The 72,089-nt window shown below is 33.4% G+C and overlaps 1 protein-coding gene and 1 pseudogene across 5 annotated transcripts in view; both read right to left on the bottom strand.

The window, feature by feature from the left end:
- The window catches only part of LOC105785749 (squamosa promoter-binding-like protein 2), a 4,657-nt gene extending 3,632 nt beyond the window's left edge, over positions 1-1,025 (bottom strand). The window contains exons 1-2 of one of the 5 annotated variants that reach the window (XM_012611897.2): positions 892-1,012; positions 274-300 (exon numbers count right to left, since the gene is read on the bottom strand). The gene's annotated coding sequence lies outside the window, so the exon portion shown is untranslated. Of the gene's footprint in view, positions 201-273; positions 301-891 lie in introns of those variants that run through there. The other 4 variants (XM_012611896.2, XM_012611900.2, XM_012611899.2 and 1 more) reach the window with 4 other exon arrangements.
- A 46,573-nt stretch (positions 1,026-47,598) lies between these two features.
- On the bottom strand, positions 47,599-47,717 carry LOC128032619 (5S ribosomal RNA; annotated as a pseudogene).
- Between the last annotated feature and the right edge of the window lie 24,372 nt (positions 47,718-72,089).

Below are 72,089 nucleotides of genomic sequence, written 5' to 3'. Positions count from 1 at the left end.
CACCAATTATTATAGGAAGCAGTAACAGTTTTCAAGGGGTAAAAGAAAAAAAAAATCTGACGATTAAACTTCGCTGATGTTACCGTACTCTAAAAAATTTCACATCTTCAATAATTCACTTCAATAATTCAATTATCCGGGCAATCCCACAAAGTAGGTCCCTGACTGAGACCCACAAGAGACCGATGAATACTTGAAAAAAAAATATTGAATTAAACCCTAATCTACCATAAATCAAAAGTTATAGCCTTAAGAAGGGAAAAAGAAAGGTACCCAGCAACCTCTTCTTAGTTCTTACCCCTACAGAAAATATAAGAAGCAATCAACAAAAAAGTCAAATACAAGAAATGCATCAAAAGAGAATCATTTCAAGAAATGAAATTATACTCATAAGTCGTAAATTTATTTTACATACAGAAGTTATTAGTTCCGCACTGAAACAGAAACAGAAATAAGTAAACTAATTTCTTTTATAGAAATCATGACAGAAAATAAATTTTAGAAAGTATCTGCTCCTTACCAGCTATCACCCATCACATCTTTATTCATTTTATAGTAAATAAATTTCAGCCAGAAATATAAAGTGGAAAACAAAAGGAAAACTGTATATATAAAGAAAACGTAGTCGTTTTCCTTCACTTTCCCAGAAAACAAGATACCAAAAGGAAAGTAACAATAACGAATTTATTGTTTTTGAAAATGCATATATAATTTTCTTTTCATATTACCTTTTCTAAAGTTCAAATAATTGATATAATAATAGAAGGTATGAAGAAACTAATGTATCAATCTGAGGCGCAAAAACAAGATGTTTCTCCATTTTTAGAAATTCTAGTTCCTCATTATCACTCTCTTTATTAATCTTTTAAAAAAGAAAGAGAAGAAACTTACTGGTGAGTTACTTACGATCGCCCTCAGCTGAGTCTGACTCGGAGACTGAAAATAGAGGAAAAAACAATGGCAGACTAAAGCGGAAAAAAATACCTTCGCCTTTTGGGACGAAAGCATTTTCTTTCCTTTCCGTGTAGTAATTAAAAATAAGGACACGTGGCGGTAAGAAGTACTTAATAGTGTTGGTAGCGAGCCAGAAAAGAATTTTCAACCGATTCACTTGACTCGGCTATGACGAGTCAACTCGACGATGACAGCTTCAACGACAGCGTGATTGGAAACGACGGCAAGATAAAGATTGATTGTGAAATTAATTAATTAAGTATTAAAATCAATCAATTTTTAAAATATATAAAAATATTAATATTACCCACTTTTTTTAACTCAATTTTAATTATTTAAAAAATAATTCCCTTCTGCAATCATTATCACTAGCTTAATTCTCATACTTAGAAGGCTTTCACAGCTTGGTTTCTTCTAGAAACTCTAACTTCTCATAGGATTAAAATGACTATTTTAGTTCATTAATCTCATGACATATTGATTTTTCATCTCCTTCTTAATCATTTCAACTCAGCAGCACTAAAACTTTTCCGAATTCTATGAATCAGCACAGGCAGGGCGATAGGTTCTCCTTGTTGGAAGGAAAATGTTAGCGGAGAGGTTAAAAACAATAGGGACGATGTTCTCCAATGTAGTCACTACATACCCCTGTGATAGAGGGTTGCGCGCAGACCAAGATCGAGTTGCTAAGTCACGAGAAAACTCCTACGAGGCTTTAAACGAACAGATCTGAAACGAAACAGAAATTAAAAGATTAAAACTTTGAATTTCCAGATCTGAAATAAAAATCCCCAAACTAGCAAAGAATCAAATTGAGAATAGGAATAAGTGTTAATAAAGATTCTTAGGGAATCAAGAACATGTAATTGAACCCCAAAGAATACTCCAATTTGCCGAATCTGAAAAGAAAGACACAAACAGCAAGTTAAATTTCCCCAAAATTCTAGCAATCAAAACAACCCAAATCTGAAAAGAAGAAATCGGCAAGAACAAGGAATTTAGGGATTTTTGAACGAATTTTGTTGCCAAGAACAAAGGGCGATCCGATCTTTAGTAAAGAAGAGGCGAATCAGATTTGGAATGCTTTGGAGCGCTCAAACGCAACAAGAACAAACAAACAAAGTGATTAAATAAAATCGACACAAGCGAATTTAAAAGAAAAAAATTGACAAGAAGAAATTAAAAGATAAGTCCTAAGAAGCCTTGAAATCCCGAAAGATATCACAACTCCCTTCAAACGGCTCTAATCTGCCCTCCAAAGGAATATCAATGGCAAGAAGAAGGCTAAAGATGGCTCCCACAATCAAAAGATTGTTAAAACAACTTCTAAAGAAAACTCAAGAGAGAATTCTTGGAGAAAAACTTAAGGAGAATTCCGCACTTAAACAAATCAAATTTTAATATATTTGAGAAGTGAATAACAAGGTGGCCGGCCAAGCCTTTATATAGGCCTCTCAAGTGTTTTCCTAATCTAATTAGAAAACTAAAAATAAAAAAACTCTTAATTATTTTAATATTTAAATGGAAATTCAGCCAAGGGCTTTTAATTGGGCCTCTTGGACTGAATATCTACATAAAAATTTAAACTAAGTATTTAAAAAAATAAAACTTTGCAAATTGGGCCACTTTGACAATTTGGCCTGATTTTCAAATAAGTATGGTTTGTCTTCTTGTTTGGGCTTGGAATCATCTTATTGGTTGCCTTCAAGAACTTGGGCTTGTATTCCATCTTCTACCGAAATTGGTTCGTTGATGCTCGTAACGGAGATCCAATGCGCTTTGGCTGCAAGATTTGGTTTCTTGGACCAAGATTTTCAAGATTTGAAATCTTGATTTTCTTGATTCTTGAAATCGCTCCAAACAGTAAGATTGGGCCAAGATTCGGTTTCTTAATTTTCTTGAAAACAAGAAAGTGAATCTTGATTTTCTCTTTCTTTCGTGTACGCATCCTAAGGCCTTTGTGACTCGTATCATTCCCCCTTCCTCAAAAAGATTCATCCTCGAATCTGAAAATCAAATGAAGATAATTCAGCCACATTGAATAAATTGCGAGTAATCATCTCAAACTGTTTCCACAAACCATGAATAAATTACGAGTAATAAATCAAATGGTAAACGTAATCGTCACAAGTAGGTATTTGAAAAGGTTCACACGGTTCATAGAGTTGCACAATCATATCATGCATTAATCGACGGACTATAGATTCACTCACACATGCATCAAAAACAATAATCTTTTTATCAACCATTAAAACAGATAGATCATCAAGAAATAAAATAGGATAGTCAAGCACGTTTCAATCTAAGTGTTTTACAAAAATTAAATCATCAACACGATCTTTGTCACTATCCGAGGAGTACAAAGGTGTTTCAAAAGTTTCAAGCATCTTACCTTTATAAGCAGAAGAATAAGGGTCGATTTTACCTTTTTCATTGAATACAAACCTTCGCTCATCGGGGGCATAGTGTAGTCGAAGCTCCGTTGTTGAGTTAACCTTTGTCAAATGGAACTCAAATTTTATGTATAACCACAGAAATTGTTTAAGGTACGAATATAAATTGAAAACAAACTTGGCAAATTTCGTTACCTTATTCAAAAACCAAGTATCAAAACAATAGAAAGTATTTGCCAAAACAGATTTGCACAAATTCGAGGATTTTACACAAGGCAAATTAAGAGAATAACAACTCACACTTCCTTTCGTAATGACTTTATCAACCACAATCGAAGAATAACAATTAATCGGATCAAAATGAAGGGATCTTTTAAGAACTAAGTCACCAATAATTTTCAAATCTGCACGGGACTCTGTTGCTAAAATTTCCTTACCTCGCTTACCTTCGGGCTCATGTAGTGTGATTTCATCTTCAACCTTGCCTATGTTAATCGTATGAAAGCGTCTTTCATCGGAAAGGTATTGAAGTTGAAAGTTATCTTTCGGTATTTCGGGAACCTAAAAAGTAGCAACACAAGAAAAATTCATATCTTGGTTAGTGGAAACATTCCTCACTACTCTTTCCTCGTCTTTTTCTTTTGTTTCTTCAATTTCTTTTTCAATTTTCTTGTCTGTATCACATTCCTTTCCACTCTCAATCTCTTTTTTCTCTTTTTCATTCTCTTTTTCTTTTTTGATTTCTTTTTCTGTCTTTCTTTCATTACAAGATAGAGATGTTACAAATGAATCAGAACGAAAAGACTCTCGTTGGGTATGTACAGAATGACTTGCATATGAACAATGATCCCCTTGAAAAACTTCACTCTCGAAACTTGCTTTGCATCGTCTTGAATTCCTCGTTGAATAGGAGTCATGATATGAATCTCTTCTCGAATATTCGTTGGATGTTCGCCTTCTTGGCACTCTCATTTCTGCCCTTTCACTTGAATTAAGTTGTCCTCGTTGGGCTATTTTCTCCACTCGCATCTCATTGATAGTAGCACTCAATGTTCGAAGTATGGCAGTCCATTTGTCTAACTGTTGTTGGATCATTTTCAATTTGTTATGGACATCATTCTCACCTTGACCAACCTTAGACATTTTCAAAAACCTGCAAAATAAACACTCAATCACTCAAAAAGAAAGTTAGCAAACCTCACCGTTAATCACTCAAAAAGAAAAATCAAATTCTCAATGAGGTAGAATTCAGTCTTGTGAGTTCTTTAGTAGAGTCTATATCAACCAATTAGAAAGTGTATGAACCGAACTATCAAAGAATCCTAATTTGCACTAGGATGCCAAAAAACTGACGTGACACCAACTGATTTGTGTCGCACCGAGGAAGAATTGTGCACACTTTAAAAATCCTAATAACACAAGAAACAATAAAGTGTTAGATAGTGTAAAGGGAGAATAAAGGCAAACAAATGAAAACCTACAGCTAAGAATCAATAAAAATTGCTGAAACCAGAAATACCCGAAAAACTGCGGAGTAACTTGACAACTTCGTTCGAGGTGTTCCCGATCTCCAAAAACCACAAAATTAAATCTAGAATGTCCTTAAATATTGAATTTTTTATCTGGAAAGTTTGGGCATCAAAATCAACCCGCTGAATCTTTTTTTAAATTTTTATTGGATTTTGTATTTTTCAATTTTTTGACTTTTTCGACTGACTTTTTTGCGGAAAATATTTTTTTATATTCAATAATAGTGCCAAAAATATGTATGTAAAATTTTAGATCAATCGGACAACGTTTACCCACTCAAATGAATTTTTTTTGAAAAAATTTTCTGAGTAAAACTGCTGTTTATAGTTTAAAAAATAGAGATCAGTTTAGAAATCAACCAAGAACACCCAAAACGCCCGAAATCTGATACCAAATGATAGGGGGTTGCGCGCGGACCAAGATCGAGTTGCCAAGTCACGAGAAAACTCCTACGAGGCTCTAAACAAACAAATCTGAAACGAAATAGAAATTAAAAGATTAGAACTTTGAATTTCCAGATCTGAAATAAAAATCCTCAAACCAACAAAGAATCAAATTGAGAATAGGAATAAGTGTTAATAAAGGTTCTTGGGGAATCAAGAACATGTAATTGAACCCCCAAAGAATACTCCAATCATCGAATCGAAAGAAAGACACAAACAACAAGTTAAATTTCCCAAAATTCCAAAGAATCAAAACAACCCAAATCTGAAAAGAAGAAATAGGCAAGAACAAGGAATTTATGGATTTTGAACGAATTTTGCTGCCAAGAACAAAAGGGGCGATCCGATCTTTAGTAAAGAAGAGGCGAATCAGATTTGGAATGCTTTGGAGCGCTCAAACGCAACAAGAACACCAAAAAGTGATTAAATAAAATCGACACAAGCGAATTTAAAAGAAAAAAATTGACAACAAGAAATTAAAAGATAAGTCCTAAGAAGCCTTGAAATCCCGAAGATATCACAACTCCCTTCAAACGGCTCTAATCGCCTCAGAAGGAATATCAATGGCAATAAGAAGGCTGAAGATGGCTCCCACAATCAAAAGATTGTTAAAACAACTTCTAAAGAAAACTCAAGAGAGAATTCTTGGAGAAAAACTCAAGGAGAATTCTGCACTTAAACAAATCTGAAATTTTTAATATATTTGAGAAGTGAATAACAAGGTGGCCGGCCAAGCCTTTATATAGGCATCTCAAGTGTTTTCCTAATCTAATTAGAAAACTAAAAATAAAAAAACTCCTAATTATTTTAATATTTAAATGGAAATTTGGCCAAGGGCTTTTAATTGGGCCTCTTGGACAGAATATCTACATAAAAATTTAAACTAAGTATTTTAAAAAATAAAATTTTACAAATTGGGCCACTTTGACAATTTGGCTTGATTTTCAAGTAAGTATGGTTTGTCTTCTTGTTTGGGCTTGGAATAATCTTATTGGGCCTTGCCTTCAAGAACTTGGGCTTGTATTCCATCTTCTACCGAAATTGGTTCGTTGATGCTCGTAAGGGAGATCCAATGCGCTTTGGCTGCAAGATTTGTGACTCGTATCACCCTGGTTAGTCTTGAAGGAAAACCTCTACCCTATGTGATATACTGCCATGGGAACAGTGGCTGCCTTCAAATATTAACAGTTTTCACTCTTGATCTCGGTTATCCATAAGAGAACATGTCACCGTTACCTTGGCTTGGAACGAAGTAAGCCGTTACTTATGCTATAACATTTTTGTTGATATTGATGGTGGTTTAACATCGTACTACACACAATCAATCTGTCATATAAATTGTTCTTCCAAGTGTTGAATTGTCAAACAAAGAAAATATTTAACGTCTTTTTGTGCCAAGCTTGTGGATGATTCCATGTTCCGGCCATTACCTCATTAATAGTAGAAGAGTTGGGTTTAGTATTATCTGATTATGATTCACAATGATTAGCGAGAAGAAGACCAAAAAGTGGCGGATTAGAAGATCCATTGGTGACTTTAAAGTTCATATGCATTTGGAATTGTACTTTCATTTTGCATGGTTGTGGCTTCTGTTACATATGACTGGCTTTTACCAGTTATGGCTATTTACTTGCTTTGTGCTTTTGCCTCTAATTTAGATGGGTTATGAGGTCACCACAAAACCAAGTGATGAGAAATGTAGCATAACTAATTTCATTAAAGCATTGTATAAGATACAAGACATTAAAGAGTGGCTCTATTTTGAATCTCTTCGAAGACCCCACCCGAAGGAAAACCTTTATCTCTTTAGAAGGTGGGCAAGATAAGGCTGACATGGTTGCAAGACAAGTGTGAGTAACATACAATGACCTGTGTCTAAGGTAAGGGGTGAATCTTTGGTTGCATCACAAGTGCTAGGATTTTGACTGCAATTATTTAATCTTAGGGAACTTGTTTGTTCAAACATTGGATATTCTAGTTGTAGGGTTACCGATGTTCACAGGCACGTGTCTACATGTAATTTTGAAGATAGTGGAATTGTGCTTTTGCATTGGGCTACATTCATTTGGTTAATGGTGACCACGGTTCATCTTCCTCGACTGTTTTGAATCTGGGGATTCCCCCAAGGGAGTCAGGTCATCAGCTGAAGGGTGGCTTATCTACATTTAAGCAATAGATTTAGTGTTGAAGATACAAATCTCAAGTGAAGGTCTATTAGATTAAAAATAAATTGTCAGCTGAAGGTACAAATCTCAAATGAAAGTCATTTTGATTAAAAAAAAACATGAGGTAAAAAAATGTCTTGCTAAAAGGTTAACAACTATAAATTTAGTGTTATTCCCTCGTAATAATACGAGAAAAAGAGTAAAATAGTGTATTACCAATTTAATTTTTTAAGGTAAATTGAGTTTTTCAGTAATACTTGGAAAAATTTTCGAGATGAGATTCGTGTAATATTCATATATATATGATGTGTTGGAAAATTTACTTTTATGAGAATTTTGAGGCATATTCTCAATAGGTAAAGGTGAAGAATTGAATCATAAAATTATGGTTTTGTTTTCTACTTCATGAGACCTTTACAACGGTATATCATATGCTCAAAATGGTTGAGTGATGAATGAGAAATTGATGCTCAAAGTAAGCTACTTAGAAATATTGTTGAAGAAAAGTAAAGGCTTAGATCTCATATTGGTTAGATACCAAGTGTGAGATGTGTTTATATATGTGAACTCTCCTAAAAAGTAATTGAATGATTAAGTTTGTAATCTTGTCTTGTGCACAGGGAGGGGGTGCAAGTTCAAACCTGAAGTGGTTGAGGCATAGTTGTACGACGTGGGCTATGAGAAATATTCAAAATCAAACCAATTGGGCTAATATATTTATTTTCCTCAACAGACAAAATCTGCTTGAATAAAATTTTTAAATCAAATTAATTTTGTGGATATTTTTTTCCAAAATTCCAACTCTCCATGCCTATAAAAGGCCATGATTTCTGAAGGGTTTTATACACTCATACTCTCTGATAATTTCTCTTGCCGAAATTTTGTTGTTCTCAAAACTCTTCTTTTTCCTCCTTCGTATTTTCAAACATTTCGGTGATAGAAAAAGACATTGTTCGTTCATTGATCGTTGTAGAGATGTTGCTACTTTGATCACTGTTGTATCCTAGTAGACATTCGACCAACGTTACTCCAAGAACCGTAGGAGCGACCAAATCTATCTTAAGGAAACTGTGTTTCACAGGCTTCAACGTTTCATAAAATCTTATTTTTCCTTTATTTCCACTGTTTATTATGGTCTTATTTGATTTTCGTATTTGATAAATTATTTATAAATCATTTTATTTATATTTTATTTCATATGTATTTATTTATAATTAATTTATTTGTTCGCTAACGTGTTTTGTCTAACATAATATATAAAAAATTAGTCTTTTAAAATATTATTTAATCAATATATAATTGCTTAATTAATTTACCTTAAAAATATTATCTCCTTATAAATGACATAGGATCTATTCTTGTTGATGACAAGTTTATATCCTCCTAGACATAAAAAAGAATCTAATTCTATTAAACTATTCAAATTTGAAATATCTACTTAAAATAAATGTATACATATTTCAATCGTTTGTTAATAAGACATGTAGTTTTGCATATCCATGTTACTTGTAAACATTACACTTTTTTTTTCCTGTTCAATGAATTTCTTTTGGATTTTTGGTAATTATGGGTTGTTTCAAGGTCCCTTGTAGCATTTGTTAAATTGGATTTAGGTTAAAATGAGTTATATTCAAGTTATGAGCTTAAGGATTAAATTGTGAAAAGTTAAATTGTTAGGGGTAATTTTGTAATTTTACATAAATATGAATTATGGATTAAATTGAATACTTGAAGTACTTAATTGAATAAAATTATCTATTTAGATCAAGATAAGCCACAATCGGACTTAAATCGAGGAAAGGCTAAAGCTTCGGATTAGTTTGCAACACTACTTCTACGACCTTAGTTATCAAGGTAAGTTCGTATGAATTATGATCATATTATTGATAGTCTAATTGATTATTTACTATGTTTTATTAATATCAACGGGCTTGAAATTGCATATGTAATGATGTATGAATAATAGGCGTATAACGAATCTCATTTGAGTATTAAGAATTTTTAGGATACGAATGACATGTCATTAGGGATTTCATGTTTCGGGTACTAGTCTTGAATGTCCTACCAATGGTTGAGGTCCTATATTTGTTGTGAATTCTCCACAACTTGTGTGAGCAGCATCGTGTAGCTAACATTCCGACCCACAACTCGTGTGAATAGACCCATTTCACAGATCGTGTGAGCATTATTAAAAAGGAAAGGTTACGGTTATACGGAAAGGCACACTATGTGTGAGAGCATTCTCGAATATCCGATGTAATTCTAGATTGTTCAACGGGTAAGTAAAGGAAATGGCACGGTAAGCATACAAATGAAACGGTTTATGATCATATGAAAAAGTTGATGAATTAAATGATGTATATGTGAAACTTACCTAATATATGATTGAATACATTTGTATCATGGTTAAGCATCCTAACTTATGAGTTTTACGGTGCTTGTATAGGATTATGCTAAGCTTATGGTCTTAGTTACGATATTGTGCTTATTCTATAAATTGTGCTAATGAAATAGTAAGTTATGTTTAAATTCATACAAGCTTACTAAGTACTAGTTGCTAACGTAGAAACTTTCCTTTGTTTTATAGATAATCGAAAGCTCGATCGGTTGGAAGCTCGTCAGAGACCTATCACACTATCCAACAACCATATCGGTAGTTTTTGGTGTATTTTGGCCAAGGTTATATATGGCATGTATAGGACCTTTTGTAATGGTATTGCTTGAATGTGTAATGGATGTTTTGGTATGCATATGCTTTGAAGATTATGTTTGGTTTGATAGACTTGTAATGCTTGTTAAGTTAGGTCATTTTGACCACATTTAGGTAATTGAAATGCATGGTCTTTTGGTATGTCTATGATGGCTTGGAAATGATCATTTTTGACATCATTTGGTAGATAAATGAACTAGGTTTTTATGCTTGGAATATGACAATATTGACTTATTTTGGGTTAATGATGTTTTGATATAAATGTGGTGCCTTTGAATGACATATTGATTAGATGAATTAGGATGTTTGAAATGGTATGTTTAGGAGTGTTTGAATGATATTTAAATCCCTTGAATGTGTGCCCAAATGGAATGGTTAGTTAGGTATGATTTGGCCTTGAAATGACTTGAATTTAGGGTCAATTTATGGATCACACGAGCTGTTACACGGCCGTGTGACACAGACAGCCTGGCTACACGGTCGTGTGTCATTTGTAAAATCCTAGTGTTTTAAGTTAGTGAGTTACACGGCCTAGCACACAGCTTGCGACATGGGTGTGTGTGACAAGTCAGAGAGTTACTCGGCCTGGCACACGGCCTGCGACACGGCCGTGTGACCCTACTCAATGAGTTACACGGGTGAAGACACAGGTTGAGACACGGCCGTGTGTCCCTTTGTTAGATTGTCACACGGCCCCTGTTTTCATATTTTTGCAACTTTTACTTAAAACTTCTATTTTGTTTCAAATTAGTCCCGAATTGCTTCTAAGCTATTTTTAAGGCCTCAAAGGCTTGATTTAGGGACCAAATGAATATGTTTGATATGATTTTGGTTGAGACTAATTTATTAAATGTTATGATGATAAATATTTTCTGATTGATCGATAATGCTCTATAACCCTAATATGGCGACGGAGACGGATTAGGGGTGTTACAAAATGGTACAAAAGGCATACCATATCGATTTGTTAGACATGTAGCATCAAAAGTGATGATATCTCCAAAGTAGTATGTGATTCTTGATCTCACATCCACCCAAAAACAATTTCTCACGTGACCACAGTCATCAACTTGAATGGCATAAATGAAATCAAGATCTATTGTTTCACATTCTTTAAAGTACTTGTATAACCTTTGCACATCCCCTTCTAAGAAATTTCTTTCTTTTATTTCCTAGATAATTTTAGATATTAACTAAAGTACAATCAATATTATAATGACCACCAGATTCTTATATGATATATTATTATAATTTATAATTAAAATAACATAAAAATGTTATAATTAAAAGAAACAAATATGTATGGTGGAAGGAGAGAGAAAACATTCGTTCATCTTCCACCCTTCTACAAATTTCACCATTGAAGGCAAGCTTAGGAGAGTTTTACATTTCGCCAAGTGCATGGTAAGGTTTCGGGGTCCCGTTTCTCGTAAATTTTTTGTTTTTAGAATCGTTGTAACTCATTTTAGCTAATCTATATGTTCGTTTTTAAAACTTTTATGGTTTGAAAATGTTACCATTGTTAATATTTGAAGCTTTTGATGTTAAGTTGTTAGATTTTGATCTTAGAAATGAAAAAAAAAAGACTAGTTAGTAAAGTGAAAATTGTTAGTTTTGAACATAAGAACTAAATTGTTAATATCTTGAAATTGGTATGTAATTTCGTAATTTTTTATATAAGGAGGCTGTAATTGAATATATTTTAAGTTGATTTAAAGTTTGGGGTTCAAATTTGGAAGTTATGACAAGTTTGATTTTTAGGGACTAAATTGAATAAAATGTAAAAAAGAGGAAATAACTAAAACTAAAATTGAGCTTACATAAATTTTAATAGGTTGTTATATGATATTTGAGTGATTAAATTGAACTAAATTTATATTATAAATCAAGATTTGAACAAGATGGAAGACAATCGCGAAAAGAGAAAATTACAGAATAGTCCCTATTGTCTTGTAATGTATATTAATGCTTGATTGGAAATTTGGATTGGTTAAGAAATTGTACTCAAATTGGAGTTAGACTTAATTGTAATAAAATAGTACGCAATGGGAAGTGTTGAAACTAAATCCCGATGAACTTAGTAAAAGTCTTGTATACGAGGTTACGAGTTGATGCCTGATGATTCTGATATCTAGTATTTGTTGTAGACTCGAAGATACATATGACATAGGTTTAGCTCGGACGAGTAATGTAACACCCCTAACCCGTATTCGTTGCCTGGATAAGGTTTTGAAGCATTACCGAATAAACATAACCTAAATCATTCATTTCAAAACATTTCAATAATCATAACAAAGTCCATCATTAAACATGCATATCATCCCTTATTCAAGCCATCGAGGACTTAGAATCATTTTAGAAACGATTTGGGACTAAATCGGGAACATTTGAAAAATTGAGGAAAATGTTAGAAAAATTCAACTGCAGGGGTCACACGGCCATGTGACTCATGCGACTGAGACACATGCCTGTGTCTTAGGCTATGTAACTCTCAAAATAGGCACACATAGTCGTGTCCCAGCCTGTGTAACTCTCTAACTTGGGTTACACGGCAGTGTCGCCCAGCCGTGTGTCTCATACGGCCAAGCACACGCTCGTGTGGACCTAAAATGTACGTTAAACAACAAGTTTACCAATCCTACTTGCTTGGGCATTAAGCAACTCAAAAACCAATCATTTAACCTATTCAAAACACGATCAAACATTCTCAAAACATGCCAAAAAATCATTTTAGGTGCCTAACCAATGTACCCTCATTGGTACCACAAGTTATATCATCAAAACATATCATAAAAGCATCATTCAAATCAAAGGCTAAAACATGCCAAAATCACTCAATTTAGCTTAGCTTATAACTACCTCAATGTCAAGCTTAAGTTCACATACACCTAACAAGCATTGGTTCACAACAATATGTCAAATTATGGCTTCAAATACAAACATATATTTATATGCTCAAACTAAACTTATTCTTATAACCTTATTTAAATACAAACATATATTTATATGCTCAAACCAAACTTATTCTTATAACCTTATTTACAATCCATCCACAAAATAACTATTAACTAAGACACCCTAGGTACATGCCATCACAAAAGGTAAACATCATTACATTTGAGGTCGGGATCATTGTTGAATGTTGAGTCGGCGAACAAAAGAGAAGTACCTAACCTGCGCACGGAAAACAAAACTGTACGCTGAGTAAAACTCAATGATATTTCTATAATCCGAACAATTAAAGACATAATGATACAAAAACGCATAATTGTAATTATACGAACATACTATTGTCTAAGCTTACAATTACCATATACCATCATTTCAAATTCATGCATATTACCATATCATTTCATACTATACTAAATTTTCACATGCTATTATATTTGATTTGTTTAACAAATATCTCAATTCACATCGCTTGCTATACAAATAGCTTTTCACATGTCAATCCACATTTGTTTTAACAATGACATTATCCATTCCATATTCAATTCATGAGTACATAACTCATGTATTTCATTTAATCACAACATATCTCATTTTTCATGTTTCAATTCATTATCTCATTTCTATTTCACATGCCATGCCATTTCACTATCGATATAGAACTTTATTATTTAATTACCCCTACTAGCATGACTCAGACTCGGATGGATACACGGATCAAACCAACACACCAGTTTGGCACCCAGTGCCTCTCGAATAAATCCAAAGTAATAATTGCACCCAACACTATATAAATTGACACCTAGTGTCTCATCGGTTAAATCGAAGAAAATTGGCACATAGTGCCTCATTGACTCGAAGTCGAATTAATCTTTGAACTCTTCCTATCCTATGGTATGCCATTTATATCCGACTCAGCCCGGTACAATTAATAGAGTTTTGTTTCACTTTTCAAATACAACCAATATCCAATTCTCATATTTGCACATTATCACATTTACACGTATATTCATTTCAATTTCCAATTACTCAATAAACTCATAACATATGCCAAATCAATCTAATTCAATCAACTATGAATTCAATTCAATTGTAAAGTACATTAATTCTCACCTCCAATGCTTACCATATGCAATAATTTACAACTTAGTTCGGATTATAGAAACACAAACCATGGATTTCGAGCTATTCAATGTTAATTTTATCCTTCCCTTTTTTAGTCGAGGATTCCAATACGACGTTAGCTATGGAATTAAAACAATTAAAATACATCAATACAACAGAATTCAATTTCACATTGAATATTTCAATTTTTACTCAATGTTGCTTAAATTCCAATTTAGTCCCTAAACCGAGACTAATTTGATGGAAAAGTTTAGTAAATGATATGCATATGATTCAATTTATGCTATGAAATGATTAAATGTGATGATATAACTTGTGTTTACTTATGCTTATTGATTACAATGGTGCCAAATGTGGCATATTGATTATATGCTTAGATGAATATTGAAATTGAAGTTTCAGCTTGAAATGTACTTGTTTTGGACAAGTTCTGTAACACCTTTCACCTGGTCCGGTCGCCGGACCCGAGCAATAGAATGCTACGAACAATTACCACAGAATTACAAATAATTTACAATTCAAAATCACAAATAAATATTAAATAACCACACACGAGCATGTATAAATACATTAATCGATCTATTTCAGGTGAGTATTGAGCATACGGAAGCCTAAAAACAATTTGGGACTAAACAGAGATCAATTTGAATCAAAAACAAAAATTTGAGAAAAATCTGAAAATAGGGGTCACACGGCCGTGTGACAGAGCCCAGATTGTGTGGCTCTAAACATGATCGTGTGGCCAAATTGTGTAATAGGCTGTACCCATGTGAACTTGGGTTACACGACCGCGTTACTGCCCTTGCCAAACTTGCACCAAAATATAATAGACCACACAGTCACTCCACATAACCGTGTGGTACACACAACCGTATGACAGACCGTGTGTTAGCCCGTGTACACCTTAAGAAAGTTAAAATTCAAGCCATTTCACCTATCCTAACTTAGGCTCCAAGCCATACCATTTGCAAATATCAATACCCTTTTTAAAACACATCAAATTATGCCAAAACATGATAAATTCCAATCAACCTAAGTGCCTAACCAATATTCCCATAATGACACCTCAATTTACAAATCAAATCAACCAAAAAGGATTTGATTAAGCATGCCAAACTTGATCACCTAAGCATATAACCATTCCATATTTGCCTTGCTTCATAACCTTACAACCTATACATAAAACTACCAAAACTATTAAGGTAAAAGTATAGTTATAACTTGACTGCTACCCATTCCATACTAATATAATCAAGGCACAAAATGTATCAACCAAATTCAAGCAATCATCAATCCTCAAGCCAAGCATGTAACCAACTCAATCGAGACCACATTAGGCAATTACCAAGCAATACAACTTTCAAGCTGTTAACACTTTGATCATTACCAAAATACCTTACATATCTACATAATTATAAGGACATCAAGATTCAATTAGCCATCAACTATAAAACCAACACTGCAAACCCAAGACTCTCTAGGTACATGCCAACATCAAAATAAGAATTTCACCAACGTTTGAGTTTGGGATTCTTGCTGGATGCTAAATCGACGTACGAACTGAATAATACCTATCCCGCACAAAAATAAATGATAACGTACACTGAGTATAACTCAGTGGCATTTCTATATCCAATATTAAATTATAATATAAATTAAGTAATGCATGACTTAACAACAATATCTAATACAAATTAATATTGGAAAGCTACATGTCATAATGCATCATTTAATATTACAATTCCATTTACTTATAATAATTCAATCTAACATAATTACAACACACATACATTTCTCCTAAAACAATCAAAATAATTTTATCACATCAATATTATATACTCATTTTAGACTTAACTCCTAGTATCCTTTATTCAAATTCATTTATAATCAATGTCCCAAATCCATATCGTTATTTCATCCATCATAATTATATGCATATACGAAATTATATTTATATATATCACATCTCTAAAAAATTAAATTTCATATTTATATTGTTATACGATATTTTGAAAGATATTCACTTTAATCCTTATCACAAATAATAAATTTGAATCGGACCAATTCAACTTTTTTTCAAATAATTTATAGCTTACTTTATGATCTTCCCATACAATACAGTTCATAAATGCAACAATTGAAGTTGTTCGGGTTATAGAAACACAAATCGTAAACTCCGAGCTATTTGTCGATGACCTTGTCCTTTCCTTTCTTTCTCGAGGATTCTGGATCAACGTTAAATGTATTAAAACAAATATAATAAATTAACACTACACATCCCAATTCAAATTTAATTGTTAAATTGTACAAATTTTGCATATTATTCAATTAAGTCCCTAAAATCGAGACTATAAAAATTTATACATTTAGTCCCCAAAATCTAATGTCGAATTTTCTAGAGCCCCTATACGACTTCCTATTTCTCAATTACACCCCTAATTTTGAATTTTACATAATTTAGTTCTTATTGTACAAAATTATCAATTGACTTTACAAATTAGTCCTATTGCACATCAAACCTTTAAATTTATCAAAATAACACCTTAAAATTCAACCATTCAACTAAGGTAGCATACTCAAATTTTAACAACAACAAAAATTACAACATGGGTCAGCTAGCTTGTAGTACCGGTGTACCCAGTTTGGTCGCCAAGCTCGAATACGGGATGCCACACCATTGTCTCATGTCATATACAACGAGTGAAAGTCCATTCTAAAAGAAACATATTTCATATTACCATTCATATAGGTTTTAAGTAAATTATATTTTTTAGTTATCAATGTTACGTGCTAACCATACATCAAATAGTCGTATAATAATACTTAAACATTCGTAAAGTCCATTAACAAAATTTTTAAAACTTGTCCGTAGGTATCGATACAGACACTTGGGTATCGATATTTTCCCTAGGTGGTATCGATACCAATTGGAAAAATGATACCAAACTTGCATTCTGTTTCTCAAACAAAATCCCAAAGTCTTAAAAATTATCGATACCTGTCATGAAATATCGATATTTTGACCTCAAGTATCGATACTCGAGCAAAGGTATTGATACCAAATCTCTATTCTGACTCTCTGCACGTTTCAAAACACAAAGGTATTGATTTTTAAACCTGATTATCAATACTTTTGCTCCAGACCTAAAAAATACAGCATACATAAGCAATTAATCCTTTCCAATTTAGTTCTTAAACATCATGCATCAATTACTTCAACAAATAATCATTCAACAGCCTAATTAAAAGTTCAATACCACAAAATAGTGTTTGAGCAAGTAACGGCAATCCATCCACATGTTCATAAACCCAAGCATAACAATAACATGTAATCCTTATAAACCGAAACAAAAAGTAGCAAAATGTCTAGAAGTTAACATGGCTGTAACAAGTTTACCACATTGCCTTATTCCCTAAATGTAAATAAATGTAGAACACCTACGAAATAACAAATGGACTTGCTTGGATCACCTCTTGAAAATCACACCGCTCACACCAACTCCCTACTAATCTGTAAGGGTTTAAAAGGAGTGAGTGAGCTTAACAAGTTCAGTGAATGCTTAGAATAACCATAATGCAAACAATTCATCAAGCATCAATGAAACAACCATACAACATAACCACAACAGTTCCAACTCTAGTGTCATATTATACTTACTCGTGCATTGTTACAAGTTATTTTATGTGGTAAACATATTCACCTTTAAGCGTATATCCTATTACACATATAATTCATTGAAGCATATATCACAATATTCAAAACTCTTTATAGATAAATTGTATAATGGTCATATACTCATTTAGGCATACATCACATTACACATATATACATTTTAAGATAATTTGACACTTAAGCTATGGAACATAAAAGTGAGCTCTATCATCACTCATTGGATACATGGATCTCCAACACACCAAACATAGACTCATAGAGTCAAACATGTCCCAAATGTGAAGTGTAAAGCTAACACTCTCATTACTTCCCCTCACATGTCCCGTTGAATGGAGCTTAGCTCACATTCCCTTATCCCTCCAACATGTCCCAAGGCCTCAACGCCCAAAATCACTGTACATATAGGTGAGTACTTAAAATCCTATGGCATGCCAACTATATCCAACGGTTTCAAGATCACAAGGCTAAAATATTCGAAATCAAACACATCACTTACCGATTATTCGTGCACTATCACTGCATATTTGCATCTTTAGCAAAACACTATCGCTAACATTTAACATATACATATCATGTACATAGTTGCACTTTCAAAATGGTTAACAGAACCACATATCAAATGTTATAACATCTCATCTCATCTTAATTCACATATTCACAAACACATAGGCACATTGTTCACAAGATAGCATAGTTATGAGAAAGCTTACACTCGAAATTTAGAGTAGGGGTTTAGGCTACAACAAAATTCCCAAATAACGCATTGAATCATGTCCACAAGCAATTATTCCAAACACTTGCCAATTACGCTTTCACCAAAAAGCTGAAAGCTCAAACTAGCTTTTCATTGCCTTTATCTCTACTCATAGAAGGTCCTATCGAATCTGAAACTTCAACACAACAATTCACACAATAACACATTCAATAATCAGCTAAGAACTCACCACAAGCAATCAAAAACATAAGCCTAAGCTATGTTCCTATGTAACCGAAACTTATAACATAGCAAACTTTAAATTCGAATATCTCGATCTATACTTAATCTTTTCACCTAAAACCAATTCCGTTCATCTTATAATTCATGTACGACTAATTTCCAACCTTTAAACTACAATAAAATACTCAATTCATAGTATTGACTTTTTCGACATGTTTTATGGCTATTTTCCAAATATTCATTAAAACTCAAGAATTCTTTAACGAAACATCAAAGTAAATTTAGAAACCTTCTAATCATGTTAAAACAAGTTGAAAAAGACTTTTGAACTACGTTTTTATGCAAAATCTCAGAATCCACCATTAACAACCCACTTTTCGGCTTTTATTCAAAACATGCGATTTAATGGATAAAAACTTGGTTTTTAAACTAAATAACATTTAAAACTAATAGAAAGATGAAACGTTACATTAGTTGACAAAAAACTTGAGCATTTGATTGAAAACCTGAAAAACCAAGCTTGACAATGGAGGAATCTATGGTGTTTTTGGGTGTTTTTCTTGAAGTATTATGGATGTTTAATGTTGTAAGGATGATGGAAATCAAAAGACTAGAGTTTGGAATAAAAAATTGAATGGGAAGGGTGAGGGAAAACGAAGGGACGACAACAAGAATGGGAAGGGAAGAAACTAATGTGAAATATTTATAGGTGGGGGAAGTATTAGGTTGAATTTGAAAATTTAGTTTAATTTCTTCATAAAGACTCAAACCTTAGACCTTTTTATAAATTAGTCCTTTTTCTAAAATTATAGATTTTTAAAACGCTTTTTCAAAAATTGATTTAATTTTCTAAAAATCATAGTAAAAGAACATTACCAATAAACCATGTCGCAAAATTCTGAACACTCTAAGACTAACATTTCTAAAATACCTCTAAAACTCCTAGGCCCTATTTTGGGGGGTTATAACTAGGATTCCAAAAACGTAAAAATTACAAGAAAATGACTAAATTGCATTAACCAATTTTGAATTTGAAACTCTTTGAACCAAAGACCGAATGTTCCTCTTCTTTACTCTTAATTTTTGTTTGCATGAAATAGAATAAGGAAATGGGTTTTTGTTCTTTAATTCCCACTATCTATATTTTATTCATTATGTTATTTTATTTCAATATAAATTAATATAACATATATTAGTGTTAACATAATATATAACTTATATACAAATTATATATATCGGGACATTAATGATTTTCCACTACAACTAAAAAAAGTATATTTCCCTTTCAAGTCCTTTAGTTATATTTTAGTTTATAATTTAGTAATAATCACATTTTTACCACTTAAGCAATTTGGTCCCTGTACCCTAATTAAAAATTAATTCAACGAAAATTTCTAACCAAAATTCAATTCGCTTCTAGTATAACTCCGTAAGTATTTATTAAGAATATTTACGAGTTCGGTTTACATAAACGAGGTCCCAATACCTCAATTTCCAAATCACCGACTTTAGAGTCGATACACTTGTACCTTATCTAACTTTCCAAATAACCAAAATTATTAAACCAAACTTCAACAAAATATTGTAATACTCTCGTAAATATTAGCAAACAATATTCACTGATTCTATTATCAAAAAACAACATTCCGAAACCATCGTTTCTGACTTCACTGATTTTCGGGTTGTTACAAGTTTAGTTAGTTGTTGACTGCATAAGTTGTTAATCTTGGTAAAATACGAAATTAATATGATGTGGATGAATGGTATTGTAGTTGGTTGATTTTATGTGTTGGTATAAATTTTAGTTGATTTTGTACAGGGTATTTGGCCATTTATGTATTATTTGAAGCATTGGTTTGATATAGTATATGTTAGATAATTAAAGACACTTTTTTGCTCCACACGGGCTAGCCACACGCCCATGTGGGTATTGTAGGTTTTGTAATTTTTTATCCACACAACTACCGGTAGTTACACGACTTAGACACATAGTCGTGTGACCTCTATTTTTATGTTTGCCCTTCTTTGTTTCAAAAGTTTTAATTTTATCCTCATTCAATCCTGAATTTGTTTTAGTGCTTTCATAAGCTCAATTGAGACTCGGATTAGTTTGTAAATCTAGTTTTGTATGAATTATGAAATTGATACATGCAACTCAGCCTAATTCAAAGGCCATAATAGAGATGAGCTTAGTTTCCCTCAGGGCCCAATTACGAGATCCAAATCCAAATAGATAAAGTCAAAACTCAACTTAGTGGTTCAAGAATTTATCATGAACAAAATTCGAGAAGAAGAGTTGAAGTTTCAAGACGATGAATTTTAGAGTAATGATGAATTAGAAGAGACTAATTATGTTCGTGGGCCTAAACTCTCAATCTATGATGACAAGTCCATGTGGAAAATGCTAACAAGCTTAGGCATTTCACTTCAAGAACCCCAATTGATCTCAAAAGCCTAGACGTTTCATATTGGGTTTGAGTTTTAGGCTTAATTTTTATTATATATGAGCCCAATATTTTATTTATCAGCCTCTTATTATTTTATTATTTTATTCTAAATTTTTTATAATTATTAAGTATTTTAAGTTATTTAGGAATTTTATGTTAACAAGAAATTTTACGACCGACGTAATTGATTTAACATTCTGGTTAGGTTTCATCAGCCTGGTTAGAGGTTTGCCTGAGGGTGCGTGTTCGAGTTGGAATTGTAAAATAACTTTTTCAAAGAGAGAGTAGCGAGGAGAAGGCAATCCAACCTTACATTGGTATAAGATCTTGACTATTGGGATAAATTTCATCTTTCTATCCGAAGTTTTAGGGGAAGATAGTTCTTGTTTAGATTAAAATTAGAGCTCTACTATACTTAAGAGTTTTATTTAGATATAGGCCTTTGCATTGTACATAATAAAGACAATTCATTATTATTCTATTTCTCTTTTGAGTTAATAAATTCTCTCTGGGTTTTTCTTTTCAAGAATTTCTCTTGAGTTTCTTTTAGAAGAGTTTTAACAATATTTTTAGATTGTGGGGGTCATCTTCAAACTTTTTCTTGCCAAAATAGAGTCACTTGAAGGGGGTTGTAGATTCTTCGTGTTTCTAAGGCTTCTTAGGACTTTTACACACCACGTTCTATCTTTCCATTTATCTTCTTTGTTTGCTTCGTTAATATTTGATTTATTATTTTATTTTAGTTATTTGTTTTAATTGTTTCAGCTGACTTGGATTTAATTTCGTTTAAGGTTGTGTCAAAATCCAAGTTTCTTTTCGAATGTCTAGAGCCCTATGTCAAATCCGCGATTTTGACAACCTTTACGATCCGCTTTCGCGTTCTTCCTTCTCATCCTTTATCATTTGGTATCTGATTTGGGCATTTTAGGTGTTCTTTTTATTTTATAAAATGACTTCTAGAAAACAGCCTCAAAACAAATTTTACCCCTACAGTTTTCAGAAAAAAATATTTTCAGTGGGTAAACGATTTTTAAACAATATGAAATTTTACATACTATTTCTTGGAACTATTTTAGAGTATAAAAAATATTTCCCACAAAAAAGTGATAAAAAAGTACAAAAAATAAAATACGAAAAAGAAAATAAAAAAATTTTGCCGGTTGAATTTTGTACCGAAAGTTTCCAGATCAAATCTAAATTATTTTAGGAGGCTCCAGTTTAAATTTCGTGATTTTTGGAAATCAGGAACACCTTGAATGAAATTTGTCAAGTTGCTTCGCAATTTTTCGAGTTTTCGTGTTTCAGCAATTTTCATTGACTCTTAGCTTTAAGTTTTCATTTGTTTTTACTTTTTATTTGTTCCTTACGCATTCTAACACTTTCTTGTTTTTTGTGTTAGTAGGTTAAAGCACGTTGCATATTCCTTTGTGCAACAGAATTCTTTAATGTCTAAGCCAATTTTGGACTCATAGTGCTATTAAGTTTGCTTTGATCATTTGATTCTAATACATTCTGATTGATTGATATAGAATCTTTTTAAAAGACTCACAAGATTATTTCTTACCTCATTGAGAATTTTTTTTGAGTGTATATAGGTTAGGTTTGCTTAATTTTTTCTTTTGAAGTGTTGTGCTTTTCAAGCTTCCACTATGACTCGTGACACTCGTGCCCATAAAAACCATGATGAAATACCATCTAATGACAAAGAACAAGATGTTACATTCGAGAATATTATAGGGATGGTAAAATTTCAACGTCAACAATTGAACGAGGTACGTGATACATTTGAGGCCAATTTGAATACGTGTCGAACAGAACTACAAGAGAACATTAATAAACTTTCCAATCATATAAAACTGTTAGCTCAAGCTGTTGCTCATTTGGAGACTTCTTCGAATTGACGATCTCATGCTCGTGATAGTAATGATGATAGGGATAGTGAAAAACTTTGTATTCATTCTAATACTGGTAGACACGAATATCGTCACATTGATAAAACTTTGGTTATTTCTAATCGTGGCCATCCTTCTGTCGCTAAACCAAAGTTCATCATTCCATCATTCCAAGGAAAGTATAATCCAGATGCATATTGTGATTGGGAGGATAAAATGGAGATCATTTTTTGTTGTTATAAGTGTCCGGAGGAGGAGAAAGTTCCATTATCTATATTGGCATTTTCGGATTATGCATTGAGTTGGTGGACTCCACTTGTGTTGAACCGCCAAAAGAATCTTGAAGGAGATGTTGATTCATGGGAACACTTGACACAAATCATGCGAAAATGTTTTATCCCACCTTACTATTATAGGGATATTAAACGGAGACTTAACGCCTTGTTCAAGGTAATCGATCTGTTGATGAGTACTTTAAGGAGATGGAGATGCTTATGCATAGAGCAAATGTCCAAGAAGATAAGGAGACTACCATGGTACGATTTGTAGATGGTTTGAACGTTTTTGATAGCCAATGTTCTTGATCTTCAAACCTACATTGATCTTGAAGATATGGTACGCAAGGCAATTGAGATTGAGCGACAGTTTCAACAAAATCAATCTCGTCTATTTAGTACTTCACAATATTATAGAGGTACGAGTTCTAATTCTACTTTCAAGAATTCAAAATTTCCTTCTGCTACTAATAAGTTGCTGCCAAAACATGATGAGACTAAACCTTTTAAGTGGAAAAGTGGGGCTCCTACAAAACCTTCATCTTCATCTTCTAAGTAGCCCACTTCTACTACTTCACCAAAACAACAACGAGCTCATGAAATTGAATGTTTTAAGTGCAAAGGGAGTGAGCACTATTTCCGTGATTGTGCCAACACAAGAATTTTGTTGATCAAAGAAGATGGTGATCATACTTCTGATTCTGATAAAAATAGATCCAGATATGCCTGAATTAATTGATGATGTCAATGATGGTGATAAATTTTATGGTGAAGAAGAGTTGGTGGAACCACTAACTCAACCCCGTTGTCTTGTTGTGAGGTGCACCGTCAACATCCAACTGAAGAATAATCATGATCTTCAACGGAGTAATATATTCCATTCAAGGTTTTTGATTAAAGGTAAACTTTGCTCATTTATCACTGATAGTGGAAGTTGTGCTAACGTTGTGAGCAGCTACCTTGTGGATTCTCTTACTTTTCCATGTAGCAAACACCCTACACCCTACACCATACCATCTTTAATGGCTTAACGAAGGTTTGGAGGTCCGTGTGGTAAAACAGTGCTTGATCACTTTTAAACTTGGGACTTACATTGATGATTTTTGGTGTGATGTCATTCCTATGCATGCCACCCACTTGTTACTTGGTGGACCATGGCAGTACGATCGTGATGTTATTCACCATGGTAAATTAAATTGATATTCTTTTATTTTTCATGGAAAGAAGTTCACTTTCACCCATATGAATCTGAAAGATATTCACAATGATTAAATCAACATGATGAAGTTTTGTAAGGGGGTTATGGGAAGTAAGACACAAAATTCAAAAAAGTCTGAGAGAAAAGAGGTCTCTAGTGAAAATAGCCAAATTAATGATGACCCAATGGTGAGTGCATCCTCTTGTGAGAAAAAAATAGTGGTTCATAATTTTTATGCGAGTGGAAAAGATGTGCGACAAGCCTTACTCACTAAACAGCCTTACATCATTATCAGATTGAGGCAAAATTGTTTATCTTTGACCAACCTTCATAACTCTCTGTCTAGTGTTTTTGTGTCTCTTTTACAAGAATATGAAGACATTTTTGAAGAAGCACCTAAATGATTGCCACCTTTGGGGGGTATTGAGCATCAAATTGACTTAGTACCTAGGTCAACAATTCCAAATCAGCCAGCTTATCGAAGCAATCCCGAGGAGACGAAGAAGTTAGAAAAGCAAGTAGATGAACTTTTGGCGAAAGGTCACATTCGTGAAAGTTTAAGTCCTTGTGCAGTGTCGGTAATTTTGGTGTCAAAGAAAGATGGTACGTATAAAATGTACTTCTATTGTCGACCAATTAACCAAATTACTATTAAGTATAGACATCTTATTCCAAAGCTTGATGATATGTTTGATGAACTTTATGGTACTCGTATCTTTACAAAAATTGATTTAAAAAGTGGCTACCATCAAATTCAAATGAAAGAAGGGGATGAATGGAAAACAACCTTTAAAACTAAGTTTGATTTATATGAATGGTTAGTCATGCCTTTCGGTTTGACTAATGCACCTAGTACTTTCATGCGCTTGTTGAACCATGTTTTGAGACCTTATTTGGGTAAATTTGTGGTAGTATATTTTGATGATATTCTAATTTACTCAACTTCTTTAGATGACCATGTTTTTCATGTTAAATATATTTTGGACATTCTGCGAACTGAAAAATTATTTGCCAACCTTGATAAATGCAGTTTTTATTGTGATAAACTAATCTTTTTAGGTTTTATAGTAAGTGCTCAAGGTATTCATGTTGATGAGGACAAAGTAAAGGCAATTAGAGAGGGGCCTACTCTTAAATCAATTACCGAGGTGAGACTTTTCCATGGTTTAACAAGTTTTTATAGACGTTTTGTGAAGGATTTCTCCACTATTGCCACTCCATTAACTGAGATTATTAAAAAATTTGTGGGTTTTAAGTAGGGAGAAGCTCAAGAAAAGGCTTTTCAAACTTTAAAGGATAAGTTATGCTCTACTCTGGTTCTTAAATTACCTGATTTTTCTAATACTTTCGAACTTGAATGTGATGCTTCAGGTATTTGAATTGGCGCCATGTTGATGCAAGAAAAAAAGACCAATCGCATATTTTAGTGAAAACTAACAGGGGTACAATTAAACTACTAAACTTACGATAAGGAGTTGTTAGCATTAGTTCGAGCTTTACAAGTTTGGCAACATTACTTGCTGCCAAATGAGTTTGTTATCCATACAGATCATGGATCCCTAAAATGTTTAAAGGGATAAGGTAAGTTAAGTAAGAGACACGCTCGATGGGTAGAATTTATAGAGACATTTCCATATACAGTTAAGTATAAAATAGGTAGAGAAAATGTAGTTGTCGATGCCTTATATCTCGTAGATATTATTTGATAACTACATTAAATGCTAAAGTCTTAGGGTTTGAACATATAAAAGATTTATACTTAAATAATATTGATGTTTCAAATGCTTTTTCTAGTTGTGGGAATGGTGCCTTTAACAAGTTTTATCTTGTAGATGGGTTTCTTTTTCGCTGAAACAGGTTATGTTTTCCACAATGTTCTATGAGAGAGTTATTAATTCGTAAGACACATAGTGGAGGCTTAATGGGACACTTCGGTGTCACCAAGACACTAGATATTCTACATGAACATTTTTATTGGCCGCATATAAAAGAGCACGTTGAAAAGGTATGTTCTAATTGTATTACTTGTAAATAAGCAAAATCTAAGGTAATGCCTCATAGACTTTATACTACTTTACCGATTCCTTCTTCGCCATGGGTAGACTTATCCATGGATTTCATTCTTGGTTTACCACGAACCAAAAAGGGTCGAGATAGTATCTTTGTTGTTGTTGATAGGTTTTCAAAGATGGCTCACTTCATTCCTTGTCACCAAATGGATGACGCTACACATGTGGTTGACTTATTCTTTTGAAAGGTGGTGCTCCTACATGAGATACCTCGTACCATTGTATCGGACAGAGACGTAAAGTTCCTAAGCAATTTTTGGAACGTATTTTTGGGTAAGCTTAGTACTAAATTATTATATTCTACTACATGTCACCCCCAAACTGAGGTAGTCAATCGAGTCTTAGGTGCTTTACTACGAAATGTTGTGGGTAAGAACCTTAAAAATTGGGAATAGTGTTTGCCATTTGTTGATTTTTTATATAACCGATCTATTCACTCTGTAACTGCCTATTCCCCATTTGAACTTGTTTATGGTTTTAATCCACTAACTGTACTTGATCTTGTACCATTGCCTATAGAAAGCATTTCTAGTTTAGATGGTGAGAAGAAAGCTGAATTGGTGAAATCCATGCATGCGAAAGCAAGACAACGAATCGCCAAAATAAATGAAGCAACTGCCAACAAAGCTAACAATGGGACAAGCAAATTATCTTCGAGCCCGATGACTGGGTTTGGGTCCACATGAGAAAAGAGCGATTTATAACTAAACGCAAAACAAAATTGGACCCACATGGTGATGGACCTTTTCAAGTACTCAAGCATATTAATGATAATGCATATCAAATTGACCTTCCCGGTGAGTATAATGTTAGTACCACTTTTAATGTCGCCGACCTTTCTCCTTTTGATATTGCAGATTCGAGGACGAATCCTTTTGTCAAAGGGGGAATGATACGAGCAACTCAGCCCAATTCAAAGGCCATAACAAAGATGAGCTTAGTTTTCTTCAAGGTCCAATTACGAGATCCAAATCCAAATATATAAAGTCAAAACTCAACTTAGTGGTTCAAGACTTTATCAAGAAAAAAATTCAAGAAGAAGAGTTGAAGTTTCAAGACGATGAATTCTGGAGTAATGATGAATTAAAAGAGACTAATTATGTTCGTGGGCCTAAATGTTAGTTGGTTGATTTTATGTGTTGGTATAAATGTTAGTTGATTTTGTACAAGGATTAATTATGTTCGTGATCCTAAATTTTAGTTGGTTGATTTTATGTGTTGGTATAAATGTTAGTTGATTTTGTACAAAGTATTTGGCCATTTGTGTATTATTTGAAGCATTGTTTTGATATAGTATATGTTAGATAATTAAAAGACACATTTTTGCTCCACACGGGCTAGCCATACGCCTATGTGGGTACTATAGGTTTTGTAATTTTTTATCCACACGACCACAGTTAGTTACACGACCTAGACACACAGCCGTGTGACCTCTATTTTTATTTTTTCCCTTCTTTGTTTCAAGAGTTTTAATTTTGTCCTCATTTAATCCTAAATTTGTTTTAGAGCTTTCGTAAGCTCAATTGAGACTCAGATTAGTTTGTAATCTTGTTTTGTATGGATTATGAAATTGATACGAGCAACTCAGCCCAATTCAAAGGCCATAATAGAGATGAGCTTAGTTTCCCTCAAGGCCCAATTACAAGATCAAAATCCAAATAGATAAAGTCAAAACTCAACTTAGTGGTTCAAGACTTTATCAAAAAAAAATTCGAGAAGAAGAGTTGAAGTTTCAAGACGATGAATTCTGGAGTAATGATGAATTAGAAGAGACTAATTATGTTCGTGGGTCTAAAATCTCAATCTATGATGACAAGCCCATGTGGAAAATGCTAACAAGCCTAGGCATTTCACTTCAAGAACCCCAATTGATCTCGGAAGCCTAGATGTTTCATATTGGTTTTGAGTTTTAGGCTTAATTTTTATTATATATGAGCCCAATATTTTATTTATCAGCCTCTTATTATTTTATTTTGAATTTTTTATAATTATTAAGTATTTTAAGTTATTTAGAAATTTATGTTAACAAGAAAGTTTAGTTGAAAACTACTTATTGTTTAGATTAAAATTAGAGTTCTAGTATACTTAGGAGTTTTATTTAGATTTATTTAGCTAGCCTATATATAGGCCTTTGCATTGTACGTAATACAGATAATTCATTATTATTTTATTTCTCTTTTGAGTTAATAAATTCTCTTTGGGTTTTTCTTTTCAAGCATTTCTCTCGAGTTTCTTTTAGAAGAGTTTTAATAATATTTTTAGATTGTGGGGATCATCTTTAAACTTTTTCTTGCCATGGTTTTTATCGTGGTGGGGAAATTAGAGCCGCTTGAAGAGGGTTGTGGATTCTTCGTGTTTCCAAGACTTCGTAGGACTTCTACACGCCATGTTCTATCTTTCCATTTATCTTCTTTATTCACTTCCTTAATCTTTGATTTATTATTTTATTTTAGTTATTTGTTTTAATTGTTTTATCTGACTTGGATTTAATTTCGTTTCAGGTTGTGTCAAAATCCAAATTTCTTTCCAAAGTTTAGAGCCTTAAGTCAAACCCGTAATTTTGAAAAGCTTTACAATTCACTTTTTTGTTCATCCTTTATCAGAAATGATTAATTTATTTTAGGTTTTAATTACATGTATTTTGTTGTAAAGCATGTTAAACTTGAATTATGAATTATTTTGTTGATTCATTGAATATTAAAGTCAGAAATGCATGTGAACTGTTTTGTTAATTGTTGTAGCATCCTGTAGCTTGGGCTCGACGACTGGATCAGGTAAGGGGTGTTTCATCTAGAATTATCGATAACTAAAACCCTAGAAAGGTTAGTTGACGGAAGTGGTAGTGATTAGATTGGTTTTAGGGTTTCAAAATTGATTAATTAGATTAGGTTGAATGAGATTAAACCCTAGAATTGACAATCTAGAAAGTAACTTAGATAGATAAGTGGGTTAAGCCAATCAATTGACCTAATTATAGGCTAAAAGGTATTAATTAGGTTAACTGTTAACTAATTAGTAAAACCCCGTAAATCTTAGTTAATCATGAACATAGAAGTTAATCACCCTTTTGTCTGCTTAATTTGATTGTGAATTTGGTAGTTAGTATTTTCTGCACTTAAGTTCTTTTCTACAATTTATCCATTTGGTTTTGGTTGTAATATGGTTAGTAGATTAGTATCTATCTAGACATAGGTAGTGTGTTATTCCTTTCTAGTTATGATCCTCGAAGTACTCACATGTTTCGTTGTAAACAAAAATCTATATTACAATTTGATCTATTCGCTTCCAGATACCGCACTCTAATTCCATATTCAATTGCAATTCTGTAAGCCCTGACGCACACACGTCAGGGCGCGATCCCTAAGCAAATGAAACACAAGTTAGGAATGGTCAACCATATATTAAAGTTCAAATCCAAAAATAATGAACGCATAGATGTCCATGCTACGTCATCTTCAGCTAAAGAAAGAGAACAATCTATACCAAAAGTATAAAGTGTTCAAAAGAAAATTTGAAATTCTCTCTAACTCAATCTCTACTTAGCTCTCTCTTCAATCTTCTAACTCTATCCTCTCCAATTTATGATATAAAGTGTGTTTATATATTAATAAGCTAAAAGTCTCTTTTACCCTCACTAAAAATCAAATTTCTAAAGGCTGGAAATAATAATTCCCTTAAAATGCCTCTAAGTAATCATCAACTAAAACAAATCTATAGTGTGACATCGTGACCTCCACTTTCATGGCATCATTATTTGAAGAAGGAAATTTATCTTAGGCTTGGTTTAGGATGCTGACATCACAACCTTTAGGTTCCCACGTCGCGACTTAACGACCCTGCGACATGAGATCATGCAATATTATGTCGTGGCGTCGTTCATTGTCTGCCACTCTTCCAAGCTTCATTCATTCTATGTTGAGCCCTCACTTTATGATGTTGCAACATTGCCTTGGTTGCTCAACTCCCTTATGTTCACACAATCAGCTAGGTCGTGAACTTAGATCCTTTCACAACACGACCTCATAGCTAGTCACCTCAAGACATCCTTGGACAAATCCTCACGTCGTGACGTTGAGCTCCCTCATGTTGTGACATGACTCTTTGTTTTGCCTAAGCTTCCAAGCATTGTGCATCTTAGCCTCTAGCTCACCTACACATTCAACCACACACAACTTAAGCATCATATATCACCTAAAAAGCTAAAACTACATTAAAACACTAAAATGAACACAAGAACACAACTACTCATATATGCTACCTATAAAACATTTAAACTCCAAAATAACTCGATTTTACTAGAAAGTAAGCTAAAATGAGAATAGAGAACCCTTGTTTGCATATACCAAACTATCACCTATCAAGAGCAAAGAAACAAAGAAACCCACCATGCCAATTCTAAGATAACAACATCATCCTTTGTCACCTTGATCCAAAATAGTCATCTCAACTTAACTTGGAATAAAAGTTCATCTACGTTTCATTTCTTTTTGTCAAATCAAGTTGCATTCCTTGCAAACCATACCGACCAAAATAACATTCAAATTATTTAAATGAAATGAGTAAAATAACATATATTTTTAAAAATAATATATATCTTAAAATTAAAATACTATTAATATATTATAAAAATAATTTCTTAAAATTAAATCATGTATGGGTGTGTTGCGAGCGCTTAAATTAATCCAAGAGTCTTGCAATTTTTATTAATTTGGATCAAGATATGTAATAAATTTTATCATGATGTTCATCATGATTAAATTACTTATGTTTATAATTTGTTTCAGTTTTTAAAGGTTCCACTAATCCCGTAATTTGTTAAAACTTCTAACATAGCCAAATTACTTGTAATTTTTTTTGTGACTAAACTGTTGTAATTATCTGAGTGCTCTTCTATTATGTTATGCTTTGAAAGTTTTGATTACGTATGTTTGCTTGAAAGTTTGTTAAGGAACTAATTATATTTATATTAAATTTACATTGTAGTTGCATCATCAATGTCGAACCTTGCAAAACTTGAATTTGTGGCTCTTGATATTACAAGAAAGAATTCTTTATCCTAGATGTTAGATGTTGAAATACACTTAGATGCAAAAGGCCTTGGTGAAACTATTAATGAAGGAAATGAATCATCTAGTCAAGATAAGACCAAAGTTATGATATTTGTTTGTAATCACCTCCATAAGGGACTAAAGACTGAATATTTGACTATTAAAGATCCACTCGTCCTTTGGAATAATCTAAAAGAAAGATATGACCATCAGAAAATCGTAATACTTCCTAAAGTTCGCTATGGTTGGCTGCATTTGATATTACAAGATTTTAAACCTGTGTGTGAATATAACTCAGCTATGTTTAGAATCACTTCCCAATTGAAATTATATGGAGAGGACATAATTGATGAGGATATGTTAGAAAAAAATACTCTACATTTCACGCAAATAATGTGTCTCGCAGACACAATACCGTAAAAAAGGTCTTAAGAAATATTATGAGTTAATATCTTGTCTTCTTATGGTTGAGCAAAATAATAAAATGTTAATGAAAAATCACGAGTCAGGTCCAACTGGTTCTATTCCATTCCCTGAAGCGAATATGACATCATATAATGGAAAGGATAAATGCTATGCTAACTGTCGTGGTTATAAAGCCCCAAAATCTCTTACATATTTTTTTGTATGTTTGTGGCACAAATATCTGTCAGATTTAGTGGTTATGTGTTCTGTGAGTGTTTGAGAGGTTCCAAGTTCAAGCCTTCCCTGGGCAAATTTTTGTTTTTAATTGAATAAACCCCTACCTCTAGCCGGTAGGCTTAAAAATAAATATTGGAAAAAATGTCAGAATGGGCTTGCTGGTCTGGTGGTTAAGTGGTGTGTTGGAGTGCTAGGGGTATTGAGTTCGAATCTCTGTACATGTAAAGGGGATGATTTTTTGTACATGTGCCGTGAAGGAGTTTGAAATGTGGTAAAATTATGAGTATTTGAGGCGTCTAGGGATGTTGTAGCCGATTTTTAGGAGGATGTTGAGAGAATTTCAGTTGTTAAGGGATTTAGAGACTGAGGGGAGTGTTTTGTGGAGATTTGGATGGAGGAGCTTGGATAGATACGAAACTAGTAGTGGTAATTTCGGCTACCCTCTCTCATTCCCCAATTTTCTATTAGTTTTGCCATTTCTGCTTTTGGTTTTTCTCTGTTTTCATCTTTTATTCTTCTTTTTTCTTCCCAAGCTGAATGATAATAGTTTCGTTTCCTAAATATCGATTGCTCCTAATCTTTTGACGTTTTGAATTTATTCTCTTTACTGCTGAATTGTTGCCAAAATTTCTATCGAAAGTTCTTTCCCCTCTCACCAATTTTCTTTTCCTATTTACTTATTTGTGTTCATTCGTTCCATGAGTAAGCGTATGTTCTCGTGGTACAGTAAGTTATGTTTCTACTTCTTGATTAACTTTTGTTTGGTTAAGTGGTTTAAGGGGATTTTCTGTTAGTTGATTAGGAGTTGACCAAAGGGCTAGAGGTCTCTGATTGACATCTTAAGTGGGTGAAACCTCCCTCTTTACTCGATCGAAGGTAATGTTGTTGTGAGTTTAACGCTTGGTCAACTTGTGTGTATTCGACTGAAGTGAATAATTGGTGATTGTTCGGTCAAGTGTAGGTTTCCAAGACTTGGGGCAGTTTTCTCAGCAAATAGAAACCAGGTGTGTAAACACAACCTTGGAATTGGAATTCAACAAGAGCCGGAATAGGTGAAGGTCGACACCAAACGGGCATGCGGTCGCCTGTGTGGTGAGCCATGTGACTGAACACGAGCGTGTGATCCACGAGGCTGGCCATGTGCGATTCATGAGCCAAGTCGAATTGGGCCGTGTGGGCCATACAGGCGTGTAGGAATATTGGGCCAAGTCGTGTGATCCACACGGCCAAGGCCATTTTAGGCCGTGTAGGCCACACAAGTATGTGGGACCACATAGGCATGCAGCATGGGCCTATGGGCCCATTTTCACTATTTGACTGCTAAGGTTGCACGGGTCGCCCGAGTTGACTTGGACTTACTGTAGGGTTGGTAAGCTTACCTAGACCCCTAATTGACTGAAATGACTATATGACTGATAAGAATAAGCATGATGATGATCCACTGATTTGATATTGTATGCCCTGATTACATAAATGATATTATGTTATAGTATGTCATATTTGTATACTGCATTGCATTGGGTTGGGGGTTTATTTTGATCGGAGGAAGTGTACTGAAAGGCCTTGAGCCTAATTTTCTGGTAGCTCAGCTGCAAACTACTTTCTACTGCCGCATTCGGTATTTTTTAGAGTGTAGGGATGGGTGGGTTGATTATATCCCCACATGGAGTGTAGTGTTGGATGGAGATAGAGTGTAGAGGCTGGCTGGGTAAGACAGATATCAGATAAATCTTTATTGATTGATTATTGTTACTGTAATGGGCCAAGGCCCAAACACATGATTGCTTCTGTACTGAGATGGGCTAAAGCCCAAACTGATATTGTCACTGATACTGAAAAGGGCATAGGCCAAGCTATGATTGTTTTCTGTCAGTTTGCTTTATATGGGATTACACACTGAGTTTTCGTAAACTCACCCTTCTGATTTGACTGTACAGGTAATCCCCAGACATAAGTGGATCGGTGCGACGGAGGACTCAACGGTGGCTACACGACCTATTTAATTTAACTTAGTACTTAATTATAATTTGAAATTTATTTTGGGGGTATTTTACTGTAATAATGGCCTCTTTGGATTTATATTTTTAATTTGGGATTTTATTGTTTTGATTTATTTCTACTAGTTGTAGGGATAATCAAGTTTTCATAAAGAACCAAATGTTTTAACAAAATTCACTCAAATATACAACTGTTTTAAAAAGCTTCCATAATAAGTGACATTTTGAGAATTAATTACGTTTTGAAAATAAATGACATGTCTTGGAATTAACATAAGATACTGTCAAGAGGTTATATAGGTAGGAGGTTTTTGACGACAACTTACTTTTTTGGAAAACACTACCATGTGACATCGCCAGATTTAGCTATAACATCTAGGTCGGGTTTGGGGGTGTTACATTTAGTGGTATCAGAGCCAGTTTGCAAAACTCGACTGTAGATGTGGGTTTTTAAGACGTGATTTCTGAAAACTGATTTCTAAATGTTTTTACTGAAAGTGTGGTACACCGAGTCTCCGGTGCCGATCCTATAAGTTTTCTGAAACTGTGAATTGTTTAAACTGAAACTGAAACTGTCTTTGATAGTATATCCTGAAATTACTATAGGTAGAATATACTAAGACTACTATAGATAGACTATACAGAGAACACTTAAAATAATGTATACTGAGATTGTATTAAAACTGATAGACATTGATTGACACTGTGATGTCCGAAACAAACTTTACACTTCTGATGTTGTTTTCATAAAATATCTGTTAATAAACACTAGAACTATAAACTGATGCATAAAATTGTTTACCAGATAAAATGCAATTAGACAATGAGCACCAGAGGTATTCGTGGACGGGGTACAAGAGGCCGTGGTAGAGGCCGTAGAGGTGCTCGAACTGGGTCTTCGTCATCTAGCAGTCTACCTAATTTGGATACTAATGAGACATTAGCTTCACCTGTGACTGACACTGGGTCTCATGATTGAACGGTCAGGGATGACGCACTATCCCATGCCATGTTGAAGATTTTAGAGAGGGTCGCTGGGCCCAATACTAGAGCTGGAGGCCGTGGGTCGATTACAGAGCGACTCCGGTCTAACGGAGCTGAGCTTTTCAGGGGTATTGGTTGAGTTGCCCCTAATGTGGCTGAGTACTGAAGCCACAGAGAGGATTATGGACTGCACTCTATATCACTGCTACGTGATGAGGCGTATCAGTGGTGGCTCACTGTTAAGGAGGACACTCAGCCCGATCGACTTTCCTGGATGTTCTTTAAGACTACTTTTTAGGGAAAGTATGTGGGGGCCAGTTATGTGGATGCCCATAGGAGGGAGTTTTTGAATCTGATTCAGGGAGATAGATTAGTTGTTGAGTATGAGGCCAAATTTCTGAAATTGAGCCGTTATGCATGTGGTATGGTGGCGACTGAGTACGAGTGATGTGTTCACTTCGACAACGGCCTCGGGGATAATCTGAGGGTTCTGATAGCTCCACAGAGGGAGCGAGACTTTGCTGCACTGGTTGATAAGGTGAAGATTACAGAGGAAGTGATGCACACTGAGCTCTAGAACCGTGACAGAGAGAGAGGTAGGAGTAAGAGGGATTCGGAGCCCTCGAGTTTCGTTCAAAGGCCTAAGAAAAAGGCCAACGTTAATGGGCCGATTAGAGTTAGGGCTCCTATTGCTGCTACTGGATAGCTGCCCTGTACTGACTGTGGTAGACGCCATTAGGGCGAGTGTTGGAAAAGAACTAGGGCTTGTTTGAGGTGCGGTTCATTAGAGTATTATATTAGAGAGTGTTCGCGGAGGTCCGGTCAGATGCAAGCTCTAGGTATTGGTACTGTACCACCACCGAGAGTAGTTCAGCAACTACCGAGAGGCCGTGAGCAGTCCAGAGGTGGTAATGGGTTGGACTGTGATCAGAGAGCACTGGGAAGAGGTGCTGGTTATACTGAGGCGAGATAGTCGACTCTAGTTTATGCTACACATCGCTAAAAAGATGGAGATGCTCCAAACGTTATTACAGGGTACGTTCTTTATTTATAATGTGCCTTATACTACACTGATAGATATAGGATCCACTCACTCCTATATAGCTTGTACTGTGTCCAAGAACTTGGGTATCTTGGTTGAGAGCACTGCGGGTGAGGTGACTGTACTGAGTCCGTTGAGACAATCAGTAAAGGTAAATGAGTTGTTTAGAGACGTTCCTTTAGAGGTTCAAGGGTCTATTTTTCTGGTTGATCTGATGGAGCTGCCTTTTGGAGAGTTTGATATGATATTGGGAATAGACTGGTTGGTTAAACACCGAGTGAACTTAGATTGTGCCACAAAACAGGTTGTACTGAGAATTGAAGTGGATAGCGAGGTAGTCGTAATTGGGAACGTCGGAACTACTTTTCGAATGTGATTTCTACTTTGAGGGCGAAAAAGTTGGTTCGTAAGGGATGTGAGGCGTATCTGGCCTACATTAGTGTTTTAGATTCTGAGGATTCTTCGATTAAGGATATCAGGACAGTTAATGAATTTTCAGACGTTTTTCCTAAATAACTACCTAGGTTACTTCTGAATTGTGAAGTAGAGTTCGAAATTGAGCTCCTTCCTGATACAGCTCCGGTGTCCATCACACCCTATAGAATGGCACTGAAAGAGCTTGTGGAGTTTAAGGCTCAGATCTAAGAGCTACTGGATCGTGGGTTCATTCGCCCTAGTGTGTCTCCGTAGAGAGCACCAGTTCTGTTCGTGAAAAAGAAGGATGGATCCATGCGTATATGTATTGACTATCGACAATTGAACTAGTTGACAATCAATAATAAGTATCCCTTACCAAGGATAGATGATTTGTTTGATCAGTTTCAAGGGGCTTCGATTTTTTCCAAGATTGACCTCCGATCAGGATATCATCAGTTGAGGGTTAAGGAGACTGATGTATACAAGACAACATTTAGGATTCGATACGATCATTATGAGTTCCTAGTGATGCCATTTGGACTGACGAATGCACCAGCAGCTTTCATGGATCTGATGAACCGAGTGTTTCAGCCCTATCTAGATCGGTTTTTGGTGGTTTTTATTGACGACATACTGGTGTACTCAAAGAATGAAGATGAACACGATGAACACCTCAGAGTGGTTCTGCAGATTTTGCGAGAGAAACAATTTTACACCAAGTTCAGTAAATGTGAGTTTTGGTTACATGAAGTAACATTTTTGGGCCATGTGGTTTCTGTTGAGGGGATTAGGGTCGATCCTCGAAAGATTGAGGCGGTGTTGGATTGGAAACAACCTAAGACTGTATCTGAGATTTGCAGTTTTCTAGGACTGGCAGGGTATTATTGATGATTTGTAAAGGGTTTTTCACTGATTGTAGCACCCTTGACTAAGCTGCTACGTAAGGGTGTGCCGTTTAACTGGATTGATTGGCAGCAAGAGAGCTTTGAGAAGCTCAAAACTGTATTGACTGAGGCCCCTGTTTTGATACAGCCAGAGTCTGAAAAAGAGTTTACCGTCTACAGCGATGCATCACATGTCGGTTTGGGATGTGTGTTGATGTAAGAGGGTAAGGTAATAGCGTATGCGTCTCGTCAGCTTAAGACTCATAAGGCGAATTATCTGGCGCATGACCTAGAGTTGGCCGCAGTGGTGTTTGCATTAAAAATCTGGAGGCATTACCTATATGGTGAAATGTGTATCATCTACACGGATCACAAGAGCCTCAAGTATCTCATCACTCAAAAGGAGCTAAATCTTAGGCAGCATAGATGGATTGAGCTACTTAAGGATTACGACTTTACGACTGAATACCACTCTGGTAAGGCTAATGTGGTGGCCGACGCACTGAGCTATAGGGCTGTGACTGATCTGAGGACGATGTTTGCTTGTCTCATTTTATTTGATGATGATAGTCTGTTGGCCGAACTCCAAGTTAAACCGACATGGATAGAGTAGATTAAGGGTAAACAGTTGGAGGACGAGTCTTTGGGTCTTTGCTTCCTACAAATTGAGTGGGAATATATGGATTTTAGACTGAATAGCGAAGGGGTACTCTATTTTCGTCGGAGAATCTGTGTACCGAATGATACTGAGTTGAGGCAATCGATACTGAGTGAGGCGCATAGTAGCCCTTATGCTATGCATCCGGGTGAAAATAAGATGTACCATGACCTTCATGAGTTATACTGGTGGCCAGGTCTTAAGCGAGAGGTTACCAAATTTATGGCTAAGTGTCTGACATGCCAGCAGGTTAAGGCTGAACATAGGTTACCTTCAGGATTGTTGTAGCCATTCAAGATTCCGCTTTGGAAGTGGAAGCGTGTAACTATGGATTTTGTTAGCGGGTTACCCCTCACACTCACTAAAAAGGATTCGATGTGGGTTGTCGTGGATTGATTGACCAAATTTGTGCACTTCATACCGGTTCGTACTGACTACTCTTTGTAAAAGTTGGCTAAATTGTATGTGTTTGAGATAGCGAGACTGCATGGGGTACTTGCTTCAATCATATCGAATAGGGATCCTCGCTTCACGTCTCGGTTCTGGAAGAAGCTACATGAAGCTCTGGGTACAAGATTGGATTTCATTACTGCGTTCCATCCTCAGACTGACTGTTAGTCAGAGAGGGTGATTCAGATACTGGAGGATATGTTGAGAAGTTGTGTGATTGACTTTCGAGGCAGTTGGGAGGATTACCTGCCGCTAGCAGAATTTGCTTATAACAACAACTATCAGTTTAGCATGCAGATGGCACCCTACGAGGCACTATATGGTCGTAGGTGTCGCACACCTTCATGTTCGAATGAGTTGGGCAAGCAACGTGTTCTGAGCCTTGAACTAGTTTCTGATACCAAGGATAAAGTTAGGTTGATTCGAGACCGACTGAAGGCAGAATCAGACAAACAGAAGTCCTATGCAGATCTAAAGAGTTGAGATATTGAGTATTTGGTGGGGGACTTCATTTTTCTCAAGGTCTCGCTGTGGAAGAAGGTAATGAGGTCGCAAGGGCAAGTTAAGCCCTAAATTTATTGGACCTTACCATGTGCTTAAGCGAGTGAGACCAGTTGCTTACCAGTTGGAGTTACCTTTGGAATTGGATCGGATTCACGACGTGTTTCACGTCTCTATGTTGATGCGCTACCACTCTGATCCCACGCATATTGTTCCAGTGTAGGAGATTAAGGTTAGACCAGATCTGACTTTCGAGGAGGAGCCAGTTCAGATTCAGGATCGTGATGTAAAAGTTCTGAGGAGGAAGTCTATTCCACTGGTTAAAGTTCTCTGGCGTACCCATAGCACCGAGGAGGCCACGTGGGAGCCTGAGGATGTGACGCGTCAGCAGTATCCCCGTCTGTTCTAATCAGGTAAAATTTCGAGGCTAAAATTTTCTTTTAGGGGTAGAGTTGTAATGCCCCAAAATCTCTTATATATTTTTTCGTATGTTTGTTACACAAATATCTATCAGCTTTAGTGGTTATGTGTTCTGGGGTGTTTGAGAGGTCCCAAGTTCAAGCCTTCGCTTGGGAAAATTTTTGTTTTTAATTGAATAAACCCCTATCTCTAGCCGGTAGGCTTAAAAATAAATATTGGAAAAATATGTCAGAATGGGCCTACTAGTCTGGTGGTTAAGTTGTATGTTGGAGTGCTAGAGATCTTGAGTTTGAATCTCTGTACGTATAAGAAGGATTTTTTTTATACATGTGCTGTGAAGGAGTTTGAAATGTGGTAAAATTCTGAGTATTTGAGGAGTGTAGAGATGTTGTGGCCAATTTTTGGAGATGTTGAGGGAATTTCAGTTGTTAAGGGATTTGGAGATTAATGGGAGTGTTTTATGGAGATTTGGATGGAGGAGTCTGGATAGAACCGAAACTAGTAGTGGCAATTTTGACTACCCTCTTTCATTCCCCCAATTTTCTATTAGTTTTGCCATTTCTCCTTTTGGTTTTTCTCTGTTTCATCTTTTATTCTTTTTCTTTTTCTTCCCAAGCCGAATGATAACAATTTATTTTCCTAAATCTCAGTTGCTCCTAATCTTTTAACGTTTTGAATTTATTCTCTTTGCTGCCGAATTGTTGCCAAAATTTCTATCGAAAGTTCTTTCCCCTCTCACCTATTTTCTTTTCCTATTTGCTTCTTTGTGTTCATTCGTTCCATGAGTAAGCGTACGTTCTCGTGGTTCGGTAAGTTATGTTTCTACTTCTTGATTAACTTTTGTTTGGTTAAGTGGTTTAAGGGGATTTTCTGTTGGTTGATTAGGAGTTGACCAAAGGGCTGGAGGTCTCTGATTAACGTCTTAAGTGGGCGAAACCTCCCTCTTTACTCGATAGAAGGTAATGTTGTTGTGAGTTTAACGCTTGGTCAACTTGTGTGTATTCAATTGAGTAAATTTTTAAGTGAATAATTGGTGATTGTTTGGTCAAATGTAGGTTTCAAAGACTTGGGGCAAATTTCTAAGCAAATAGAAACAAGGTGTGTAAACACAACCCCGGAATTAAAATTCGACAATAGCCGGAATAGGTGAAGGTCGACGCAACACGGTCCTGCGGTCGCCTGTGTGGTGAGTCTTGTAACCGAACACGGGCGTGTGATCAACGAGGCTGGCCATGTACGATTCATGGCCAAGCCGAATTGGGCCGTGTGGGCCACACGTGCATATGGGCCCCACAAGGGTGAATCACACGGGCTTGTGGAAATGTTGGGCCAGGCCGTGTGATCCACACGACCAAGGCCATTTTGGGCCGTGTGGGCCTCACGAACGTGTGGGCCCACATGGGCATACAACATGGGCCTGTGGGCCCGTTTTTACTGTTTGACTGCTAAGGTTGCATAGGTCACCCGAGTCGACTATGGACCTACTGTAGGGTTGGTAAGCTTACCTAGACCCCTAATTGACTGAAATGACTGTATGACTAATAAGAATAAGCATGATGATGATCCACTAATTTGATACTGTATGCCCAGATTACATGCATGATATTATGTTATAGTATATCATATTTGTATACTGCATTGCATTGGGTTGGGGGTTTATTTTGATCAGAGGAAGTGTACTGAAAGGCCTCGAGCCTAATTTTCTGGCAGCTCAGCTGCAAACTACTGTCTAGTGCCGCATTCGGTACTTTTTGGAGTGTAAGGATGGGTGGGTTGATTATATCCCCATATGGAGTGTAGAGGCTGGCTGGGTAGGACCTGTATACTGTATAATCTGTTACTGTACTGATTATTGTTACTATAATGGGCCCAAGGCCCAAACACATGATTGCTTCTGTGCTGAGATGGGCTAAAGCCCAAACTGATATTGTCACTGATACTGAAAAGGGCATAGGCCAGGCAATGATTGCTTTCTGTCTGTTTTCTTTATATGGGATTACACACTGAGTTTTCGTAAACTCACCCTTCTGATTTGACTGTACAGGTAATCCCCAGACATAGGCGGATCGGTGCGACGGAGGACTCAACGGTGGCCACACGACCTATTTAATTCGACTTAGTACTTAATTATAATTTTGAATTTATTTTGAGGGTATTTTACGGTAATAATGGCCTCTTTGGATTTATATTTTTAATTTGGCATTTTTATTGTTTTGATTTATAATTGCTAGTAGTAGGGATAATCGAGTTTTCAAAAATAACCAAATGTTTTAACAAAATTTACTCAAATACACAACTGTTTTAAAAAGCTTCCGCAATAAGTGACATTTTGAAAATTAATTACGTTTTAAAAATGAATGACACATCCTGGAATTAACATGAGATACCGTCAAGGGGTTATATAGGTAGAGGTTTTTGACGACAACTCACTTTTTCAGAAAACACTACCATGTGACATCGCCAGATTTGGGGTGTTATAATGTCCGAGGACATGGTCGTGGCAATGGTCGTGGTCGTGGTTGAGGATGTGGACATGGACATGGACGAGGTGGTCATTTCAAGAATACTCACCAGAAGTGGGATCATAAAGATGGAAAGAATGATAAAGATACAACTGGGAAAGTGAAAAGTTTGTGTTATCGTTGTGGAGGTAAAAACCATTGGTCCCGTACCTGTCGTACACCAAAGCATATTATGGAACTATATCAACAACCATTAAAGGATAAAGGGAAGAAAATATAGACAAATTTTGTTTGTGAGAATGGTGAAGATAATTATGGCATTGTTGGTAAAACTCACTTGGAAGTTGCTGATTTCTTCACCACCAATGAAGGAAATAATTAGAATATGATGCCATATTCATTGAAGGAAATAATTGATCTTTTAATTTTATTATTATAATTTTAAAGAATAAAATTTATGCTATTTTTTATGTTATTAACAACATGGTTATTACATTATGTTTTGAACTATTTACGAAATTTTATATATTTGAAAATTTATGTGACATTTATTTGTTTTCTTTGAAGAATATGAATACCTTTCAAATTCAATCAGCGATAAATGGTGAAAACTTATGCTTAGCAGATAGTGCAACTGCTCATACTATACTTAAGAATAAAAAATATTTTTTCTCATTTGACAATGCAAAAAGCTTGTGTGAGTATTATATTAGGTAGTACCAAAATCATAGAAGGATCCGAAAGAGCAAATATATTATTGCCTAGATGAACTAAGTTTCAAACTAATGATGCATTCTGTTCTCCTAAGTCTCAAAGAATTTTTTTGAGTTTTAAAGATATTCACCATAATGGATATCATATTTAGCCAATAATTGAAGGGAATGATGAATATATTCAAATTATGAGTATAATTCAAGGAAATACATATATTTAGAGGAAATTGTTCGCACTCTCCTATGGTTTGTATTATACAAGAATTAGTACAATTGAAGCACATGCAATAATAAATCAGAAGTTTACTGATGAATTTATTATTTGGCATGACCGTTTAGGCCATCTCTGTTCAATTATGATGCAAAAAATGATTCACAATTCATGTAGAAACTTATTGAAGAGCCAGTATATTCTTCAAGCTAATAATTTTTCATGTGATAATTGTTCTCAAGGCAAATTAATCATTTGACCATCACCAACCAAGATAAATTATGAATCTATCACTTTTCTAGAACAGATATAAGGAGATATATGTGGACCAATACACCTTCTGTTTAGATCATTTAGATATTTTATGGTTTTACTCGATGCTTTGACTAAATGGTTGAATGTATCCTTGTTATCAACTCACAACCTGCCATTTGTGAGGTCACTTGCTCAGTTGATCAAATCACGAGCAAATTTTCCAGATTTCCCTATCAAGACAATTCGTCTTGACAGTGCTGGTGAATTTACTTCCCAAGCTTTCAATGATTTTTGTATGTCTATTAGAATAAGTGTTGAACATCTAGAATAGGTTCATAGACAAAACGGTCTTACTGAATCATTAATCAAATGTCTTCAATTGATTGCAAGACCATTACTTATAAAGTCAAAACTTCCAATTTCTGCTTGGGGGCATGCCATACTACATGCAACATCACTAATTCGAGTCAGGCTAACAAGTTATCATAAGTTCTCCTCGTTACAAATGATTTTTGGTTAGGAACCAAATATTTCCCATCTAAGAATTATTGGATATGCTCCATATGTTCCGATTACTCCATCATGACGCTTTAAGGTGGGTCCTAAAAGAATATTAGGAATATATGCTGGATATGAATCCCGTCAATAATTAAATATCTCAAGCCATAAACGAGGAATTTATTTATGACTCGATTTGTTGACTGTCATTTTAATGAGTCAGTTTTTCCAATGTTAGGGGGAGAAAATAAACAATTGGAAAAAGAAATAGATTGGAACGAATTATCATTGTCTCATCTTGATCCTCGTATGCAACAATGTGAATTGGAGGTTCAGAGGATAATTCATTTACAAAGTTTAGCAAATCAATTGCCAGACGCATTTACTGATCCAAAATGAGTAACAAAATATACTAGCTGTAAATGCTCTCATAAAAATTGATGTCCCTAAAGAACAAACTCTAGTTGCTAGTGAATCTAAAGCACATTTGAAGAGTGGTAGACCAGTTGGTTCTAGAGATAAGAATCCTTGAAAAAGAAAAGGAGAAAAAACAAATGATGACTAGATTGAGGAAGTAATGACTTTACCAAAAGAGATTTTAGACATGACTGAAGTTCAAGAAAAATCTCAAGTACCTGATAATGAAGAGATCTCAACAAATTATGACATGTTTAGAATTAAGTAGAATTGAAATCAAATCGACGCCGATGCATATTTGCACGAAATATAATGCTAGATATTTTGAATGAAAATGTGGATCATGAACCAAAATCAATTGAAGAATGTAGACAAAAAGATGATTGGCCAAAATGGAAAGAATCAATTGAAGCTGAATTAAAATCTCTTGCGAACAAAGATGTATTCAGACATTTAGTTCGTACACTTGAAGGTGTAAAACTTGTGGGATATAAATGGTTTTTTGTGAGAAAAAGAAATGAAAAGGGAGAAATTGTGAGATATAAAACGTGTTTGGTTGCACAAGGATTTTCACAAAGACCTGGTATTGATTATGAAGAGACATACTCTCCTATGGCGGATGCAACTACTTTTAGGTTCTTGATTACTCTGACAATAAGATAAGAGTTTGATTTACGCATAATGGATGTATTTATAGCCTATTTGTATGGCTCACTTGATAATAACATTTACATGAAACTCCCAAAAAGCTTTAAAGTGCTAGAAGCAACTAATTCATGTTCTCGAGAACATTACTCAATCAAATTAAACAGATCCCTTTATGGATTGAAACAATCTAGGCGCATGTGGTATAATCGCCTTAGTGAGTACTTATTGAGGGAAGGCTCTAAGAATGATCCTATTTTCCCATGCATTTTAATAAAGAGGTCTGGATCAGGATTTTTTATAATTATTGTGTATGTTTATGATCTAAATATGATTGGGACTCCTGAAGAGATTTTAGTAACAATAGAGTGCTTAAAGAAAGAATTTGAAATGAAAGACCTTGGAAAGATATAATTTTGTTTAGGGTTACAAATTGAGCACCTAAAGAATGAAATCCTTGTGCATAAAACAACATATATAGAAAAAGTGCTAAGAACATGTTACATGCATAACACACATCCGTTGAGCACCCCAATGGTTGTTAGGTCACCTGATGTAAAAAAAAGACCCTTTTCGTCCTTGGGAAAATGATGAAGATTTCTTGGTCCTGAAGTACTATATTTAAGTGCTATTGGTGCATAGAAGTATCTTGCTAGTCATACAGGACCTAATATATCATTTGTTGTCAACTTATTAACAAGATTTAGCTAATATCATATTTTTGTATCGTGTCTTATTTTAAGTTTTTAATATCATATTTTTTTATCACAATTTACCTAATGCATTAGTAAATTATTATGATCATTCAAGTGGCATTCTAAATTTATTCATAAAAATAAAATATCGATAGTTAAATAATAATTATTTAATATAATTAAATTTATTTATGATTAACTTGTTAAATTTCGACCTTAGCATGGTATAAAAGCTATTCTAAAATTCTCTCATACGTGTATGCATTTAAAACCATGTATTTAGAATACAGAGATGTGTTTAAAAGTTATATTAATAAATGATGAAACATATAGTTTGAAATTAATTAATAATAACACAAGAAATATTTATAATATTAAAATTAAAAAAATAGATCAAATCGTGAGTAAAATAAAATTTAAACACATAAACATGTCTGATTAAGAACAATGAATAAATAGGAATATTTATCATGGTGTTGTCATAAATATTGGGTTAGTGTCAAGTAGAGGTGATCATGGGTTGGGCTACCCGGCCTGGCCTGATGGCCAGCCTGAAAAATGGGAGGGTTCGGGTAAAAATATAGGCCCGAAATATGGGTTTGTGCAAAAAAACGAGGTCCGTTTAGAAAACGGGCCGGGCCTAGCGTAAATTTTTTTTCTCGGGCCTGGCCAGGCCCAAATTTTATATTAAATATATATTATTTTTAATAAAATATACTTTTTAATCAAATATATATATTAAATATATACTTTTTTGGTGTTTTAAAATTTTTAGGCCCATATTTCGGGCCGGGCCGGGCCCAGGCCTATAAAATAGGCCTAATTTTTTTTTGGGCCCGGCCCGAACCCAACCCGGCCCATGATCACCTCTAGTGTCAAGCTAACTTGTGATACCAACTTAATCAACAACATTATTAATACTAAAAATTTTATCACAAGCATATACTTGTGGAAACCATGTATTTAGATTATAAATGTATGTTTGAAAATAATATATAATAAATAATGAAAAGTATAGATTGAAATTAATTAATAATAATATATGAAATGTGTAAGATATGAAAATGAAAAAAATACTAAATGAATACCACCCTAGCTTGAACAGTTTTACTCTCAAATCATAAAATAGATGAAAACACATATGGTCATATAAAAATGAATATAAATGTTTATCATGATGTTATCACAACAACAACAAAAACAAACTTTAGTTGAGTGATAAATTTAAAGTTTTAGTAATGTAATTGGTATAAATTTAAACCACCATATGTATATTTTATTTAATTTTTAAAATTGAAAAAAAACTAAAAGAATTTCTTATAGTATAATATATTTTAAATACGAAAGAATATTTTAATAATTCTTTTAATAGAGTTGATACTCGATTGACTAACACCTGTAACTCAATTAGAGGTTAATATAAAAGTAGATATAAATTAAATTATTTATATTTTTTATAATAAATAATATATAAACTGATTGAATGATTAAAGTCAATAGCTAAAAAGAAAACAGTAAGCAGCTGAAATGATTGCCCTCGTTTCCCTCGTTTCCCATTGCCATTGTATTTGACAAACCTAGTCATTAGCGTTTCTAGTTCCCCTTCGTCTCTTGCCTTTACTCTACCCTCTCCCGTCATCATGAGACTTCCCTTTTCTTTTTCTCATTCCCAATTTACCCCTAATGAAAATGCACCAATCCATAGGTTTTGGTGACAAAATTGAAGTATAATTCATATATAGGAGTTGTTTAATTTTGAACAATTTTTTAAATTACAAGAGGATACAAAATCTTAACATTAATGTAATTAGTGTGACTCAAACGTATATCATACTTGGAGTGATAAATACTTTGACCATTAGGTCAATACATAAAGTTCTTTTTTTTTAAAAAAGAAGAAGGATGCAGCACGAGAACTTCCCAAAAAGTCATCTATCCTAATACTACTCTCGCCTAAATACGTTTGACTATGTAGTTCTGATGGAATCCAGTACATTAGTGCTGGTATGATCACACCTTTAACAATTTTGTTTAAACATTTATATCAAGCTAAAATACTAAACATTTAAAAGAAATCAATTCTTTCATATAATTTTATTATTTTTATGAGGAATATATATTTAAATTAACAAATTTTAATAAGTTACTTTTATTAATAACTTAATGTTATTTTTGTTATTAATAAAATTTTAGGGTGAGGAGAAGATAAAACTAAAAGCACATTTTCCATTTATATAAAGAATATGTTTATATTTGACTTCTATTATGAAGCCAAATTAAAAGATAAAAAGATTTGACCAGTTTTTTGGGGTGGCATTGAAATAAAATTTATTTATGCGATTGAGTTGGTGGTATGAGTGAATTCGACACAAATTCAATTTTAATAAGTTATATTATTATGAGAGTATTTTACCTTTTTACATTTAAAAATCAATAAAAATGATTCAAATGTTAAGATTTGAACTTATGCCACCAACATTTATAAAATATCTTCTTTATCGCTTCAACTAAAACTTTATTTTAGTATTTTTATACATTTCAATTTTATTACACAAATTGTTTCACCCACATCATATACTATTATTTAAGTGTGTGACTAAGTTGGTGTCACGAGTCAACTCGACACCAACTTGATCAAGGAAATTACTAAATAACATTCATATTTTAAATAAGTTATATTTTATCTATTGCTTAAGTGTGTGATTGAGTTAGTGTCACAAGTCAACTCAACACCAACTTGGTTAAGCAAATTAGTAAAATAACCTTATTATTTTAAACAATTTATATTATTACGACGGTAATTTTTTATTTTTATTAAAAATAAATAAAAATTGAAAATGTTAATATTTGACCTCATGCCACTAGCTATAACATCCCAAAATTTTCGACTGGACACGTGGCACTATTCCAATAACGAATATAGAGAATCTCTAAGAAAATTTGAAAAATGAGTTGGATAAAGGAATCTTATGGAATCAAATATGATAATTGAGATGTGATTTAATGAAAAGAAATTTAGATGAGGAAATGTGATAAAAGGACTAAATCACAAATTTTGAAAAGTTTGAGGACCATGATACAGATTGACCAAAATGTGAAAAATGAGCTATTTGTGACTAATTGGGATGAGGATAAATTGGATTGTGTGTTCGTGTATTAAAATCACTTTTAAGACCAAATTGAAAGAAATTAAAAAATACATTGTATAAATTATAAAATTTCCAATTTTGCCAAGAAAAATAGCAAATATGTAATTTTCCTTATCTAAAGATATATATATTAAGGGATAGTTATGGAGTATGAGATTTGGATTGGTAAGGTGACTATAGTTGTAAAGAAATTGTACTTTGAAACAAAAAGGGAAAAATAGTAATTTTTTCATTAAAATGGTAATTTTATCATTTACAAAGTATTTTACGATGAAAATATTGACATATGGATAATTATTGGGCTATTAGATTATGATTAAAAGGAGTGAGTTATAATTATTTCAAGGTTTTGGCCTTGTCATGTAGATTTGAGCCCATGGCCCACTTGGATATTTTTTTTAAGGATGGAAGGGTGTAGAACCAACCCCCAATAGCCTTGGAGGAGCTGGCTACTCCTCATGGAGAACTTCATCTTCCCCTCTCATTTTCTTTGCCTTTTCTTTTAAATTTCTTCAAAAATTTCAACACCCACCTTAAGATTTTGTCAAAATCACCTAGAAAACAATTTCAAGAGCTTGAATCATCCCTCAAATGCATCGTTTTTAATAAGGATTTTTTGTGATTCTTGAGGGAAAAAATAAAGCTAGTGAGAGAAAGTTTTAATAAGGTAAGAAATGGTGTTTACCACATTCTCTAACTTGATATTTGTTATGAAATGTTATGAAAAAGCTCAGAATAATGGATATTAACTTTTTTTTATATTTTTTTATGTGTATGGAAATGGGGGAATGTTGATTAATGAAGTTTGAAGCTTGTGAGTTGGGGTTTGAGTTATGGAAGTAAAGTTTTGTATTATAAAGCATCCAAAAGTTAAGTACCTTAGACTCTACCTTATTCTATTTTAAAAGTTTATGAACTTAGTAATAATTATGTGATAAGAGTTTAAATAATTGAATAATGAGTAAATGAAATTCCCCATTGCTTGATGTGTTAATATGATAGTTGTGAAAATAGAAATAAAATAAGCATTTACTACAAAGTACTAAAATAAACTAATAATGTATATTAAAAAATTGATTAATAATGAGGTATGAAATATTGATTGGCATTGTAACACCCTGATATTCGACTCGATCACGGGGTCCAAGTAACAGAATATCACATTTGTTCCCGGAACAACTACCGTCGAAAACATTGAATTTAAAATAATTTGGACACTCAAACACTTCATATTACAATCATTATACATTAAACAAACATTTCATAGCCTCAATCAAACTTATGAAGACTCAATTACTAATCCGAACTTGAAATGAGACCAAATTGTAAAGTTTTAAAAGTTTCTAATCAATTATCGATGCCCTTAATAGGTATCAATACTGTTTTTAGATTTGTTGTTCTGGAAAAATCAATTTAAAATCAAAACGTATTAATACTAGGACTATAGTACCGATACTCATCTTTAAGTACCGGTATCGATACTTTGGTATCGGTACCATTTTAAGGATCGATGTTTTTGCCAAAAAATGAATAAAACCAATTGTATTGATACTCTTGTAAAGTATCGATACTTTACTATTAGTATAAAGTATCGATACTTTAGTCTGATATCGATACCATTTTGAGATTCTACTTCTTGAAAATTTACTTGAAAAGAGCTAAGTGTCAATACCTTTACCAGGGTATTGATACTTCAATGCTAAAAATGTCAAAATCCACCATTTTGGTGCCCATTTCATGTCCAAATCAAACCTATTCAATTTGGTGCCTAAATGCACACTTAAAAACCTGTATAACCAATTCAAAATGTACCTAACATCCAAACCAACCATTTCTCAATGTATTAATTCACTAAATAATCATTTACAATTCTATCATCTTAACATTATAATTCATTCATACCATATTCCCATTTCAATCTTGCATATTTCTAATTTATCAACTTTCAATATTTGACATAAAATAAAGACATACCACTTCAAATACCAACTTGCATAACATAGTTATATGCCATTAACCACATTCTAAATTAAACATCACAACATAGCAAAATATAAGAGGCTTCACTAGATACATGCCAATTAAATAACAAAAGAACATCACCATTTTGTTGAGTCTGAGATTTCGTCTGGATATTGATGTTGATACTCAAGATCTCATATTAACCTAACCTGTGCATGAAAAACAAAACTGTATGCTGAGTAATAAACTCAATTGTATTTCAACAAATCAAAGATCAATGCAAGTAAAGCTATAGTATGCAAATCATGCTATCAATTAAAACATTTATATCATATGATTCAATCCACACAACAAAGGTTAAGTTGGGAATAATCACATTAACATATCAAATTCCAAATATGGTCAATTGATTCATTCACCATATATTAATCTTTCAGTTTTTAATCCAGTTCACATAATATTTCACAGTAAGAGTTAATTTCAAATACCATTTCACATTTTTATTTTAAGTCCTTATTAACTAGACTCAGACTCGAACGGATATGTGGATCCAACCAACTTACCAATTTGGCACCCAATGCCTCATCGAATGTGCCGAAGTAATTAAGTTATGCCCTGCACTCATCGGTATAACCGAAGTATAAATGTGCCCAGTACTCATCGACCCATAGTCAAAGTAACCTGTACTAACCCGCACTCGATCTATCCTATGACATACCAATTATATCTGACTCTGCTTGAACAGTTAATAGGGTAATAGCCATTTAATTTACAATTATATCAATTCAAAATTTACCATATTCAATTCATCAATAAAATAATAATTTCATTCATATAATAGCATGAATCAGTCCAAATCCAATTCAATTTCACATTTTTATCAATTAACATTATTTCACTTTTATTCAATTTAGTCCATTTCAAAAATCAAAATTTCCATACCAATACAAATCAAATGATCAATCCCGACTCACCTCAATATCTTGTTGTGTTATAATATGACACAAATATCTGTCAGCTTTAGTGGTTATGTGTTCTGAGAGTGTTTGGGAGGTCCCAAGTTCAAGCCTTTTCTTGGGCAAATTTTGGTATTTTGAATGAATTAGGCCTTACTCTTGTTTAGTAGGCTTTTATTTGACTGTTGGGTAAATTACATCAGAATGGGCTTGCTGGTCTAGTGGTTAAATGGTGTGTTATTATGGTGGAAGTCTTGTGTTTGAATCCTTATGCAGGCAAGGGTATTATTCTCTTTTGCTTAGATTTCGGGATAGAGTTGTGTAATAGGGGGATTTTGAGTGATCTGTCTGTCTGATTTCTATACCGAGCATGACTTATGATATCTGAATGTATGTACTATTAATTGCATAATGGCATGACATATTTTGTATGTTGTATTGCATCGAGGTGAGTTGATGATATTTAGAGGAAGTGTCTAAAAGGCAATTAAGCTTGTTATCTGGTAGCTCAGCTGTAACCTTCTGATTATGTGACGCATTTCGGTACAACATGGTGTGTAGGGATGGGTGGATTGATTTAATCCCCACATGGTGTGTACGGTTGGACGGAGCTGGTGTGTAGAGCTTGGTGGGTAGGATTCTAATTTACTGTATCTGCATTCTGTATCTGATATGGGCCAAGGCCCTAATGTATTTTTGAGATTGCATCTGAATGGGCTAAGGCCCAAATTGATCCTGTGATGGGCACGGACCCCAGACTGTATCTAACTGAATTCTGTTGATTATCTGTATGCATGTTTTCTGTGGGGATTACACACTGAGTTTGCAAAAACTCACCCTTTCTCTGTTTAATCTGTACAGGTAGTCCCTAAACTTGACGGGTCGGTGCAGTGGAGGACTCGACGGTGGCCACATGTAAATTTTAGACTGTTTTCCATTAATGCCTAGAATTTATTACTTATTTGGGGTTTTTGATGTATCTTCTGGACTATGGACTGGTTGGCTTTAAATTTGGGACTTTATACTATTTTTTTATGGATTTTTTTTTAAAACTGCAACTCCACAAAACACTGTTTTTTTCTAAAAACTAAGGTTTTTCATAAATAGAAACGATTTTCCCTAAATTAATTGGTTACAAAAGCTTCCACTAAGAGACAAGTTTTAAAGCTAATCAACTATTTTTTTCGAATTAAATAAAAGCTAACTTACTGTAACGGTTTTTAAACTCGACAATCTTGTCTTCAAATCCCTTTCCATGTGACATCGCCAGATTCGACCATGACGTTTAGGCCAAGTTTGGGGTGTTACAGCAGTTATGCAACAATTTAAACAATCCAAATTGTAGAAATACAAACCAAAGACTCTAAGCTATTTGCTGACAGCTTTAGCTTTTCCTTCCCTCTCAAGGAATCCGGGTCAACGATAGTTACGGATTAACATAAACATACAATTCCATCAATATTCAATCAATTTCACAATCAATCATCATTTTATACAAAATTTGCATTTTATTCAATTTTGTCCCTAAAACCGAGACTAGCATAACTTTCAATTTAAAACTACAACTAGGAATTCGATTTAATTATAATTCATTAGGGATCTCCTATTTCTTATATCTGCAATAAATTTTAAAATTTATTCACTTTAGTCCCTAATGTACGAAACTATCAAATAGCTTCACAATTCAGTCCTTTTTCACCTCTATGCTAAAAATCTATCAATTTAACACCTTAATTTCCAAGAAATCAACAATGGTAACTTTATAAAACTTTAACAGTTTTACAAATTAGTACATGGGCTACCTAGATTAAGCTTCCATGATCTCAAAAACATAAAAATTACAAGAAAATAGCTAAGGACTTACTTGAATTTAAGGCTAAAGCTTCCAAAAACCCTAAATGACATTAAGCCTTCTTTTCTTTCTTTTTTGTTTTGTGTAAATTAGGAAGAAGATGATATTTTCATCCCTTCCTCCACTTTCTCTAATAATACTCATATAATATTAATTTATTTAATTAAATTTAATAAAACAAAATTTTATTTTAATCAATTTAATAGACTAAAATCCCTACCGTCCACAATCATTTTTAAGATGGTATATTTACCATTTTAATCCTTATTTTTCTTTCAATTTAAGTCCTCAACTCATTTCTTAATTAAAACCTACAGTGATAACCTTTTTTTATAATTTAGTCCTTTTACCTTATTTAATCACTAATTCGACTAACTTATTTATCCAAAGTTCAATTAACTTATAACATAACTCCAGAAATATTTTTATTAAATATTTACGGGCTTGATTTACGGGAACGAGGTCTCGAGACCGTATTTTCTAACACTACCAACTTTCGGGTTGTTATAGCCATGGAAGTAGCATTAAGTGTTATTTGATGAGTTTAAATTATATTGTTAATGTAAAATGTAAAATGTAAATAAATGTCACTATGACCGTAAATGGGACATATTGTTTATTTCCTAGTTTTAGTCAATACATTGTTAAAAGCATAAATTTGTTATGTAAAAGTTAAAGAGTAAAAAAAATATGTCTTCCTACTATATGAAACTATTATATGAAATGGATATATGTATATGGCCTAAAGAAAAGTGAAAACATGTATGTAAACGTAAAGCACTATTGGTTCCTACATGTGAAAATTGACATGCTCATAAGGCCTTTATTAGTATGGGTTTGATCATGAATATGTGAAGGCACTTAAAGTGCCCTTATATGATATGTGTACATGTATGTGTTAGTGGCCTTGATAAAAATATGTTAATTATATTTGTAAATGCTGCCTTAGTAGACTTAGTGAAATGTTAGGATAAGGTTAGCATGCCAATTAGGGTCTATAACATGTATTGTATATGAGGTTCTAGTACCTTCGAGCTTGGCAATTTGGTGCCTTTTGGTATGGTAGAGGTTTTGGATGTATGTGTGCTTTATATTGCCTTCGAGTCACGCACTTTGATGCATCTTTGTGTGGTGTAGTTTATGTCATTATGAGCCTATTGGTATGGTGGAGGGATGTTTCACTCTATTATATGATTTTGCACTTTGGTGCCTATTGGTGTGGTGGAGGAGTCCCTTGTATCAAAGTCAATTTTATTAAAGTCCACTATGGACCAAAATGTATTAAATGTTGTTAATAAAATTTAAACGTGATTGTTGATGTCTAGTAATCTAAAGTGATGGAAATAAAGTAAATGAATTGGTAAGTAAAAGAGAATTTCACATAATGAGCTAAAAAAATGAGTGGCCTAGTGAACTTATCTTAAACAATATTAAAGGGACTTTGTGGTTTAAGCATGCTATAGTTCAAATAAATGAAAATGATGTATATGATTCTCATAAGGATTAAAACTATAAATGGAAATGTTAAAGAGCATGTCATGATACTATGGACTCTACCTTGGGGTCATAAATAAGAATTTCTTTAAAAGAATTGGTTAACATGCCATCAACACATAAGATGAGCCCTTGAACTTCAGTAAATTGAAATAAATCATCGAATAGCATTAAAACATGGTTGAATGAAAACTAGTCAGTGACCCATAAGAAGTGCTCAACCTTAGTAAGGATAGGATAAATAGGTTTATCCATTGATACTTAATGAGCTTTTAAAACTCACGCATTAGTTGTTTAAAACACATAGGTAAAAGGACTTTGTTTGAGAAGTTTGAACCTTTGTTCAAGAGCATCGCATCACCATTCAAGTTTTTTAGGTTGTTCTTTAATTATTAAATGTTATATGTATAGGTCATTGGCATGTACATAGAGACTTAGACTATCATTAATGTTTTATAAGTATTTGGATTTGTAAAATCAAGAGTTATTTGTAATCTCCTTGAAAGATTAAGACAAGTTCTTGAGTTATAAATTAGTTTGAACATGTTTATGACTTTGAATTATGATTAAACATAATTTATAAATTTTTTAAATGATTTGGAACCATGAGTTATGGTTTAATGGTGTTTAAGGATGAATTATGATTAAACATAATTTAGAAATTTTTTAAATGATTTGGAACCATGAGTTATGGTTTAATGGTGTTTAAAGATGTTTTAGAGTGATTTGAAGTGTTTTGAGCGTATTTAATGAGTCACGTCGCAACCATGAATTTTCAATTCCTAAATTCGATGCCTAACATCATGAATTCGTTACTCAGTAAGTCATGTTGCATTGTCATAAGTCCCTCGTCGAAACGTCGCGCCACTATTATAGCCCTGAACTATTTTAAGTTATTTTGACCTTTCGGGGCTCGTTTTGGGTTTTGACCACCTCCGATCAACTCCAAATCAATCTTAAATGATTTTAAATTGTTTTTGAAACTTTCAATTTTTCTAAAACATATCTTAATTATTTTATAAAAATGTTCTCAACTTTTAACTCTTAAAGAAATTTAGGATTTATTACTCATACATGCATTGGTGGCATCTCCCATTTGTATTGGTTGTTTCGAATAGGTGAGGGGTGTTACATTTAGTGGTATCAGAGATAATGTTTAGTCGGTTCTAGGACTAAATTGAGCTCATGAGTCAGGTCTAAGTTTTCATGCCAAATTATGAATCAAAGGTGATGTGATTCTCAAGTAGCTTCTAAAAGCTTGAGACCAAATTGTTATAAATTTGGTGGTAAATTTGATATGATTTGAGATGTGTATATTAGTAATGAGTTGGTTAAGAGTGTATTTAAATATATTTTCCTAATAAAGCTTGATACATTAGTAACCGTAGTGGGATGGCATTTTAAAGGACCACTAATGACAAGTAGTACTAAATGCGCTTTTAGTGACCAAGAAATACTTTAAAGAGTCATCTTTCAAGTCTATGAGTCTTGTGTAGAATTATGGAAGAATGTCAGAAGGGAGTTCACTTGCTTTCTTCTATAAGATAAGTTTAGATAGATGGATAAGATTCGTAATAGGATAAAACTTCGTTAGAAGCACTTTGATAATGCCACCTAAGAAAAAATAGGAACAAGAGTAAAGACGAAGGTTTAAGAGACGTGAGTATAGATGGATTGATGTTATGATACTAGTCTATGGAAGTCTTTTGGAAACTCGAGTACGTGTAGTGTCGTAACATTTTTTAGGTTTACTAGACGGATATTAAAATATACTGAGTCACCACTAAGTTTTTTTGATTAGGTGAGATTGGGTACCTAAAAAATCCCTTTAATAATTTTTAAAAAAAATTAAATTAAAATTTATTAAAAAGATAATTTCTGATCTGCGAAATAAAAATTGAATTCGGGAGTACGATTACGTGTGAGGAAGGTATTAACACCCTCATAACGTCCATTAATAAAAATGGTATCATTTAATTATGTGTTATCCTTAATTTTGAAGAAATAAGTTTAAATTTGATAAAAAAAAATTATTGTTATAAAATCAAGTTATAACGAAGGAAACAAATCTATTATTAAAAGAAAAAAAAACAAAAAATTGAAGGGCCAGTAGAATCCTATGATTAAAAACTTCTGAAAAATCTCGTTTCAATCATGAAAAAGGATTTTCTTTTATTATTAAGTGTCCCACAACATTCCACGATAGACAAAATTATCATCGTATTAGAACATTGCCTTACCTTTAAAGGTGTTTTAAATATTTTTATTGGCAATTAAGTCCAAATAAAAAACTTGGTCAACGTGAACAATACAAGTCAGTACATATATATACTGCAACGAGAGAAACACGTCAGCATACAATGAAACAAAATGAAAATTTACATCCTAACCTATTAAGGCATCACATGAAACTCCAAAGCAAGTATACACGTGTATTAACACATCGCTTAATACAAACTCAAAACATGAAAATAAATGTGTATATATTGTATAAATCATATAAGTCGGTGGCATCCTAGGGACAAAAAGATAATTTAAGAAGCCAAATGAAATATATATTTAAAAATAAAATACAATTTATGTAGCACTCGAGGAAATTAAACTCATGTTAATATATTAAAACTAATAAAATATAGAATCGTAAACCTTGAATGTAGTTTGGTTACAACTTTGAGATATAGCATGTACACACATTAAACATGATAAACTTTTACTATGAATCAAACCCGATCACAAAACCTCCTAATGAATGTTTCCTTTTATCAATATATCTAAACATATATTCTAGCAACAAACATTAAAAAATAACACCAAAGTTCAGACGTACACAAGCAAAATTATTAGATAATAATATATTAAGATGAGCAGACAATTGTTCAAAACGTGAAAAACAATAAATGTAAAAAATGCATGAAATAAGTAAGCATAGAGGGAAACAAATCCATATCAATTGCCTTTTTCCCATTTTCTACTATTTTCCTTTTCCTTTCTTTTAAATATCAATCAATAATTATAAATACAAATAATATAAATACAAAATATACAATCAAAATTAAATTTCAATTTATTCCAACGAAACTGAATTTGAAATTTACTCAAATTTGCATTTATGAATGATTCACTAGAACTAGTAAATGAGATATGGGTGTTTATTTTGAAATTGAAATGATTACCATTTTTCCCAAGTAAAAGTTGTATGTCATTGCTCTAATTTTGATTTGTTTAATTACTCTTGTAAATGTTGTTCAAACTATGATTTAAAAGGCAAGTACAATGACTATTATTTTACTAAGTTTTATGCTTAATGCGCTATTATTCTTTGTGCGTAGCTTATCCAGGTTTAAAGCTCGAGCATGTCTGGTTTGCCTTGAGCCAAAAATGTCATAACCTTTACTTTAATGGCATGCATGCACATACTTCATCTGATTTTAAGCTTTAATATGGTTGATTATGAGTTTTTATAGATTTAATATTATAAGTTTTTTATTGTGCTAAGTAGGTCTCATCACAACGATCAAAACTCAGCGTTGCGTCATGGCATGGAAACTTGGTGTCGTCGTGACGACAATCGCCTGACAACATTACACACTGTTTCTACTTGATACCATTTTGACACCAATAGGATTCACCTAAAAACAAATTCCATTTCATATGCATACCATTGCAAATCAATTGTACCATTCACAATACTTCATTTCTAATATATATTACCTTTCATGCATTAGGAATTCAAAGATACATGTTAAAACTTGACACTTATGACCATTCTTAACATTTACCACATTTACCCATTCATTCATATATATTAGTAATAGGGCAACATTTTGAGAAATTTCATTAAGTATCAATTCCTAGTACAAGAATTCAAATCAATAAACATTCTCAAGTTACCATTTAAACATCTAATATTCACAAATTCACATTTTATACCGAAACCGACTCCACCTAGGTACATGTCGTATAACGAACAAAAATGGACTTTACAAACATTGATGAGTTGGGGATTTCTAGATGGATGCTATAGTCACTGCTCGGGATCTAGAGATGTATCAATTCCTACGTATGGGAAACAAACCGTACGCTGAGCGATAAAGCTCAGTAGTATTTCCATGATTCAAATCAATATAACATAAAATATAATCAATTGCAGACAATTTATATGATATCTAAGGTCAATTAATACAATTACATCATATACAAAATCTCATCCAATACATCAATATATGCATATATCATAATTATACCAAATACTTTATATGAATCACCTATACATTACTAGAATTAGTCAAGCCAAATGGTTATATTATAACAACATTTCAATGCTAATGAAATTCACACAACTATTCAATTTGCAACATTTGATTATATCACATTTTCTTACCAAACGGAATCAAATCATTTGCTATCTTACCATATTGGCCCTCATGCTCGTTAACTGGTTCGCTTGGCCTTTCACATGCTATCGATAATTAATTATCGTATATAAGTACATGTAGTTCAACTTCATGAAATTTAATCATTTTCAAATTTCAGCCAATTCATAAATTATATCCTCTATTAACATGACTTGGACTCAGATGGATACATAGATCTCAACCAACACACTAATTTGGCACTCAATGCCTCATTAGAACGTCCGAAGCAAATATATTACGCCCAACGATCATTGGTATAACCGAAATAAAAGTTGTTCCTTGCACTCATCGAAATGTCCGAAGGAAAATGCGGCCAATGCTCATCGACATATAGTCGAAGTAATCCTATACTCAATCTATCCTGTGCCATGCCCACTATATCCGACTGTCTGAACAATTAATAGGGTAACCAATTATTAAATTTACCATATAGCTTAATTCACATTCTATCAATCTCATTTTATTATCAATTCATCATTTCATCAAGTCATACAACATATCTCAACTCAATTTCATACAAAATACCATAAATCATTAAGCTATGCTATTTTTTATTTTATTCAATTTAGTCCTCTATCTCAATAATTAATCTCAATCATGTCAGTTCAATTCAAAAAACCATTTTCAACTCACCTCAGTATCATACTATGCTAAACTTCATGAATATGTAATAATCAAATTGATCCAAATCATAGAAATACAAACTAAAAACTTGAGTTACTCATCGTCGGCTCTTGCCTTTCATTTCCCTCTTGACAACCCTACGTCGTCTTTAGCTACGAATAATAATCCAAAAAAACACAATATCAAATTTAATACCAAATCACATTCAATTAAAAAGTCACACATATTTTGCAATTTATTCAATTTAGTCCCAAAAATTGGGACAAGCATATCTTTCCATTAAGGGCTTTTGATTAAAATCCGATTTCACCAGAACTCATTAGAGACCTTCTATTTTCTATTCCTACCAACATTTCATAAATATTTTTCATTTTATTTAATTTGGTCCCTAATGTACGAAACAAACAATTTCACACAAATTAAACTTTACAATTTAGTCCTCTTTTTATAAACTAAGCTTAATTTCTAACAATTTCACACAAATTTCATCTAATTCTCAATAATGGTAACTTTATAAAACTTTAACAGTTTTAAAAATTACTACATGGGCTAGCTAAATCAAGCTGTCCAGATTCAATTTCCATAAAAATCAAAGAAAGCTGGCTAGAGACTTACTTGAAATCAAAGTCGAAAGTGAAAGGATTCAAAAATGACATTTCTTCTCTTAGGTTTTTCCTAATTTGGCCGGTTGGAGAAGATGAATTATTATCTCTCCTTCCACTACATTTCTTTATATGTGTAATTAAGCTTTACTTGATCAAAATTAACCTTTAATTAATCATTTCCTATAATATTAACTAAAATTAATTAGTTTAATCACTAATCATCATTAAAATCACTATCAACTATTTTAAAATGGTTTATTAACCATTTTAGTCCTTTGATATTGCTATGTAAGTCCCCAAGTCTTTTCCTCATTAAAATATATAACAATTAAAATTTTACAATTTAGTCCTTAAGCCTTAATTAACTAGATTTTGACTAAATTTCTTATCCAAATTTCAAATCATCCATACAATAATTTTTAAAAATCTTTATTTAATATTTACGGACTCACTTTACGGAAATGAGGTCTCGATAACACATTTTTGACAACACTAAAATCGGGTCTTTACATATATATATATATATATATATCAACTTATTATACATAAACTACCTCACTTTTTAATCTTAACCTAACAATTCATGCAAAATCTTTATCACTATCTTTAATAGAATCAAACATAACTAAACATGCATCAATTAAGTAATTCATCAAACTTAACATCCAAACCCAAGCATCAACTAAGCCAAATGACAAACTAGCAAGTGCAAACACAAAAATTTCCAAACCATATCCTTGGTACATGCATCATGTGAACAATATATATATGAATCAAATTACTTGTCCGAGCTTACGAAAGCTCTTTTGCTAACTTGAGGGTGAATTAGAACCAAATTGTAAAGTTTTTTAAATTTCAGGTCGACCTTACAGCTTCTTGGTTTCCACGTCGCAACGTCACTCATGTTCGCTCCATGTTGCAACGTCAGAAGTTGGTAGTTGTGATGTGGCCCTTGTTTTTGGAAAAAATCCCATTTCATTCCAATTCAATAATTTTCAACCCAACCTAAATGTTTCATACATCTTTTTACAAAAAAAAAACATCTTAATTTCATGCTAATATGATCACATAACTATTTCAACCAAGAATTTAATATGTCAAATACCAAAAGATTATCATTTGAGTTCAAATTCATCTTTACATTTAAACATATCAATTCTAACTTATATATCAACTTATTATACGTAAACTACCTCACCTTTCAATCCTTAACCTAAAAATTCATGCAAGTTCTTGATCGCTATCTTTAATAGCATCAAACATAACTAAACATGCATCAATTAAGTCATTCATCAAACTTAACATCCAAAACCAAGCATCAATTTAGCCAAATGACAAACTAGCAAGTGCAAACACAAAAATTTCCAAAACCACATCCTTGGTACATGCATTATGTACAATATATATATGAATCAAATTACTTGTCTGAGCTTACAAAAGCTCTTTTACTAACTTGAGGGTGAATTAGAACCAAATTGTAAAGTTTTTAAAATTTCAGGTCGGCATTACAGCTTATTGGTTTCCACGTCGCAACGTCACTCATGTTCGCTCCATGTTGCAACGTCAGAAGTTGGTGGTTGCGATGTGGCCCTTGTTTTTGGAAAAAAAATCCCATTTCGTTCCAATTCAATAATTTTCAACCAACCTAAATGTTTCATGCATCTTTTTACGCACAAAAAAAACTTCTTAATATGTCAAATGCCAAAAGATTATCATTTGAGTTCAAATTCATCTTTACATTTAAACATATCAATTCTAACTTATATATCAACTTATTATACGTAAACTACCTCACCTTTCAATCCTTAACCTAACAATTCATACAAGTTCTTGATCGCTATCTTTAATAGCATCAAACATAACTAAACATGCATCAATTAAGTCATTCATCAAACTTAACATCCAAAACCAAGAACCAACTTAGCCAAATGACAAACTAGCAAGTGCAAACACAAAAATTTCCAAAACCACATCCTTGGGACATGCATTATGTGAAAATATATATATGTATCAGCTTACCTATCCGAACTTATGAAAGCTCTTCTGCTAACCTGAGGGTGATTAGGACCAAATACTAAAGTTTACAAAACTTCAGGTTGACGTCACAACTTCCTGGTTTCCACGTCGCGACGTCACTCATTGTCGCACCATGTTGCAACGTCAGAATTTGGTAGTTGCGATGTGGCCCTTGTTTTTGGAAAAAATCCCATTTGGTTCCAATTCAATAAATTTCAACCCAACCTAAATGTTTCATACATCTTTTTACAAAAAAAAAATCTTAATTTCATGCCAACATGAACACATTACTATTTCAATGAAGAATTTAATACGCCAAATACCAAAAGATCATCATTGGAGTTCAAATTCATCTTTACATTTAAACATATCAATTCTAACTTATATATCAACTTATTATACCTAAATTGCCTCACTTTTCAATCTTTAACCTGACAATTCATGCAAATTCTTGATCATTATCGTTAATAGCATCAAACATAACTAAACATGCATAAATTAGGTCATTCATCAAACTAACATCCAAAACCAAGCATCTATTGAGAAATTGGGTTTGGAAAACGCAGCGAAAAATAGATTTGAGGAAAAAGCAAAGTTTTAATTTTTTTTCCAAAAATAAGAACTTGGTTGTCTTATCTAAAGTAATAAACACTTAATCAAAATTGTACATTTTTTATTCGTCAAGGATGAACGCTTCGACCAAGTAGTCTTCTTTACTATCCTCAAGCTCACTTCTGCCAAGTGTGGGCTTTCTTCGAATCAAAAAATTTTCCAAAAAAATACCAGTGGGGAAATTTCACAATTTCTTTAAACTTCTGAGCTAAGTTGTAAATAAAAAATATCTCTAGAAATTTTCTAAAATAATTTCTTCATAGATTTTTCTCTCTACAACTTTCTCTTGAATTCAAGTATGTGAAAAATAATGACCCATGACTCTCTTTATATATTGAGAGTTCAACTATGATTAAACTTAATCACTTTAACATTAAATTTAATATAATATTTATCAAGACAAATATTATATTAAATTTAATATTAAATCTTATTAAATTAATAGAATATTTATCAATTAAATTAAATTTAATATTAAATCTATTAAAATAATATTATTTTTGTAATAGTTAATTTGAAATTAAATTATCCGGTAGAGTCCTAGTAGGAGTGTGATTCCTCCACTACTCAATCGCCGAAGGACCACGCATTGACCACCGGAATGTCGCTGTTGCGATCGTCGACACAGTCGTGCCCAGTGGTGCCTCACCAGTGTGACACCTTTACGGTACCCTGAGTCGATTCGGTCTGAGCCAGTGACAACCCAACTAGTCTGGTCTTGCCACCGATTGGACTGTCGGCCTGGTTTCACATACTAGACTCGGTTTGACTAGGTTTTGGGTCACAACCTTCCTTTTGGGTTCTCGAGCCCAATTTTCAATCTCAAATCCAATTTTCAAGTTTAATTACCCATTGAGGCAATTGTTTGACTTAAAAATTAATTTTTAAAATATCATATTTATTTTAATTAATTTGATTAATTTAATTTTTCTTTATCAAAATTAATTTTCCCACAAATCATTGAGATTTCCCAAAATTATTTTTTTTGAAGAAAATTCTCTAGTTGAACAATTCTCATGAATACCGAATTTAATTCCACATCGAATAAATTGACTCAATTAAATTATTTCCAATCAGACATATACAACTAGGCTCTAGTAATTGCAATTATGTCCAAAAGCATTGTTTCAATAATTCACAATTTAATTAATCAATGGGTCAGTCCACAAGAAGTACTATGACTAAAAACTCCTTATTGTATACTCTTTATGAAAGCAATTCATCCAACTGCTTTGTCCAATGACCTCGTCATGTGTGTGTTACCCTCATATGATATCCTTGTTTCCTTTAAGTTAAATTCGTTGACTCAATATAATACTATTTTATCTCATTATTACCATTGTGTCTTCTTAATGATTAATATGATCATTGTTAAGAAATGACTGTGATAAATTTCTCGTTCGAGAACGAGCAACCCTTGGGCATGTTCCATATTTATCAATCCACACAATGCTAATGAGAAGATATCGTTAACTCTTTAATCGAGCTATGAATTCCATTTTTGCCAGCAAAGCCATGCCATACACAAGTCATGTACCCAACATATCGGCTATGGGCTCGACCATCTTTAGAGCATAAGCCTCCACTTATATTAAAGCACATAAATTACATAGGCATGGTTAGTGACTAACTCAGGATTTAGGTAAATCACAACATGAATGTCACAAGTAAATTAATACACAAACAGGTTTAGAATTAATTCAACTTAGGTCCAGTCTGATGTATCATTCTTCCAATGAGTATATCTATATCTCTACCTGTGGAGTCAACTGCTCCAATAGCCAAGACTAGTCATCTCCCCAATTGGAATTATAGAAGACATAATAACCCTTATAATATTTGAATCAAATGCTCACTTTGATTTTTTTTATGGGATTACATGCTCGTTTAGATTATCTACTGAAGTAAGTTGTCTTTCTCGCATTGTAGACGTTCTTACAATGCCACTTTTCATTAGTTTGAATTTAGACAATTAATGAGCTAATATTTGCTTGTCACAATTTTGCTATGTATGCAAAACATGAAAGGCAAACACAAGATATAACAGTAAAATGTGAAACTAACTTTATTTATTTATTCATGTTTACTACAATATGGGAATATTTCCCAATAGCATCAACTTAGCCAAATGAAAAATTGGCAAGTGTAAACACAAACATTTCCAAAACCACATCCTTGGTACATACATTATGTGAACAATTCAAGTGACATATTGACCCTATATACATGCCACAACATTATAACCAAAATGAGCATAACTCTACTGCTTTGATGATACTGTGAGCTTCTCTCTAATCCAACTTGGAAGTTTTGCAAGGTGACGATCTACAATGGAATAAAACAACTAGAGTAAGTATATATAATGCTTAGTAAGTTAAATTGAAAAATACTATGCTTTCCTTGTTCTTATATAAGCACAAAGCAAACCTTAGTTTAGCATAATGTTGGCTAGAACAAGGTATTCAAACATCAATAAGGTGAGCTTATAACGATATCCAAGATCATCCAATGATACATGTAACTTAAGCATCCCAATTTATATTACTTTCGTATACTTATTACAATGGCATATTAAATCAACAAATTATAAATTCATATCAAGAATGTAACACCCTCACTCGAACCGGTCGCTGAATCCAGGTACGGGGTGCCACAATGAACTAGATCAAGAAAATGCCAATTTTTAGAATTAATAATTTTAAAGACTGATAGTATTTCTTATCATTAAATGTTCCTGCAAAAGAGAAATTAAATTAAATAAAAATTTACTATCTCAAAATGTTCAGACTCTAAAGAGATCTACTCAAATAAAATGTCGTTTACCTCGAGGCAAAGCCTCTAAAGGTACCTCTCTTTCCTATATGCATGACACTAAATTGACAGTGATCTTTAGTCCAACACGATTTGACTTGGTCATTTCTCAAGTTATTAATCACCCATGAGCCCTACAAGATCAAGCTGAAATTCTATAAGTTCAAAAGAACTTAAAGAGTCTTTTTACTAATTTACTCAAAGATAGACCCTGTCTCATGAGGGTAGTAAATGAAAATCATTTAAATATGTTTAACTCCCTACTCGTTTTTGGAACAATTTCCCTCAACTTGAAATGGTGGTCTCTAATTTAATTATCGAGCTCATCTATCGATGGCTAGACGGTTAAGAGATTTTCCCTTGGTAAATCATATCACCTTTTGACTATTTTCTACATTCCCTCGGCTATCACGCCATATTTGCGAACTCTGTCCTTACTTTACCTGCATTCTTTAATTTATTTATACCTAGTTTTGGATTCTTTTTTTCACCATGTGCTTATAAGGTAGTCTTTCTGTCAATGGGTTCTAACTAGCCCTTCTTTTCTTTATAGACTAACTGACGTACATTATGATAAATCTCTAGCCTACAGGGTTTCTCAGATCCTTATCTGAAATCCTTTGATTAACCCTCTTTCATTTGCCTAAACACCAGGCACCACTGGTGGGTCATTTCCCATGATCGATTTTTGCTGGGTTACCACCCATATGCCTTACCAGCTTTTAGGATTACTATTTTTGGCGGACTACTTCCTTTTCTATCTCTTTTGCTTCATTCAATGGCTTCATCACTAAACTGTTGGCTAAACATCATTTCACCAACACTTATACTTTTATTTCAATCCTCATTTTTCTTTGTCCGCGTGATTTCCCCCCAGTTATCATCCTGGCGAACTATCCCATTTTTAGTGTCCCGACTGACTACCCTGTGTTTACTGTCCTAGCAAACTATATTGGTTCCATAGCCAAGCTATGGTCTTACACGTTAGAACTCTATTGAGGTCTCACCCCGTAAGACCTTATCACTGTCGGTGTCGCCTCATAGAGCCTGCTAACTATCGTCACGGTGTTGCGCTACGGAACCTTATAATCGTTGTCACAGTGTTGTCCTGAAGGACCTCTTTAACACTTCACCTTGATGCTTGAATACTACAATGTCACCCCGCAAAGCCTGAATCTTCGTACATCACGCCTACACTCAGCAGCACCATATGATGGTATCTTAATTTAATTCCATTTTTTCTATTCATTCACACATTCTTAACATTGATTCTTGAACACCGTGTTAGAGTATGCCCAAAGATCAATCATGAGATGGTTGTAATAACATACTTGATTTATCATGTTTATTAATATAAGGCGTTACCATTATTATTTCAGTTTCTTTTCTATGTGTATAAGTAAACTATTTTATAATAATGTCTTAAGAATAATATGATTATTCTTAAAAGTTCCTTAGTCAAGTATTATTGTTGGATAGGACAACGATAATGCATTAAGTCCAACATGTAGTTGGTTGATGATAAAGAGTTGTCATTGATATGGAATGTCAGAATCGATGCATGAATATGTGTGTTAGAGAACAACATATTGGACTGACCCGTTATGAGTATGTTTCTTGGATTATTATATAATTGTCACAACATTACTCATAGTGATTAATATGTATATGATCCTCAGACTTGAGATCATCATAATCCCAACATCGTGAGTTGTATATTTTGATACAGTCCAACGTGCACCGTAACTGGTTGTTCTATAAAGGCTGATGTCGGATATACCACGATCTATGTAGAGGGATATGGTTGATCGAGATAGGATAAGCCCCTCCTACATAATGGGAGTAATATCTTAGGCCACTTGATTGAGTGAGACTAGAAATGCATGGCCATGCTCAAATAAGTTGATATGAGATTTCATACTTATTTGTATATCGTAGTCTGCTTAAAATATCAAGAAACATGGAATGGACTATGCAAGTGTGACTATTCCATGACTTGTGTCCAATCCAGAGATAAAGGACTTAAGGATTATTGCATAAAAGGTTAATCATAAAAGGTTATATCGAATCATGATTTCTTGTGACTTAGGTAGCAATGATGCATTGCTAGATGCCACTCATTATTTGTAACGTTGGAATCGTTCTAGTATTACTGCTAACATTACAGGAACCTCCAGGGTCACACCCTATAGTTGAAATGAACGGAATAAAACATAGTTGGTATTGTGTTTGGTTGTCACTTGAATTAAATTAATTATAGAATTAATTTAATTGGGTAATCAAATATCAAACACATTATGTACAAGGTTGTACGCATTATGAGAACATGAATTTGGTTAGTATATAAATTCAAATAAATATATGGGTTACCGAAATTATATTATAATTAATGTAATTATAATTTTTGGTTTAAAATATTATTATAGTTATTTTAATTTCTAGAAACCCTAAAAAAGATATATAAGAATCCCTTTTTTTTTTTGCTTGGGTCTAGCAGCCGTCAAAGAAAATTCTTTTCAAAACTGTTTTGGGGATTCCTTCCGTTCATAATCAACTGGGTGGATTACGTAGAGGCCGGGGTCACGATAGATTGCAGCTTAGTTCGATAGTAGATCAGACTACTCATTGTTGAGGCATTGTTGTCTACTCAGAATAAACATTCAGTAATTCTGTAACCTTTATCACCCCGACTCGTTCCTCGCACATGGATCCGTGGTTAGGGTCACCGAATTTTTATTTTTCTGCTGTGCCGTAGGGGTGCCGGCGATCCAACACACCGTAGTGTCCCCTCCTTAAGGCTCGGAGCTTCGCATATCATGGTTTGCACAAAACAATAACATATGGCGGTATCTAACAGAAATTCCCGTTTCCAATTCTTAACTCCATCTATTCCGTCAATAATTTCCCCATCATACCCCTCTGTTATTATCATGAAATACACACATTTCACTTAAATACTAGCATAGAGTATGCTATCCTTTTAAACGTGGATTTCTAACTATCTCATACATACTGAACTATATGGCGAATACCATAAATCAAATAATCTTGTGCATGCTTAGCATTCAAAATCAGTAGAATTCATATATCATTACAGAATCATGCCAACCACACAACATTCCAGGGATAGAGTATAGAAACTCACCTGACACTTCTTGCCTCCTCCTCTGCTTAGCTTTTTCGAACAATAAAGCTTCCACTTTCTTGGAAAATAAGCATGACAACCCAAAATTATGAGTTAAACTCAGTATTCTCAGCTGAAAACTTAGTTTTCGAGAAACATGCAGAATCTCGTAAAATGGTTATGAAAACTATTAACTTTGTTTTCTAAATCTTACGTACATCGAAAGACTTAAAATCTTACCAGCTCCCTAGATTCTCTACTTTTTCGACTAAATCCTCACAATGACTGCTCCATGCAAAGCTTTTCATAACCATTTCTTCCTCAGAGCAACCAGAAAAGAAGATGAAGAATAGAGGAAAGTGAATCAAAATGGAAATGAATCCTCCCTAAGATGTCATTCCCCAACTATTTATAGCCCTTCATGCATAATCTTCCACCGTATAAGAACCATCCATTGACAATCAGTTTGTCTCCCACTAAGGAACCAATTAGTTCCAATCCAAGCAAACCAGAACTGATTCTCAACCTTGTCCAATTCGGACAATAAGTTTTCTTCATTTTAAAATACAGGCTGCCAACTTATAGCTTCTTTCAATTTAAACCCTCAATTATTCCTTAATTTCTAGACTTAAAAGAAATCATGTGTGAATATAAATACATGATTCATTACAATCACTTCTCTCCACCATCAATTATATAAATGCATAAAATACAATAAAATCCATTCAATGACAAATCAATTTGATTACTAATTCCCTTTCATCCTCTTTTCAACTTTTCAATTTCATTTATATCGTTTCGCCCGATGAACCCTAGTAAAACTGGCTCAGATACACGGGTAAACTACACCATACCAAGTTGCTCATCCAAGTTAAATATATATATGTGTCATGTTACCCGTCCGGGCTAAACCTATATCACGGCACATCAAGTTACTCGTCCGAGCTAAACCTGTGTCACATAATACCCAAGAACCCTTATGAATGTCGTATCTTGTTAAAACCTATGAAAATACCCGTACAACGCGTACAAGACCCTATTGGCATGTCAGTCGTATCCTAACCTTTTACTAAGTTCACACGGGCATCAATTTCATATATTCTTATATCATCCCTGTAATTATCCATATTTCATATTGTACCTTGTATATGGTCGCATGTTTCAATTACCTGCCCTGTACTATTTCATATTTCAATAGTATATATATTTATACTAACCATATATGCTAAATTCACTGATGTTCTAATTTTGTTCATACATATATTTATGGACTCAAGTACAAAATCACACATAACATAAAATAAGATAGTAAGTTCCATATGAACTTACCAGTTCAAAATGTGGAAAGTGTGGATACTTCAGGCACTAATTCGTAATTTTAGCTTTTTCCCTATTAGCTCCACTTTGGTCCAAATCTTAAGCTATACCAATCACTTTCATACAATATTATGATATGCATGAACCTATATAATTCCATTTTTCAATTTCTTCCATACTTTACAAATTATTCAATTTAGTCCCTGAACTCGAGATAAACATAACTTTCGATTCTTAGCTTCGGATTAAAATTTGATTTCATATATTCTTATTAGAGACCTTATAATTTTTATTACTAACATAATTTCTTAACAAATTTCATATTTATTCATTTTGGTTCTTATTATAAAAAAGTTAAAAATAAGCTAAATTAACTTTACAAGTTAGTCCTTTTTATAATTTAAGCTTAAAATCGATCAATTTCAAGCGAAGTTCTTCAAGAAATAAACAATGAAAACTTTCTAAAACTTTAGCAGCTTCACAAATTAGTGCATGGGCTAGCTAAATCAAGCTCCCATGATCTCAAATCTATAAAAATTACAAGAAAATGACTAAATTTCCATACTTAATTTGTGCGGATGAATGCTTGAAACCCTTGAACTTTTCTATTTTCTTTCTTTATGGTGGATGCTCATGAGCTTGAAGATGAAGAGAACTTTTTCTTTTTCTTTCCACAAACTTATATATTTATAGGTTAGTTAAGGTTTGATTAATTTAACTAATTTTACTTAACTATTTACCATTTTAGACCTTTGGCTATTGTCTATAGTAATCATCAAGCCTTTTGTCAATTAAAAATCTATAGCAATTAGATTTTTAAAATTTAGTCCCCGAGCCTTAATTAAGTATTAATTCAGAAAAATTACTAGACCCATCATTATTATATTTTTATATTATCTTCATAAATACTAATATTAAATATCTATGGAGTCAGTTTACAGAAATGGGGTTCTGAAACCTCATTTTTCGGTACTACTAAAATTTAGGTCCTTACAATTCTCCCCCTTAAAAAATTTCATCCTCAAAATTTACCTAAAAAAAGATGGGGGTATTGAGATCTCATAGCTCCTTTCGACTCCCAAGTAGCCTTTTCTGTGCCTTGATGGTGCCATCATACTTTCACCAACGCCATGCCCTTATTTCTCATTTCTTTCACTTCTCAATCTAATATTTTAACTGGTTCCTCACCATAAGACAAATTAGGTTGATACTCGATTTCATTAGGAGTTATAACATGGGAGGGATCGGATCTATATCTCCTCAGGATTAACACATGGAAAACATTATGGATTTTATCCAGTTCTGAAGGAAGGGCTAAATGATATTTTCTACAAGCTCAATTCTTTCAAGAATTTCATACGATCCAATAAACCTCGAACTAAGCTTCCATTTTTTTCTGTTGAAATGAAGAACTTTCCTTCAAGGTGAAACTTTTAGAAATACTTTATCACCA

The sequence above is a fragment of the Gossypium raimondii genome, chromosome 1 (genome assembly GCF_025698545.1).
Source record: "Gossypium raimondii isolate GPD5lz chromosome 1, ASM2569854v1, whole genome shotgun sequence".
NCBI classification, from domain to species: Eukaryota; Viridiplantae; Streptophyta; class Magnoliopsida; order Malvales; family Malvaceae; genus Gossypium; species Gossypium raimondii.
The sequence above is the reverse complement of the archived record's forward strand: the minus strand, read 5'-3'. Positions and strand labels throughout refer to the sequence as shown.